At 43.5% G+C, this 71119-nt stretch overlaps 3 protein-coding genes across 4 annotated transcripts; 2 read left to right on the forward strand and 1 right to left on the reverse strand.

Annotated features, from left to right (window-relative positions):
• Positions 1-8421: 8421 nt before the first annotated feature.
• On the reverse strand, positions 8422-12247 carry MED10 (mediator complex subunit 10). Of its 2 annotated transcripts, XR_015699744.1 has the most exons (5): positions 12090-12247; positions 11746-11829; positions 10440-10542; positions 8887-9251; positions 8422-8709 (listed from the first exon to the last, which is right to left on the reverse strand). XR_015699744.1 is itself a non-coding variant. In XM_009472063.2 (4 exons), exons 1-4 carry the CDS (start codon positions 12215-12217, stop codon positions 9156-9158), a joined length of 411 nt encoding a protein of 136 aa, XP_009470338.1. In that variant the 5' UTR covers positions 12218-12247; the 3' UTR covers positions 8422-9155. The 2 variants fall into 2 exon arrangements, 1 of the variants encoding a protein (XP_009470338.1); XM_009472063.2 differs by having other exon boundaries at positions 8422-9251.
• A 189-nt stretch (positions 12248-12436) lies between these two features.
• On the forward strand, positions 12437-33439 carry LOC148057428 (uncharacterized). The gene is made up of 5 exons (XM_087736777.1): positions 12437-12708; positions 27814-27957; positions 28831-28889; positions 32039-32306; positions 33040-33439. Exons 2-4 carry the CDS (start codon positions 27914-27916, stop codon positions 32254-32256), a joined length of 321 nt encoding a protein of 106 aa, XP_087592903.1. The 5' UTR covers positions 12437-12708; positions 27814-27913; the 3' UTR covers positions 32257-32306; positions 33040-33439.
• A 502-nt stretch (positions 33440-33941) lies between these two features.
• On the forward strand, positions 33942-51901 carry UBE2QL1 (ubiquitin conjugating enzyme E2 QL1). Its single transcript, XM_009472061.2, has 2 exons — positions 33942-35396; positions 50576-51901. Exons 1-2 carry the CDS (start codon positions 34524-34526, stop codon positions 50705-50707), a joined length of 1005 nt encoding a protein of 334 aa, XP_009470336.2. The 5' UTR covers positions 33942-34523; the 3' UTR covers positions 50708-51901.
• The last annotated feature ends 19218 nt before the right edge of the window (positions 51902-71119 follow it).

Genomic DNA, 71119 nt, shown 5'->3' on the forward strand with positions numbered 1-71119 from the left:
AGAAGAGCTCTGAAAGAAGAGATTTTGTTGATTATTTTTAACATACTTCTCTTAAATAAGATTTGTTGTGTCACTGAATCCATCTTTTGTTTTATTGAGTACCAGATGCCTATTCAATTATTCATTTTAGTATCACAACCTAATATGTGATGACCAGAAATTAGATTAAATAGTCTTAGACCAAGTAACATCTCATGTTTGATAAGAGATCTATTCAAGGCCATTTTTCTCTGCTGAAAATTCTTGGGTCTTGGGCTTTGACCATACAAGAGAATCTCTTAAAAAAGTATTGGTCAAATTTAATTACGTAATAGATAATAATCTGTTATTTAAAGGGTAATAATACTTTGAAACAAATAATAAGCTTGAAGATGGAATTTCGTATATATTTAAACGATAATCTCTTACTTCAGCAGTGTGTTTCTAAGGTGCCTATGGGTAAAACATTCTCCCTGCAAAAATGGCACCTAGCAGTGATTTCAGTGACAGACAATTATAAGCTTCTTTTTGTGTACTGATGGGGACTGAAAATTCCCATGACAGTACAGAAGTGGCTTGGTATATATCATTACATCTATAAAATCACAGGAATTTTGAATCCTTAGCAACATTCCAAATAAAAGTTTATGAATATCAACAATTAACATGAAGAGTAAATGCTATTTTTACAGCAGAAGTGATATAAATATGGCCCAGATTCCCACAAAGTAACTTGTTAAATAATGCAACATGACAATAATTTCAAATCGCCTTTTCCCAGATTATATCTAAAACTAGTTTTGTCTTCCTTTGAGGAATATTTGGAGAAGTTTTTTTAATATAATGACCAAATTACAAATACCAAGTAAATTAGATTCAAGTCAGATCTTTAGGAATGGGAATATTATGTGCTATTTCTTAGCACATAAAGGGACTTTTCTTTCAGGAGAAGAGAAGGAATTGTTTTGAAAATTTTCATACTGTGCAGAAAGATATTTCTTTCTTACTGTCCGCTTTACGTCTCGTTGAGACTAAATACAATCTAGTTCTCAGTATGAAATATGTCACAATACAGAAAGTACAGATTCCTGATTTGAATCAAGAGTATTAACAGAGCTGTTACAGAAGTATCTTGCAATGTGTGCTCCTCCATTATTTTAATTAAGAAAATATACAGAAGGATCATAAGCATATGGAAGTCATTGAAGTACATGCAGCAAACACAGTGTTCGCAGAGCAGGGCAGATACTCGTGTCACCTTGACGCTGGGCTCTGCGGAGCTGGAAGGACATCTGGCAACTGCCCAGAAACGCTACAGCTATTAATCATAGCACAGAAAGAAATGACTTCGTGTTGAAACCTGAGAATCCAGAAATATTCTTGGCAGCGATACTTCTCTTTTATTAACTTGCTGTTAGGCTCAGTATTTGGAACATTTCTTACACATTTTTTAAGTCTTTGTTTATATAATTTACCTTTTAAATACAGGGATTTAGAGAGGTTTCAGTAAAACTGCAAATTGAGTTAGCCGTTTCTAATTGATCTAGTTAAAAATCTCAAAGATCACTCAGGGCAAAAAGAAATAGATTGGATGGTTTACCTTCTCTATTTCTATGATCATAGGAGAGTCAAAGATGAGATTAGAGAGTAATCAGTTATCTGGGATAACTTTATTGGAATCATACAATAAGCACTTTCAATCACTTGGGAACTGCATTCATCAAAGAAAGTGATTTATAAAAACATCACAATATAAAATATTTGGGAAATCATCAAAGCATTACCACCACTTAGCAGTACTTTATCAACCAACTGGGTTAGAAAGGTGAATCAATGAAAACCAAACTGCTCTGCCGAGAATGGTTTTTTTACATCAAGAAACTCTCTTCTAAATGGCATGAGAGTAACAGATTGCTTCAGGCGCACTGGCGCTTCATCTCATTCTGAGAACTGGCTAAAAACCAAAGTGCCTTGATTGATTGGCATGAAAATACCTAGCAAGAGCTATGGGTTAGACAGACAGACAAACAGCTGATCAGCTGCAGCAGGTAACTCCTGTAACAGGGGTGTCTTTACCTGTTAGACTTCACAGCTTTACATTAGGCATTCTACACAGGGAGGCTTAAGCAAAAAGAGGTTTCGGGGATGGGGGAAGGCTGGGCACCCAACTGCTTCTACTTCCAGAGAGAGGATGCTGAACCTTAACAGGTTGCAGTAAAATCCTGTGCACCTTCGTGATCAGGTTCTTTTCAAGCCCAAGCAAGAGAATTTTATACTGTCTTTGTTTATCCTAAATGGAGCATAGGAACACGCTCTCCATCTTAAAGTGTGTGCCCAGCAGCATTATCTAATATCTCTTCATTTCATAGTGTATATAATAAGAATAATGGCTTAAAAAATAAGCACTTACCTGTAATTATGTATTCCCTATTATTTCAAAAAGCTTACTAAAATTCAAGGATATACTTGAAATTCTGAATGCTCATAGGCTTTCATACCTTTCTTTTAGATACATTTGTATTGCCTTTTAATTATTTTGGATGCTTTGTTGCCTGGCTGATGTTATTGTGATGTTATTTTTAAATAAAACTCCAGATCACCTCCAACCACCAGGTAACGGAATAGGAAAGAGCAAAGATGTAACACTCTCCTTTAACAAATGTCTTAAAGGTTATCACCTAACCAGAGCATACATCAGTGTAATTCATACATGTGCTCCTTTTCAGAGAACCAGTTAACAAACTAGAGAAAAATTAGGTTAGATTTTCCATATGCCACTGGAAATGGAAAACACCATTGTTTCTAGCAATTCTCATTCTACACTATAAACTCAAATGCACTTATTCTGGGTACGTTTTCTTCCCTAAAACACAGGTAAATTACAACAGTTACCTCTCTTCCATATTATGCTATAAATACGGACTGTTTGGGGCAGTTGCAACAATAGCAATATTTTGCACAGCTAGCCTAGAAAAAGTGAAGAAAGCATAAAATAATAGAAAGTGTCACAAATTTAGAACGGGAGCTGAGCAGAATGTGAAACTTGATGGTTTAGCTTTTTTTTTTTCCTGTTTGTTTGGTTTTTTTTAATTATTATTCCTGATGTATATATCCCCCAAGCCAAAAAAGATGTTTTCTCACACAGACAGATTCCCCACAAAACACACACTGCTGGGAGCCCACAATGCTGTCACCTATAAGGAATATTATTCCCTAATCCTCCATCTCCACTAACTATCCCAGTCACCGTGTTTACCGTGACCACCTAGATATCCAGGGGAAGTATATGGTCCATGCATCGTCTGTAAATCACCTCTCTTTGAGCCAAGGAAGCCTGGACTTCGACGTTATGGGGGTAACCATCTTCACTGTGGCCAGCGTTGGGTACTTATTTTATTAACTAACAGCAATAGCAAATTATACACTTATATCATGCACACCTCTCACATTTTTAGGGCCCTGCGGCTGTGGAGGTGCTTGCCCCCCACGGCTCCCCCACTGCTTCAGGCTGATCTCTAAATCCTGCGGGATTGAGCATGGCCAGCGTGCAGAGGCAGACTGCAGACCTGCAGCCTTCTTAACATCTCCCGCACCAGCTCCCCAAACCCTTCAGTGGGGATGGGGTGGGGATATGGTGATTTATCAACCAGATGCAGCTAATCGTCACTGCCTACTCAGGGACTTATCCAGCAGGCGTTAGCTGTTCAGCAGTTACAATACCCTGGCTCTCACCAACAGCCTCCGACTGTGTCGCTCCCTGCATGGCCCACCATGCCACAACCCTGCTCCAGCACCCTGACGATTTGTTCATCTCTTTAGAGCTGTTTTAGGGGGGAGGGGAGATACGACACAGTTGCTCGGCTGTGGCTGAGGCTGCTGCGGGGGAGCTCAGCTGGCTGCTGACAGCTACAACTCAGTTTGAGCCTGGCTGCAGAAACCGCGTGGGAAAAACAAGCCCTTATTGTCCACCAAAGGTTAGGGCTGACCAGGGCCACCAAAGAGGAGCTGGCCAGGGCTGACCTGCCCCACAGCCGGCCTGTCAGACCTGGGTGTCATTCTGGAGAGACCCTGACTACGTGCTACAGAAAGCATACCCACGTGCTTGCAGGAGCCCAGCGACATCTCACTCCATCTCCCTTGCTTACCTTCCCTCACAGAAGAGGAGCTTGTGGAGGCAGGTCTCTTAACCCATGGAGAAGCCAGAAGCAGATACGCTTCTACAGCTACAAGCAGTTAAAGATGCACTGGCCAAAAGGTACAAAACAATTCTCTAAAAAGGTCCACTCATTCATCACAAAAGGTGGAAAGAAAAGAATATATTGTTTTGCCAAAATACTCTTCATTAATGCCCACTAAATACAATCGGGTAACAATTAATTCTTACAGGATGCAGGGAAAAGCAAGACGCAGAGGGCAACGCACAACCTGTGGAAAATATTACCCTTTACACAATTAAAAAAAATTGTTAAATAATGGAATTCAGAATAGAAGAATCTTTGTTAATTGGGATAACAATAGAGTAAAATTTAAAACTAAAAATTCCTGTTGTGTTTTTATAAAATAGACCCTAGAGGCTACTGTGATTTTGGTTTTGGAAGCATGAGAGTTGTTATTTGTTAGAATCCTCTGCCACTCCTGTTTATTCTGCAAAAATCAACTTACTCAACTACTTTAATAATGTTGCAGTAACAGCATTAAAAACAGCAAGAAGAGAGAACGCACGAGGCCTTGCCGGGGCGTTATGCAGCTGGCACAATCAAATCCAGAACGTGGTGCCAATATCAGCAAAACATGGCCAAAACGGAACGATGCTTCACAAACAAATCAAATGCGTAGATTTAGTCCGAGTCCTTTGTACAGCCTTTATAGAAAGATGATGGGGTTGCAACGGTAGCAAAACGAACAAGCTTTTCCACAAGGTCCGGGAGACGGCCTAACGCAAAGGCACATTGGTATTCCTGCGGAGTGACGTGAAGGCTGTAGCCGAGACAGAAAGGATGCTTCCTGGACAATTCAACTCATTTCAAGGGCTTCCCACACTAAACCCACCGAAGCATAAAAGATTCACAGATTCTATGAGCAGACTTTCTCTTGCACCATCCTCTGCCAAAAAAATCTCATCTGGCCCTACCCTGCCGGTGCTCTTAAGAGGTGGAAAGTAGCAGGGTTGTGGAGAAACGATTCGGCTGCACAGCAGGCAGAGGGCAGCTGTGGCGCATTGAAACAACACTTGTTTTTTTTTTTTCTCTTAAGAAAAGGAAATTTTCAGCACACACAAAAATATTTAATATTCAGAAAGTTAAATTTTGAATTCTGTTCAGTGTTTTTGTATTCAAAGAACAAATCCTCTTTCCAGCGAATCTGTGAGAGTATCCCTTTCCTTCTCACGCCTTCTTTTCTATCAGCAGTAGGAGTAAATCCATACATTATAAGCTCTACTAATCCATTATTAGTTTCTATGGAATATATAGCATGGAATATAGATATGGAAAGAACACATTACAAAAAAGCCATACCATGTAAAGCTCATTAGCTCTGAGCTGATCAACACAAAGCTGGTCAGCCTATAAACTGATGGAGACATATGTGACGCTAGGCTCCACACAACATCTAGGATGTAAATCCTGCGGTAGCATTTTCACAGTACCAGCCGAACATTGTGTGATGCTGTTATAAATTAATACACTAGGCTCAAAATTCAAAGTAACCCTATGTGTAAAAACTAATTTGAAAATGAGGACTACATTTTAGAATACGGTGTTTAAACCAAAAATTATAAGCTAAAAGTTTTTTGAACGGCATCACAGCAAAGGAGTTGAATCCAAGGACGAAGCAGAATATAAAACTAAGTATTTGATTTTTTTATTAAAGAATCAAAAAGATAAGGTCTCTCCTGGTTGAAAAACCTTACTCTTATGTTAATGTGTCTAAAGTTACCCACAGGGAAATCATCGTTAGTGTGAGGAATTGGAAACAGGCACAGAGATGCCCACTAAATGCATTAGAAATGCTTAGAAACAAATAGAGAAGACGCAGTACACGGACAGAATTACCTCAAGAGCTCGGTTCCTCCAGAGGCCTCACCTTCGTTTCAAAGTAAACTTGACTCTGCGTATACTTTAAGCTATTTCTGATCCCAAACATCTTTAAAACCGTTTATGCTCACAACCCAGTGCCTTGAAAAGGAAATGAAAAAGCTTCTTGCAGCATCTCTTCAGTACTTCACCGACAGCATGGGTGCTAATCGCAATTTGCACTACATAAAAGCAAAGGTCCCTGCACTGGTTAAATACTTACTATCATCTGCAGCATACTGCAACAACAAAAAAAAAAATTCAGTGTTGAGACTGAGTAGTCAAAAACCTTTCACTGTGATAAGGTAAGATAATAGAATCACAGAAAAAAAAAAAAAAAGTGGTTGGAAGGGACCTCTGCAGGTTACCTAGTTCAGCTGCCTGCCCCAAGAAGGGCTAACTTTTAAGCCGTGTCTGATTGCTCAGGGATTTGCACAGGGAAGATGGGAAAACGTCTGAGGGCAGCAATTCTGCAGCCACTCTGAGCACCCGTTCCAGTGCTAAATGGGTCTCGGAGTAAAGAACTTACTCCTTCTGTCCATCATGTTTCCTTCGTTACACCTCAGGTCCACTGCCTCTTGACCTTGCTCTCCATCCTTGCTCTCTTTTCAAGAAATACTTTACGCTAATCCATATGGATTTTTTTTTTCCTGAATGGCAAAATCCTATGATCAAAAAAGGGCTGGAAGGGACCTCAAGAAGTCATCTTGTTTCTCCCTCTGCTTTAAGACAGGATCAACTATGCAAATGTCTCCTGAATGTTCTCATGGAAACTCAGCAAGAAAACTATACCATTGCTTTGCTAGCCTCACAATAACATTGTTTTATAACGCCTAATCCAAATTTCTCTCTCAGCAATTTTAGCCCCTACTCTTTATCCTTTTTGTACTTACAAACTCTTATTACTTGAATCATATTGATTGGAAAAAGCCTCTAGAGTTCACCTGGCCCAGCTCCCGCTCCAAGCGGAGCCAACTGCCAGGTTAGGCCAGGCTGCCCCAGGCCCGGTCCAGGCGAGCCTTGAAACCTCCCAAGACAGCTGGAGACTCTACCACCAGTCTGGTCAGCCTGCGCCAGCGCTGCCCCGGGCGGTCTGTCCGCGTGCAAACGAAACGCCAGCTTCCTCTGCGGAGGAACCCTATGTGTTTGTTTTCATTTGGTTTTTAGAATGCTTTCATTTTTTTTTTTCCTCCTAAGTTGGTGTTACAAGAATTAGAGCTACCAAGGATCCTCTAAAGCACTAGGGGATTCACCCTGTGAAGTTTACAGATCCAAAAAATCCGAATGGCGAGGACTATTTATCTAATTACTTTTTTTTTTTTAATATTAATTTATAAGAGAATTTGCAGAACCAGAGTAATATATTTTGGAATGAGAGGTAGACAGAAAAATAAGGCTTCCTGGAAGCACCAGGTTTTAAGTGTGCTACTCCGCCAAGTCTGACACAAACCGGTGTCGGCGCTAGGAGCCAGAACACTCCAGTATCCAGACCAGTATCTACTGGCCTCTCATCCCATAAACGCTCTCTCTCAACTACTATTCAAACACAGTTTCACCTGCTTGCTGCCGATGTTTTTGCTCTCAAGCTCTGCTTCCCACCACAATACACACCCAAAACACACTCTTAGCTTCTTTGCTCGTGCCCTGCCTACATCCCACTGGCCAGTCGCAAGCCTGGCTTCAACAGCTCCTAGGGACCTGGGGCAACCCAGGCAGGGCAAAACACAAAACACGGGGCGCTTTTTCTTTATCACCGTTTTCTGCCAAGTTAGTACAGTAAAGTTGTGAAGGGAAAAAGAGTGATTAGTGGAGGAGCAAATACAAGGAAAAGCAAGCGTGCTCCTGCCCCAAACCACTAAGTTTAGCAACTAAAAGAAAGTTAACAAAACAATAAATTCATTTGCTGGTGCAAAAAAAAGTCAAGTTACATCTGGAAGGACAAATGTAAGCACAAACGGCTCAACTTTCACAAATCCCCAGGATTAAGAGAGGTCCCTTTCCTTCCACTGTAAAACCAGTCTCCTGCGCATGCACTACACCCCTGGGCAGCGAACCCAACGTGCTCCTTCATGGTGGGACTACCTTACGGATGAACAGTTACAGATCTCACAGATGAGCTCACAGCTCATCAGAAACACTTCAGGTGACAATCGCTGATCCCCAAAATCTCCTGCTTCAGGGACTAAAAGGGAAGCTTTCCCCACAAAACCAAAACACCAAGTTGACATTATCTTCAGATACAAACTTATAAACAGATATAAACAGCCAAGTATTGATACACATTTTACTTCTATCACTGTGAGACTGAGGAATATGCTATTTTTCACATCTTTCAGTTCATTCTCCAAAGAGTAGCATACAACAGAAAAACATCAGAATTTAAATTTTTATTCAACAACCTGTTTCCAGAAAATGAATAGAATTAAACAAAAGCTTACATTAAATACTATACAAAATACTAACATCGTTGAGGAGCAGGTCCCCAAATATGCTCACTTTCTACGTCCTCAGCCATCTGCGCTGCAGCTCACAGAGTAAAACAAAGATATCTGAAGGTTTTCTCGGCTGCAATTCATTATGAGACACAAGAACTGCAGCCCTGCACAGGCTCCTGTTCAGTAGAATTTGGCAAGATGAAAGCAGTCAATTGTTTGTACTGTAATTAAAAAAAAAAAAAAAGCAGTTTACAAATGAAAAAATAATCAAGTATAAGAAATACATTCCTCTAAAAAACAGATGAGCCCACAATACTGGAGCACACTTTTCAGAAGACAAAACCCATGATTTTCTGCTCTGGAAATGCACTTTGTGGGAAATGCTATGTATTCATGACCTGCAGGCAACTGTATCTCCAAAACCTTTCAGGAAAAGAAGAGATCACCACGGGAAGTTTCAACTGCAACCTTTGAGTAAAAGTCTTCAGGAAGATTCAGTAGGTTCAGACCAGGACCATCAGCAATCATCAAGCTCCTTTACAGTCCATCGCTGCCATTTTTAGCACAGTTGTTATGAAGGCTTGGATTCCCCCTCTCTCCAATCAATATTTTTATAGAGTGGCGTCAGTTTACAGAATTGACATTTCTAGAGCTACCAAAGGCCAACTTAAGGAGGAGGATCTTCTCCTCGAATAGCTTTGTACTTTGCCATGTCTTCGGGGAACACCTTTGTGAGTTCTTGAATTAACAGGCTTTTAAATTTCTGGAGAGAGAAAAAAAAATGTATATACATCATCTGCACAATTTATTTAGATTTCATCAAGCAGTGTTATCTGATGAACGCAAATGTTTGTATACAACACAGTTCTACATTTCAGTGACCTAAGAGAATGGTATCCAAAAAAAAATCCTCAAAACCACACACACAAACACAGGAAGTTACATTTACAAAATTCACAGAAAATGCTTAAGTGAAATCTGCTAGGAAAGCACCAGGCAAACTGAAATGCTTTTAGTTTCCCATAAATTAACTAGCATTTTCACCTAAGAAATACAAAGTAGTTGGACCTCTCTGGTAAACTCTGGTGCATCAATATCTGCCTGACTTTTATAAAGAAAAGCTGATAAAGGACATGTCCTCTTGATTTGATATGGAATCCCCTCCACCTCCAAAAAGGAACTCATACCTGGCTTAAAAACACATAATTCTTCCTACAGCTTTTACAAGCACAGAGCACATCAGAAGAAAGAACAGCTTAGAACATACGGAGATAGCTCTGCATTCTGCAGCACAAATTGGCTGAACTTAAAATTAGTGTGGAGGATGGCAAAGAACGTTCTAAAACACAGAGCCCGTTCTCAGATCTCGCTAAACTTCCTTTTCTGATTGTATTTTACAGCAGTAACTACAGCAGTTAAACACTACAGCAGAATGCTTACGTTCATGCCAGGTGAAAGTACAAGTTCAGAAAACCCTAAACACTGGCATACATTTTAAGTAATTTTATAAAGATTAACTCATGCTTATATAGCACGTTTGACATTTTAATACTCTAACATCTATTCAAGACTGGAAAAATACCCCTTCCGTTTTGCTTATTTCTAAGTTTACACACATCACAGTTACAGATCTGTAACAGTGCGAGGTACTCACTAGTATTCAAAATGACAACAACGACAAAAATATCTGTAATGCTACATACAAGTTTAACCAAAATAAAATCATAGCAACATCTGCATCTCCAACTGTGGGATGACTTACAAGTTTCCTTTCCAGAACAGGCTGCATTAGCATGAATTAAGATACACGGATGCAGAGCAATTCCTAATACAAATCACCTAATAAGGGAATTTAACAACTGCACAAGTGAAAAACCCCCACATATTTACAGAAAAGTAAAAACTTATCAAATACATTATTACATTAGTACTTTCATTACTTCTGATTTACCTTCATTGTGTCAATTTTTCCTTTTACTTGCTCATTTTTAGCCAAAGCTCGCTCCAGACACTCTTTAGTGTAAAGCTGAGGGTTGCGGCCTTGATCTATGTATCTGAAAATAGAAAAGATACTACCTAAACCATTATATTCCTACTAGAATGTTCTCCAAGGTACAGAATTATTCACCTTGCTGTATTTGTGTTCTTTAAAAGGCACATTTCAGATAATAGTAGCAACAAAGTTTAACTCAGCCTTTTTCAAAAGACAGCTCAAGGAGGACTAGGCCGTGACCAGCAAACAGCTGTCTTGGTACCCTGTTTTAAAATCTTTGTTTCCAGAAAGCCTGGAGCTTTGAGAAAAGTATTAAAAGCAAACAAAAAAAAAAAATATAACTACCTGGCTCCTCACAGGCAATAAGTACACATGAATGAAGAAAGATGGTCCTTTTCCAAGCAACTGAAAGGGCACTAACCATAAAGTAGCTTAGTTAGTACATGGTGAGCAATAAGCACATAGGAATACGGCACCCAGCAATACAAGGATCAGGAGGAAGCGTACATACCATAGTAATGAGTAAAAATTAACACACCTGTATTGGCAAACCTGTAAGTGTATTTTTGCTTTGCAATACACATGCCTGACTAAAGGAAATTCCATCACTGAATAAAGAAAATAGAACATTTAAGGTTGCCATCATAGATTTACAGATAGAGTGAAAGCCCAACTGAAAGAAGTCCTGTATAGCCAGTAATACACCAGAATACAGCAAACCAGTGACATCTGGACTTAGAAGAAACACTAGTAAATTAACTTGTCAGCTGTATCGTAAAAGCTGTCTTGTACAGCTCTCCCTCTACATTCATGACTTTGCTTTTAATGTTCTATTTTCTACCAACAAGAAGATTGCCGCTAGTGAATATAAACACTTAAGTACTGGCCTAATTTATTTTCACCTGCAACTTTAAATCCTGGTTCTAACCTAGTGTAAAAGTGTATTTCCAAAATGAAAGTTTACTTACTAAATCACTAGATTCGGCAGAATCTGTATTACTGCCTACATATGTAAAGTCAACATAAATAAAAAAAGTTATTCGAATGTAGGTGTATAATTTATTACTTCTCTTACCCTTCTGCCTTCTCACAGGCTAAAGGTACTTCTCACGTTCTTCTGCCTGCACACACTCTCGTGAAGCATGCAGAAGATGGAGTTTAAGAAACAAGCAGTCCTCGAGGAAAAATATCCACACTGCAAAGACACGCTACCTCAAATCGCACCGACTACAGCACCCTTCCTCCCAGGTACAAAGTTACTTACTCAAAAACTTCCAAGGGCACGCTGATATCGTGAAGCTGCTGCCGGCATTTGTCGATATCCTGCAAGCCCGTCACCATGAAATTCCTGGAAAAAGAAAACAGGTCGGTTTTAGCCACACAGGAGCGTACTGCCCCGGTTTGCGAGGCCAGCGACAAGAAACCCAGCGAGGGAGACCCCGGCGAAACCCCCTGCCGCTCCTCCCATGTTTCTGAAGGGTGACAGACCCGACGACCAGGGCCTCCGGTGCCGTGAGGCACCAAGCTGGGGGTGAGGAGAGGGCGGCAAGGCCCCCCCGCGGCCCGGGCTGGTAAGGAAGAAGGGTATCGGAGCGGCGTTCCCCTCACAGTTTCTGGTTGAGACCGGTCTGGCTGCTGGGCTGGAAATCGCTGACGATAATGCCGAGCTGCCGGATGTTCTCCACGAACTTCTCCAGGTGCTCCTCCAGGGAGTCGAACTTCTCCGCCATCGCCATAACGGCCGCCTTCCCCCCGCCCCCGCCTCACTTCCGGCCACTCGCGCATGCGCGGAAGGAGGGAGGCGGAGCGGCGGTGTTTTTGGCCCCGCCCAATGCCACGCCCCATCGGGCTCAAGCCCCGCCCCCTTCGCCCCCACTCCCGCCTCGAACCGACCCCGCTCCCGCCGCGGCCGCGGCGGGAGCGGGGTCGGTTCGAGGCGGGAGTGGGGGAAGCAGCGCAAATTCGGCATCTGCACGTGCTAAATACCAAAAAAAACCCACCACAGGGCAATATGAGAATTTTGGCCCGCCCGCCTTCAGCTGAAGCACAGCGTGTCATTCCTGACGGCGTAATTGAATGGCGCATCTGGGGCGATGGAAGGACGCTCAGCTCGCCGGTGGCGCGGCAGAGGGAAAACGAGTTCAAGGCAAAAAGCGAGATCTATAAACGCGAAGTTGCACAAGTCAGTGTTTGCTTGGGGCGCGCTGGATTGATCAAAGTCATGATCGTGAGTAACGAGAAATATTTTTTACCCTGAAGGTAATCGATGCTAAATTATAATTAGCAACTTTTATAAATGCCAGATAATTGGAGTTTGACAATATGGATCATTCAGTAGCCCTCGGCACTGCTTTCCTTTCTTTCGTCACCATATAACATCTCTAGGAATCTTTCAGTAGACCCCAGTGGAGTGGGAAGCACACAATGGGATAAATAACGCCTTTGAAAAAATTGCCAGCACCCCTTTCAAAATGGCGGGACTTGAAAACTTGCTACTAATCGCTACGGCCTGCCAGACGCGGACTGCTGCATCTAGATCTTGAAGTGTCTCTCTGCTTGACTTCTTAGAGACATAGCCTTTCCTCCCAGCCCACCCCTATAAAATTGCTATAATTGACTCTCATTGTTTTTCCAACAATTATCCTTTTCTCCGTCCTCAACAAATATTAGCACATTGCTTATATTTTTACACCATCATTTGGAGTCTCTCTGCTTTTGAGTGGTTCCCCTTCCTGTGTCGCACAGAGGTAAAATCGTTCCTCATTTTCAGACCCATTCAAAACCTGTGCCTGGCTCCAGTTCGCTCACCACCCCCACCCCGTACCAGAGGCTGAACTCCGGTCCTGATCCATTTGCAGTGCAGAGCCCACTCCCTTCTGGAAAGCTTTTCAAAAAGGCGGCTTCATGCTTTTTCCCGTGCTGCCCATTACTGTCGGCGGGGCTGCCTGTGACTGTCCTGTCACTTCACTGCATCCCGTCAAATTCCTCGTTAAATTCCTTGCCTCGCTGTCCACAGCCCCAGGCTGCTGCCTTCTGACCCACAAGGATCAGAGCCTCCGAGAAGCCTTGACCCCAGCGGCTAGGATATCTTTCGCAGCGGGGTCCGGTCAGTGCCTGTGGCTGTTATACTTTGTGCGGAAATCAAGTATTGCTTGAGCAATGGGAAGACAGGGTTTGGCATACCACACAAAAAGAAGCGGAGGAACCAGTGACTGATAATCCGATAAGGGCTCGTTATCTTCCCCACCTGTCTTATATCTACTAATAATGAGTGTTTTTCTAAACTCTGTAAGAAACAGAAGCGGTAGCAGACAGAAGTTCACTTGATAGTAAAAAACACAATGGAGTTACCTGGGGAATGGCAAAATATCAGCCTATATTAAATAATCCAGCTACCATTTTCCCTGGGGGAGGATTATCTGACATGTTAAAATTCTCGTGGCACATCACAATAACTGTATGATTTATAAACAGCTTATTTCCAGCATGTCTGTTTTCAGTTGAATCTGAGAAGATCAGTCCAGTAATGTCAATTAAAACTAAAAGGCAGCCCTTTGTGTCCGCCAAAGTACCATTGACTTAAAAGGAATTTGCTGTCAGTTTACAGCAGATAAGAATCTGATGCTTTGATTCACAATGAATTATTTGAATGAGTATTTGAAATAAGAACTAAGCTAACGTAGATACGGTACTCAATCAACAGATTTAATGTATTTTATGCATTTGTAGCTACAACTTGCGACCATTTCTGTTCCACAATGAGAACCATCAAAAGCAGCAATTCTTAATTTCTTGGATGTATCTTTTTATTAGTTTATATTTTCCATTTATGATGTAAATGACAACAAAAAAAATGTAAAAAACCCTCTAATGGTCAGTTTCTGTTCTGGGTTACCATGCTAGTTCAGGAACAGAAAGCTGGGTCTTTGCTAAATATAAAGCACTATTCAGGAGTTCATATGATTAAGTATGCTAACCCAAAATTAAAAAGCAAGTGACTGAAAAGAGCACTAAATATTAAGGAAAATACAGTACTGTGCAAATGTGAAATTGTAAAAACAATCCCAGGCTGCAAAAAGCAATTAATCAGTTCTAGGCCTTGACAAGTATTGTCATCCTATGATAAAATAAATCTATTGTTTATTGATCAGCAGTTGCTGACCATCCTGTTTCCATAGTTGTCACAACATACTCTGGACAGCAGAAGTCCTGGGATTAGGAGATTTTAATACAAGTACTTTGCACTGATCACATGAGAGATCTTGGTCTGAGGAACAGAATAGCTTTTTCTAATATTTTGGAAGGAAGAATGTAGAATATGGTCTGCTTACCAGAAAAGATCCGAATATGAGGAACAGGGGGGCCGAATTTTGAAAGAACAGTCTAAATACATGCAATTGTGTCAGACGTGGCTCTGCAGGCACAAGAGGTTGGGATTCAAACAAAATAGTTGCTTTATATCCATTTTTGCTTATGGACAAACACATTCAGCAGAAGTACAGAGCAGAATAACTTGCTTTAAATTCAGTAACAAAAATGGGCTTTGAGGTACTGTTAAAACTCACTCTCCTTCCTCTTTGTGGGAAAGCCTTTGGCTGTTGGAACTGAGCAAACATGACTTCTAGCTTATTGGAACTGAGAAAATATGACTTCTAGCTTGCTTGTGATGACTGAAATCTGATAGATGTTCATTCCCACATCTAACTCAGGTAGTATCTGACAGAAAAAAATAATGGAATATTAACAAAAAATGTAGAGATATCCAGCTCATCTTAAATCTATATTTACTAGGCTGGTTAGGTTAGATTAATGAATATCGTCAGGTAAATGTGTACAGTGCTTTTAAGATTAAAAATTGCTATAAATATATTACCAGTTGTTAAATTTTTCTTATGATCACCAACTTGGGCAGTGTTTTCCTGTTCAGGGAAAAAAAAATAAAACAAAGAAACTTTTATTCCAATGAAAGCGAAAGCAAGAAAGAGAGAAAAAGAAAGAAAGAGACAGAGAACGAGAGAAAGAGAGAAAGGAAGAAAGGAAGGGTGACAAATAACTCAATCGATCAATAGGTACATAGAGACAGAAAGATTTAGAAATAAAATTTCGTGGTTCATGATGTAAGTAACCATATTGCACTCCTACCCTGATTTCCATACAGTGAGGGGGCAATTACTGGATTGTAAGCTGGACATCTGCACTGGGCAGTTAAGTAGGGTTTGTAATAAAGGATGGAATGAGAGGCCATGTGGATCAATATGACCCATTTGGGAAGAGTAGCACAGATTACGTAAAAGAAAATCCTGTTTTGTAAACCTCTAATGAATTTTTCAAGGGGTCAGCAAGCACGTAGATAAGAGTGATCTAATTGATACAATGTACTTGAATTTCCCATCAGCTTTTGGTGAAATCCTTAACCAAAGTCTTTTAAGGAACTAAAGCAATGGAATAAGGGGAGAAATCCTAGACTGAATAAAGAACTGATTGCCAGATGGGAAATGCAGGATAGGGGGAAACAGTTAATTCTTGCAGGGGAGAATCGTTCCCAGAGGAGGTTTACAGGGAACTGGGCTGAAAATTGTGCCATTCAATGTGTTCATAGGTGACCCAGAAAAGAGATCAGATGGTGCAATGAGAAGATTGGCTTATGAGAAAGTTATTTAGTGGAGTAAAGAAGAATAGAGGTTGTAGGAAACCGTAGAAGGACCTGAAAAGGCTTGGTGGCTGGGCAACAAAGTGTCAGAAGAAATTCAGACAGATAATGTAAAGCAATGCATATAGCAAGCAAAAAAATCCTAGTTTCACATGAAGATTCACCGTCTCTTGATGATTACCATACAGGAGCAGGACTCGAGGATCGCAATAGAAAGTTCCATGAAAACATCGGCTCAGTGGTCAGCAGTGGTCAGAAGTCATATGGAGAGTTAGGAATTGTTAGGAAAGGAATTTGGGAACAAAGTAGAAAACGTCATTGTGTTGCTGCATAAATCCACAGTTCACCCCAACCTTGAGTACTGTGTGCAGCTCTGGTTCCCTGGAGTAGACCTGGAAAAGAGTCAGAGAAGGGCTGCCAAGATGACGGTAGATGTGAAATGCCTTCTGTACTAGGAAAACATGAATAGACAGGGACCCTTCAACTTGAGAGAGAGAGCTCACTGATGAGAGCTATGACTGATACTTTGCTGTATCTACAAAGCCATGAGTGGTCTGGAGCCTAGACTGACTTCCAGCACAAAAACTAGGGGCCATCAAATTAAAGCCAACAGGACACAGCTTCAAAACATGCAAAAAGAGGCGATTTTTGTCATGCAAGGTTTAGCAGCCTTGTAGAATTATTTGCCAACGGATGCTATGGACAGCAAAAGCTTAGCTGGACTGAAGGGGAAATGGGACAAATGCTTGGTAGAGAGAGTCACGGAGAGGTAGATAAACCACACCTGGCTCAAGAAATCCCATGAACCAAATGTAGTCCAAGCCCAGGAGAGCAGTCAGGAGTGGTCTCACAGATGTTTTTCTTGTCCTCGCTCTTTAGCGTTTCCTTCTGGTTAATGCCGAGCACAGGATACTGGCCCACATGGAGCCTTTTTCTGAATCTGCGTGCTTACTGTTATGAGGTCCTGCCTGCCTGAATTGTCAAAGAATGGCCTGTGCCGTGTAGGATGTAGACAGATTGCATAGCGGTTTCTCACCAAGCAGAGCACAAAAAGGTTGATTTGAGACTGTTTATATGGCCTTCAGTCTGGAAAAAGCTCAGCTCACTGTTTTCATATTTGGTGGTATATATACTCCAGATAAGTGATTTTTCCAGTATAATATGGCCCAATGTGGTGTTTAAGATTAATTACCCAAAGTGCTGGTATATTCACTTTCTCAGAAATACAAAAAGCAACAAATGTTGCTGTTTGTCCATGTCTGTAACTGTGATTCTCCTCCCAGCTCCTGTTTTCTGCTGCTGGCCAATAAAGTGGAAGAAGTGAATAAAGAAAATAAAACACATTGCATTCCAACAATATATGTTTTCTCTCCTTCTGTCTTTCTCATTTTCTGTCTTTGACTTTGTTACTGTTTTTCTTCTGCGTGACTGTATCTAATCCACCAATCACTTCTCCCTCATTCTGCAGACCCAGAAGTGGAGGTTGAAATTTCAGGTCATTAACTGGGAGCATCACCTGCCTAAGAATTCCATTTTATGAGCCAGCTACCCTTCTTTGTTTTAATTACAATGGAAGAGAAGCAAAAGAGAAGCAGGGAAGATAGATGTGAGCAGCACAGAGAATACCATTTACCCGCTCTTGATGTATCAGGCTGATGGTATTTATGTTTAGGATGTTTTTTGATTCACTCAAAAGCATGCTCTGTTTTCACATTTTACAGCATAAAAAGAATGTGATACAATAAAATAAACACTTAAAAAAATCCCATTGTTCAGCTGAATAAGAGGTGTAATTATAGTTTCCATACAGATTTGGTATTTAGCAACTTGCTCATTAATGACTTGAAATAATACATGTCTTACCACAAATTAGCATGATGATGCATTTATGCATCATGGCTGGATCTCAGCCTTACTGAAATCATCTAAATTTATTTATCTAAGAAGCAGCAGGATCAGGATTTTGTTCATACAATAATTTTTGCTCTTCCAAGTCCTGTAGATCTTGAGATGTTCTGGGACCTGATCCAAAGATAACTGAGCCCCGTGAGACTCTTTCTATTGATGGTAAAGGATATTGGATGACAGAGTCTGTTCTCAGAACTCTGGCTCCAAGGAGGTCAGCAAGACACAGAAAAGAACTTATATATATGTTTCAGGACAGGAATATTATTTCCATAGTGTAATGACAATTCATCTAGATCTGCAATACTGAAACATTTACTTCCTAGTACCCTTAATATCCCATAAAGAATTAACTCTTAATTTTGTTTTTTAAAAATATGCTGAGAAATGAATAGAATTATCTGTTTTTTTCCTCTGGAGTATTAATCTTATTCATCAGACTCAGTTTATATTGCATCCATATTGTTGCCATATGTCATTTAAAGCAAAATTAAGATCAGTTCTTCTGAAATGCAGAGTTGTTTTCAGTATTTATCAAGTAGCTTCATGTGATTTTTTTTTTTCCACAGATGTGAGAAATACATATATATATAGAGAGAGTACTCTTAGAAAAACATTCTTTTCATTATATAATACCAACAAGTAAGGCTGATTTGCCTATTGCTGCTTTTTTTTTTTCCCTGTAACTCAGAATAACTAGTGCACTGTATTTACAACTGATACTTTTTTCATTACCAGAGATGCAGGACAGAAGGCATAGGAATATCCCAGGTAGTAAGATTTACTAAGAATCCCAGACCACATGTGTGCTAGCAAAAGAAACGGACCTGGAACCATTCTCCAGCACTGAGTCCAACTGGCATGGAGCAACCCTTATTTGTATTCCAACTCCTGAAACGTACCTGAAAGCAATTCTGGAAGAATATCAGTGGTCCGGATTAAAAAGCTGGTTGAGTACCTTTGTAGCAGTTAACGGATGACTGTGTTCCTGTCTTTGTGCCCTTCCCTGGCATTTTTTGTTTTTCTAAGGTAGATTTATTACTCATGGTGTACAAGAAAAAAGGAAGTAATGCCCACATGAGTTGAAACCAGGACAAATCAGAAAATCAGAAAAATTACTTAGCATTCACAGTTATACCCTGTGGTGAAAAGCGTTGAAACAACCGAGTTGTGCAGAGCCATGGTTACAGCCAGTATGGAGCTATGGGCACTGTTGCCTTGGGGCTGGGAGTAGTCCTGAGGCTTGTGTGGATGTCCTGCAGGAAAAGCTGGAATCAGCGAGCACTACAGGGTTCAGCCTGATCAACTTTGTCGTGGTTTAACCCCAGCTGGCAACTAAGCACCACACAGTCGCTCGCTCACTCACCCCACCCCAGTGGGATGGGGGAGAGAATTGGAAGGGTGAAAGTCAGAAAACTTGTGAGTTGAGATAAGAACAGTTTAATAATTGAAGTAAAATGAAATAGAATGGCAGTAGTAGTAATAATAATAATAATATAATACAATAATAATATACGAAGCAAGTGATACACGACACAATTGCTCACCACCCGCCGACCAATGCCCAGCCCATTCCTCAGCAGCGATCACTCCCCCCCCAGCGAACTCGACCCAGTTTATATGCTGAGCATGACGCCATACAGTACGGCATAGCCCTTTGGCCAGCCTGGGTCAGCTGTCCTGGCTGTGCTCCCTCCCAGCTTCTTGTGCACCGGGCAGAGCACGGGAAGCTGAAAAGTCCTTGACCAGTGTAAACTCTGCTCAGCAAGAACCAAACATCAGTGTGTTATCAACATTATTCTCATCCTAAATCCAAAACACAGCACTCTACCAGCTACTAAGAAGAAAATTAACTCTATCCCAGCTGAAACCAGGACAAACATGAAGGGTCTCACCTTCACCAGAACAGCCTGCAAGCTGCCTTCAGTTCAAACTGGGACTACCAGGTCTTCCAAGCTACTTCTGAACGGCTCAGGTGCAAAGCGATCACAGTATATGAGTGCGCGGGCAGCTGTAGGCTGTGGGGGCCTTCAGAACACAGTGGGGCAAAAGGCTTGAACGTGTAGCTCCTTTAGTCCATCCTGTTCTGTGGACACTTAGGACACAATTATAGCCAGTTGGCTCTCTGGTATACCTTATCCTGTCCACAGGCATTCCTTCCTGAAAGGCACTATGAGGCAGGCAGGCGTTGAGCTGAAGACTCCCTTTCTACTATTATTTGGGGGCGGGGGGGGGGGGGGGGGGTTCAAGTAACTTTTCAATTTTCAACTCATTCTTCACACTCTTGTGTGTTCATATCCCACCCTCTTTACAATCTGCCTGCATCGCTGGGAAAGATACTTTATTGTTCATGTCCAGCATGCAGTCTTTAAATAGGTTTTACTTACAGAAGTCGCCTGAGGAAGACTGTAATTTATAGCTATCGATTCTTTCCACACCTCTGTCTACTTGATGAAGAAATGCTTTATTGTTCAGTTAGTTTTGTTCTCAGATACCTATTTTGTGCTTTAATCAAATAATTGAATCATCTCTCAGACTTCTATATGATAAATTAAACACACTGAACTCTTTACATCACTTTCTTCAATGACTTTCAGCTTTTTCAGTGTTTCTATTTTTTCAATATCATCAGAAAAGGGAAGATGACCTGCACATCAAAATCTGGTATTGGTCTCTGCAGAGGTATTGGTCCCATTGTTCTCCCATGCCTCGCGCTGCTCATGTATCCTTTCCTGCTGGTGCACTGCAGGACGGCAAAATTCCTCTTTGCCACAAGATTTCATGGGAAGCTTGTGCTGATCCGGTACATGATGACCCCTAATTTCCTTTAAAGTTGCCACTATAGGGAATATAGTCTCCAGTTACATGAACTTGCACGATTTGCCCCTAGTAAGGAGCAAATGACTTTGCAAATTGTTTTTATTAAAATGCATTTATTTTACAAACACAACTATTCAATTTAGTCTGCCTCCACACTATTTATCACTTCACTGGCCTTTCTGTATGCTCTTTCTTTTATTTGCAATTTTATATTTACCTCCAGTTCATCAATACAAGTATTAAATTATGCCAGTAGCAGTCCCCTGGGAACTCTGCTGCCAATATTGCCAAACAAAATCCTACTCAGGAACGGCCCCAAGAGCAGATCACCGGGTTTGCTACATTGCTCCCAAAAATAATTTCAGAGTGATTCAACCAGTCTGATGTGAGACGAATTCCAGGTGAAGTCTGGCATAAGGTATTTCTCCAGGGTCCTCTTTTTACAAAGTGTATGGATGAGATTGTGTCAGATTTGCCTTGCTTAGCCTACTAGTCCAACACTATCCCAACTGGCCTTGTGTCTCTGCATGTCTCCACAAGCCCTGGCCCAGGCTATACCACGTACACCCTTATGATCTTATAAACCCACCATTTTCACGGTCATTCCGTGTCCCTCACTTTCCAAGAGGGCAGCTGTAGTAGTAGCACAGGCTCTCAGACTGCTTTCTGTGCTATGAAGGCTGAAAAGATAGAGCAGGAAAAGCCTTCTCTTGCGATGACCATCTCACAGACCGTATCGCTGGGCTCTTCTCTGTGCCTACTGCCTCCCTTCTGCTCCCCAGCACAGGTCTTTAGACAAAACCTCAGAGCACTGCCATGTCCACCCCTTTGGGGAATGCCTGGTGGCTCTCCTGCCCCAGCAGTTCTTCTCGGATGTGGTTTCAGTAAGTTCAGGCAAAACACCTTTGAAACAAAATGCGGCCTAGAGATGGAGCTGTCGGCAGAGAAAATCAATATGAGCAACAGTTCACTGTGGTGTGTTGACGCTGGGGACCAATGTGTCTTCCTTGATTCTCTTCCCTCCACGGACACTTCTGAAAGGGAGCTGCAACCTCTGCCTAATCTCACCTTGGCAGGCAGATACTGTTTGCCAGAGGATGGAGAGACAGGAGACACTGTGTCCTAGGGGCCATTACAGAGAAGACTGATCATGCATAGGTAGGGAACAGCCTACCCTGGTGCCAGAAAAAGGCTGAGGGAAGAGGAAGGGGCCATCTGTTCTCAGAACAGGAGGTAATCAAATAATATAAACTGATTCAGGAATTGTTTGGTCCCTTGCCTGCTCAAGACCCTGGCGCTACTGGGTTGACATCAACCCTTCCACTCTCTGTCTTCCCTTTGCCACCAGAACCACAGTGGAAGACTGTGTTGTAGCCTCCTTGGACGATACCACAGGTATAGGGATGAGGCCTTGGCCAAGCCTTAAGAGACACTTTTAAAAATAAACATACCTTACCTAGAAGCCTGGATAGATCCTCTTCTTCTGGTTTTCACATATTTTTATGCTTTTGCATTTCATATACAAATGCCAGCACTGGCTCAGAATATGTATGATTCTTGTGGCAAGATTTGTAAGAATGGGTGCAGGTAGATGAAGACCCAGTTTAAGCCACTGTCCAGCTCTGTGGCTATGACTATATGCCATGAAGATGAAGTAAACACCCTGCACTTGGCAGCCCTCTTCCCCACTAGAAAATGTCTGTCCAGGTTTGGCAGTGGGTGAGAGGAGACCAAGCTGGGAAGCTGGTAGAGTGGTCCAGCCTTGGAGAAGGAAAGAAGTTATCTTCAGGGTGCAGCCTCTGCCTTCACCTTCTCCTGATCTCCTGTGGTCACAGTGAGAATGACATCTGAGCATCCAGCTCACCCATGCAGTCACAACAGTGCTGGGCCTGCCATGTCCCTCCCAGCCTGGACCTCCTTGTGAGCCAAGCCCCACAGTAGGCATTAGCTCCCAGATCCTGCTGTGTCGGGCGTGGGTGGACGCCTCTCAGAGGCTGGCATGGGAAGCTGGAGCAAAATGTTGTTTGAGCTGAGGGAAAGCAGGTGAAAGCCAGAAATTATAGTGAGTTTTCAAGAGACTATCTGTCTTAGGTAGGAAAGGTACTGGTTTTATAAGGGTTCGTGGAGGATTGTGCATCTTGTATGTGGTGTCATAGAGGTATGGAGAGAGAGTCTAGGAGTAGAGAAAAGGGAGAGGAGGCCAATCCTATGCTGGACTATTGCTGCCATGCTGCTGAGCATTGGTTCAGCATCAGATGTGCTCATGTAGCCTCTCTGGATCTGGCAACCCCAGCAATGGTAGTACCAGGCTTGGTATTGCAAGCGGCAGAAGCACACCTTTCAACAAATAAAAAATCTGAAATGGCCAACCAGCATTTTTGCATTTTGCATTTGTGCAATGGGAATATAAAGTGCACATTGGGGGCTTGCTGGCCGTCGCCACCTCACGAATGGCTGAGCAAATGAATATGCCACAGAGATTGCAGATGTTCAGAAATCAGTCTACACGTGTATCTGAAAATGGCTGGAGCAGGTAAGCAACACCTGGTACAGCACAGATAGAATCAGAGGTCATGAAGGCTGATGTCAATGGGTGAGGAAGAGAGCTTGGCCTCACTGGGAAAGAAAGACTGAGCATCATAAGTCAGGCAAACTGTGAACGCAGTAGTGTTGCATGTGATTCTGCTGTGATAGCCAGCTATGACTCACTAGCTGTGTTTAGAACAAGCACTATCCATCACCACTGTTGTATTTGTGGTTTAGGTCTACAACAGACCTAATTTAATCTGCTATGAAGGCAAGTCTTAAACCTAAGAAGAATCTCTGTTTCTATTTCCCATATCTTAGTCTGGAAACAAGGATGTCTGGGATCATCCATTCTGTCTCAGACATCTAGATAAAGCAGCATTCTTTAGAAACTAAAGAAGTTACTGATTTCTTCTAATATAGTTAATTGCAACGTATTAGCTTTCACGGGAACAACCACGTATGAAACAGCCAGTTGAGATTTGCTGTCTAGTATAGCCATCCCAGTCCTGGTGAACATCTTCTGAAGTGCACAGCAGCCCAGTGACTGTGGTACCTCCTGGTGCTTCCAGGACTCAAGCACAGGCTTGCTCCTACTGTCCTCTTGTAGAGGACATTGCAGGAGAAAGTGCCTGTTGTTGCTAAACCTAATAGAGAGAAGCCTCCATCTTTTGGCTTGCTAATGACAAACCCATCAGCCGATCTACAACTAAGTATACAGCTTCTGATAATCCATGATCTCTGTGTGCATCTTCATGTGTACAGAGTGGGCAGGAAAGGACCACTGACCTGCATTGATCCCATAGATGGAGCAAAATCCCTTCTCTTACAATATCTATGACTGCAGCCACGGGGTGACAAACCATTTGTTCCTTGCATGGTATATAACACAGTGCTCACTAGATACCTCGTTACATTGGCTCTGCAGAAGCAGCAGTGAAGCATGCAAGGAACTGCCATTTCTACTTCCAGAGTACAAAGGAGCTGCCACCCCAAAATGTATTTCTGGAACCTAAGTGGTGAAGCACATGAATGTCATCTAATCGTAAAAAGGACCAGTGTTGCATGTCCGATGCTGTGAATTGAGTATTCTTGCTGTTCTAGCCATGCCCACGGATAACTGCTGCCTGTGAATGCTATCATCAGTTGATCCTGTTAACATGATACGGGTCTTGCCTTTTGTCAAATTCTAAAGTGTACTTTGGGCTGTAGCAATGTTTCTGTAACTTTCTGTAGATGTGACCTCCTTCAGGACCTACTTGTCTTCCTGGGACTTCTTTGAGTAAGCTACGTATCCATCTCTCCAGCCAAGGACCAGTGAACTACCAGCTGGTGGCAGCAGCAGCTTCTCCAAGATCAGGGTGTGAGGACTTGATCACAGTTCCTGGAGACAGTGTATGACAGTGTATGTAAATACACACTCTTCACTTTTAAGGAACTGAGCCATCGCTAATAATCTTGCAACTAATCTATTTTTAAAAGAATTTAGCTTCTCTAATCCTTTGTCACCCCTTTTGAACTTTGTCCGTAGTAGCTTGGGATTTATAATTGGCATTGAGAAACAGGAAGCTAAAGCATGTCTCTTACTGTTCTGATGACAATGCTGATGTAAAGATCTTAGGAAAAAGGAGGAAGAGTTCATTATCGATAAATGTGTTGCAATTGACCTTTCTTATGGCTCTGTGCTGTAAAGAGGAAAATGAGAAAATACAGTGAGATTTAAGGGAACACAAAGGTAAAGGATTGACCGGTGTCAAAGCAAAAGCAGGCATCAAAGACGAGAGTGTGTTGTTCTAGGATCCAAATGTGGTCTTATCATCATCTTATACAAAGGTTCTAATACTTCCCTGTCTTCACTGAAAGTACCTCACTGAGTGCCATCTTCAGTCACATCAGCCTTTTTTTTTTTAAAGCTGCATCACTCTGGCAGCACATCCTTTTTATCCCTTCTACCAACACGCTCTTCTTTCTTTATCACTTCTTTCTTTGTCTGCTCCTCCAGATTTACATAAAAATTCCTTATCATTTGCACCTCAGCAAATCATTTTGTACTTTTTACTATTGAACTTTATCCTGTTTCTCTCACTTCAGGTGAGCAAGAGGTCTGCGATGCAGTTTTAAAACTTCAGGAGCCAAAAATTATTTGATGGCACCATAAAGTATTTGAGACTAAATTACTGAAATTCCAGCATTCTGCCTTTAAAGTTGGACTCAATGGGTTGACTATCTTCCTGTGTTAACTTCATGTGGTTCACACTGACATCCATCTAGAATGCTTTGGGATGGAAGGGACCTTTAAAGGTCATCTAGTCCAACCCCCCTGTGATGAGCAGGGACATCTTCAACTAGATCAGGTTGCTCAGAGCCCCATCCAGCCTGCCCCTGAATGTTTCCAAGGATGGGGCATCTACCACCTCTCTGGGCAACCCATTCCAGTGTTTCACCACCCACATCGTAAAAAATTTCTTCCTTATATCCATTCTGAACCTATCCTCTTTTAGTTTAAAACCATTACCCCTTGTCTTATCGCTACTGGCCCTGCTAAAAAGTCTGTCCCCATCTTTCTTATAAGCTCCCTTTAAGTACTGAAAGGCTGCAATAAGGTCACCCCGCAGCCTTCTCTTCTCCAGGTTGAACAGCCCCAGTTCTTTCAGCCTTTCTTCATAGGAGAGGTGCTCCATCCCTCTGATCATCTTCGTGGCCCTCCTCTGGACCCACTCCAACAGGTCCATGTCCTTCCTGTGCCGAGGACCCCAGAGCTGGATGCAGTATTCCAGGTGGGGTCTCACTAGAGCAGAGTAGAAGGGCAGAATCACCTCCCTCGACCTGCTGGCCACACTGCTTTTGATGCAGCCCAGGATACGGTTGGCTTTCTGGGCTGCAAGAGCACATTGCCGGGTCATGTCCAGCTTTTCATCTATCAGTACCCCCACGTCCTTCTTGGCAGGGCTGCACACAATCCCTTCATCCCCCCCGCCTGTACTGATACTGGGGATTACCCCGACCCAGGTGCAGGACCCTGCACTTGTCCTTGTTGAACCTCATGAGGTTCACACAGGCCCACCTCTCCAGCCTGTCCAGGTCCCTCTGAATGGCATCCCGTCCCTCAGGCGTGTTGACTGCACCACTCAGCTTGGTGTCATCTGCAAACTTGGTGAGGGTGCACTCGATCCCGCTGTCTGTGTCATTGATGAAGATATTGAAGAGCACTGGCACCAGTACGGACCCCTGAGGGACACCACTCGTCACTGTTCTCCATCTGGATATCGAGCCATTGACCACTAGCCTCTGGATGCAACCATCCAGCCAGTTTGCTATCCACTGAACAGTCCACCCATCAAATCCATATCCTTCCAATTTAGAGAGGAGGATGTTGTGGGGGACCATGTCAAAGGCCTTACAGAAGTCCAGATAGATGACATCCATAGCTCGTTCCTCGTCCACTGGTGTAGTTACTCCATCATAGAAGGCCACTAGGTTAGTCAGGCAGGTCTTGCCCTTGGTGAAGCCGTGCTGACTGTCCCGAATCACCTCCCTGTCCTCCATGTGCCTTAGCATAGCTTCCAGGAGGATCTCTTCCATGATCTTCCCAGGCACAGAGGTGAGGCTGACAGGTCGGTAGTTCTCAGGGTCCTCCTTTTTACCCTGTTTAAAAATGGGTGCAATATTTCCCTTTTTCCAGTCCCCAGGGACTTAGCCTGACTGCCATGACTTTTCAAGTATCATGGAGAGTGGCTTAGCAACTACATCAGCCAGTTCCCTCAGGACTCTGGGGTGCATCTCATCGGGACCCATAGACTTGTGTATGTTCAGGTTCCTCAGGTGGTCACGAACCTGATCTTCTCTTACAGTGGGAGGACCTCTGCCCTCCCGATCCCCATCAAATGGCCCATTGACTCGGGACATTTGAGGAGAGAGATTGCCAGTGAAGACTGAGGCAAAAAAATCACTTAGGTGACCCAGAGTCTTAGTGCCTTTGTATAGCTGGGGGTTAACCCAGCACTCTGAGCTGGTAACAAGCTACATTTGTGTGTCCCTTTGGTGCTGTGCATCAGAGTACTGGAGCACCTGGAGCGCTGCTTTCAGGCTCAGCCGTTGTGCGTTCACTGGCGAAACAGATCTGGCAGCAGCCCTCAACTTCATGTGGAGCGGACTGCAGCTGATGCAGGACAGTCCTCAGACTCTTCTTGGAGTAAAGAGCCATCCGTCACTAGCTGGAGACTGCAAAAGAGGGGTTACCTAGGGCTCAGGTGCATACTGGTTGCCCCCAGTTAAAAGCAGGAGAGCTGTAAGGCCGCAATGATGGCCCTGGTTCTCTGGTTATATGCAGGAGCTCAGAAAAGTTCATGATCTCAGACCTTTAGAAATTCTAGCCAGAAAATCCAGAAAGTCACTATCTGCAATGACGAACAAGAATTTTTGCATCCACAGTAGAGTGACCGTCATATAGTTGCCATTCCTCCAGCCATTCCATGAGATACAGCTTCCTCATTGAGCAGCTACAGAGTGACTGTAAGGGTGGTATTTTACGATGAAAATGTGGCCAGAAGATGTCAAGGCTGAAGGTGGAACAAGGTAAAAGATTCATTGTACCTTTATTTTAGAAGAAATTTATGAGTGATTTCTCTGCTTTACAGTAAGACTTTTCTCAGGATTACTGACCATTTCTTGCATTTGTGTATGAGTGCAAGAATTTAAAAATACCTGTGTGTATATGAGATGGTCACCTCTGACACGAAGTTCCATGATTCAGAATTCTTGGATGCAAATCTCTTTTAGTCAGTAAGCAGCAATACGCAAAGGTGAACACCATGAACTTAAAAAGCCTCTCCTGAACATTTCCAGTGCTGTGCTGACTTAAAAACCAGATAGACAATCATAATCTCCAGGGATATGGTTTACCTCACTCATTCTCAAAAGCTGTTCCTGTGATATAATGGCTATTCATTTAGGTCATTTATTCATTTACCCAGGTATCCTTTGCATTTACCTGGGCTTATCATGTCCGTGGAGTGGAGGTTACCTCAAGTATTTTGTTTATCTAACTCAGTGAAAGAGATTAGAAATGCCAGATGGACTTCCGACACTGGGAGGAAGGTAACTTCGGAGGATGTGTCAACAGTAACTTAGGGACTGCACATGCACCTCGACAGGCTTTTACATTCCAGGAGTGAACATTTTTGTGTCTTTCTTCATTCTTGATGTTCATTGCTGGAAATGCCTTTCCTCTGAATATCCTTTTAAAAATAAGTGATGTTGTCACTTCGGAGGATGAAAAGGAGGCAGACAAATATTGAATAATCAAAGGTGCCCAGTGAGATACTAGTAAGCATTGGGACAACTCAGTCAGGCAAAGGAGGAAGAGATTAATAAATAGCTTGCTTGTTGAAAAAGTGTGCGTTTGCAGGTTTACTAGGATTCGCTAAATAAAACTCCATTTGATTCTAGGAAGGAGGCTGTGTCCCGTGCTACAAAGGAAATGAATGGTGCCTACCAAGCTGATCTAGGTAAATAACTCTTTTAGAGTTCCAGGTCTAGAGGCTGGCCTAATCCTGAGTATATGAGCAGGACACATAAACCCTAAGATTTTAATGCCACCTATAACAATCTACCTGCAGACCTGCAGAGGAAAGCAAAAAAGACCAGTAGAGGACAAATCATGCATCGAGGGGAATAAAATAAAATCTTTCCTAACTCCAGTGGAAGCCCTGATGCATGGAATTATTATAAGTATAATGCAAATTGACAGTGATCTAATCTGTTTCCTCACACATTTGGGGATACTGACACATCAGATGCCCAGGGACTCATAATATAAGCTTGATTTTCTATCTTCAGGCATCTTCCTATTCTATTGTGTTGTATAATTATGTCCATAAGCTCCTCAGGCTCCATCCTACAAGACTGAAAGCTACTGCTTCCAGTGCTCAGGAGAGTGTTCGAGCCCTTCATTCATCAGATAGCTGGAAGCCTTTACGTTTCCAGACCAAATGTACTCAGGATTACTCACTGTACAGCCATTTGATCATGTGATGAAGTCAATATCCCCCTCTGACATTTACTTCTCAAATATATTTATAAAGTGTTACCACACCCCCGTTCATTCTTTGCTGGGCTATACTAAACAAGACAAGATCTTCTAATTCTCCTAAGAAGATGTGCATTTTGTTCCCCTAATCATCCTAGCAATGCTTCTATTGCACTTGTTCAATTTAAGTAACATTTTTAACACACTCAGGCTTTAAAATTCTGCTGCATTTAAGTGGAAGTAAACAATACACATCTGAGGTTTTCTCTGAGCCCCACGTAACTCCTTTTTTGCAAACTCAGTAAAAATGAGAAAATCACTGGCCAATATTATCCTGCCAGAAAAAAAAAAAAAAACACCACCACCAAATTGGTATTGCAATAGGAGTTCAGAGCTCTGAATCTCCAGCTAGTGACAGATGCCTCTGTACTGCAAGAAGAGTCTGAGATGCCCTTCACCAGCTGCAGTCTGCTCACGTGAAGCTGAGGGCTGCTGCTAGACGTGAGCTTTGAGCACTGTCCTGATTGACTAATCAGTGTACAACGGCTGAGCCTGAAAGCAGCTCTCCAGCTAAATACGTAGGAGAAATATCTGCCAGAGGTCAGCCTGTTTTTCATACCCAGATGCCCTTTTACCTCCCTGATTCTGGAGTCATTGCATCACTCCAGGATGTCTTTATGTACCGTAAGTGGATCAACCAGTCCTGCTCCAAGGCAAGGATAGGAGGGCCGTGTCTGGGAGATTGCAGGCTAGTTCAGTTTGACTGCTGCACCTGGCAAGCTGGTGAGAATGTATAATAACAAACAGAGTTAACAGATATGTTTCTACTACGTAAGATACTATGGAAGAAGAATTGATGAGGAATCCGTAAAGAGATCATGGACCAAATTTCTTCAGAGTTTTTTGTCAGACAATGAATATGTGGATAAGGACAGTCTAGGTGATACATGAGGGGTCTCCCCTGCAAGCTGCTTTACTCCCCATTTTGCTTCAAGGCTTGCCGCTGTCCAGAGTCCATCCCGGACTAAGCAACTAATCCCTTGCTGAGGAAGCCTGGGTATGAAAAAGAGGAGTTCACTACATCACGTCAGCTTTTTTACCCTGCGGACAGTACGGACACAGATTGTACCAGATTTCACTACTTCCAGCGTGATCAGAGCAGTCCCCTGTCACAGCAGAACATCGTTTGGCCAGGCACACCTATTACACCTTCCATGTCACTGAAACAGCTTTCTCATCGCTTCCATCATTAATCTCGTACCATTTTACAAAACAATGGCACGAGGCCATGGAGGGGCTGTTTGGCTCTGGTCTCCCTTGCAGAGACCTTGCTCTTTTTTATGGCTTCACCGCTGGGTAGATACCTCAGCAGTTATGTGAGACAGGTAAATAACTTTCATCATGTTAAATTTATGGTAGCGGCTCCTGCTGCCAACTGTCATAGGAACACCATGCAGAGACCTTTCAGTTTAAAACATTAATGTAGCCAGCGTAAAGGCTCGAGTTGCTAATTGGCATTCTGGTTGAGTTCAGCCTATGTGCCCCACCATCCTGTCTTGTGCTAGATATTCAACCAGGGATAACCACTGAACGCCTTGCTCTGCATGGCCACCCACCAGGACTGAAGCTGCCGGTGAAGTTTCTGTGACTTCAAGCTTTTGCACCAGAGCAGGAGCAGCCTCCCGACCTGTCCCATCACGTTTCTCTGTGCCCTGCTCCATCTGCTAACAAGAGGAACAGGAATTTCCTTCTGTGCCTTAGCTTCTCCCCCTGCAAGCCCTGCTCGAGTCATTTGCCCATCAAAGCACAGATTACTTGTTACCTGGAAGCATCACATGCCACGAAACGTCTGCATGCAGTTTCTCTGCACTCCAGATATTTCCCAGCTCCATGGATGGGCCATCAATAGCTTGGGGGGGCAGTGTGTCTGGCACTCCAGAAGGTTACAAGGGGAAGGCTTAGACACACTTGCCATGTCCTATAAACTGGAGGTCCCTCATTTCATAGAACCATAGAATGCTTTGGGATGGAAGAGACCTTCAGAGGTCATCTAGTCCAACCCCCCTGCAATTGGCAGGGACATCTTCAACTAGATCAGGTTGCTCGGAGCCCCGTCCAGCCTGTCCTTGAATGTTCCCAAGGATGGGGCATCTACCACCTCTCTGGGCAACCTGCAATTTGCTCAGGCAGGGTGGGCGATACAAAGAAGGAAAGTAGGAGAGGAACATGAGGTGGACAGAACATTCCCAGATGCTTCAGCCCACCCACCTCACGTTCCCCAGGGCTTCTGACCTCCCAGGAAACACTCTGTCAACATGCAGATCTGCTCAGAGTAGGAAATTTAGCAAAAACCTCCTGCAACAGACTCCGCATATCTGCACACAGGGAAGGATCAAAGCAACCCCAAAGGTTACCACACTGACAGGCTTTTGGACTGGGCAGGTCAATAGCATGGAGGGCAGGAGCAAACAAGGACAGCATTGTGGCATCGGTGCTTCCTGGGCCGTCATTGACAGTCAGCTCGCAGCTCTTCATCTTCTTTCTGTTCATCAAAGCAGGCTAATGAGAGATGCACCAGGTATCACACGCGGGTCAGCTCCACTCATATCTCCTGACCTTTCTCTACAGGGCCTTCCGGGAGCAAGAGGAGAGGGCCACCACCTCCAACTCCCCCACCCCCTGCTTCCCTGAAGGAGCTGAAGAACAGTGCCGCCATCCCACCGGTCCCAGCAGCCAACAGCAGCCAACAGCAGCGCAGCCCGGCTTGGGCCACGGAGTCGTGCGGTGCCTCCTCCTCCTCCTCGTTTATGCCACGCGGCCCGTCGTTCACTTTACATTTGCTGTGACCTCCTCAAATACAGATTCTGTGCAGTGGATTTTCTTGCTACGTTATTAGGTAAGATTTTAAAATAAATAAATACTTATTGCTGTGCTTTGTGTGCGTTGCACAAACTGAGAAAATAAATGAAATTATGAACGACCTTGTAGTAAGAAGGTTTCTCAATGGTTTTACTAAGATGATTTTGAGCCTTCAATAATGCCATGTTTGAAAAACAAATATGATCCTACTTCTAGGATCTTGATTTTAAAAACAGCAAGCTTTTTAATCCATGGTAAATCAGACTGATCTATCATTTGGGTCCATTTGTAAAGCCTGGCAAAGAGACTACATTTCATGCCATCTAGTTGGTCACCGGTGAACGGTCACCTGCTGAACATGGACCCACTGGTAAAACTAAGTGGTTGAAGTAACAGGAAGAGGAAAGGTCAACCGACCCCAACATTTTTTTGGAAGCGAGTCAGTTAGTTACCCATTTTTTGGTGAAAATATACTGTGCCTTGCAGATAACTTTCAGGAAACCCAGACAATTTTCTCAGGAGATCTTTACAGAAGGGCAGTCCGTTTCCAGCGTAGGCCACTCTTCAAAACCACAGGAGACAGTGTGTTAGGCCACTCCTGGCAAAGGGGGTGTTTGCTTGGGAAAGGTGTTATGGAACATAATGCTGCTATATGCACACACCGCCCATTGCTTTTCGTTCTCTGCACAACAGCTGTAATCATGCTTTGGGCCTTGCCTTCACTACTCCCCAGTTCAAAGCATTTATTTGCATTTTTTTTCTTTTTCCAGTCTCTGAAGGTAAAGAGGGCTGTGGCGAGAGAGATTTTTGGAATTAGCTTTTCCATCCTGTGCTACAGAGAGTCGGGAGGCGAGCAGGTGTAAGAGGGATGGGATACGCATGTTTGCTGTGCTGAAGAAACAAAGATTGTCACATCATTCCCAACACAAAAAATACAGAAATACACATACATACAAATATATGCATACGTATCTATTTCTATCTATTGTTTAACCATGTTTACATATCGATTTTTAAAGGTATATGGTTTATATATGTGATTATATGTGTTTAGGTGGGTTGATGCAGGCACAGCAGGCACATATACACAGATGCATTTAAACGGAACTATGTCCTTACGCATGACCATACAGTTTTTATGTATCTGCATTACATACGTGCCATACACACGTGCATACCTGTGCACTAAACCCTGCGTATGACGGCATATCATTTTCTCGCCGCGTCAGCGATGGCACACGCGCGCATCCATGCAGGCGCGCAACGCCCACCCCCGCACCCGTGGCTCCTTCCCGGGCTGGCGGTGGCCACCAGCGCCCCAACCCGCCACCCGCGGCCAGCCGCGGCCGCCCCTCCCCGCTGTCACCGCCCCCGGCCCGCCTCGCCGGCCCGCCCGCGCCCGCGCTGCCGCAACACGGGGCGGAGCGGAGCGGAGGGAGCGGGACGGGGCGGCGCGGCCGGGCGGCGGCGCTGCGGGACGGGCCCCCGCCGCCTGCCGGCCGCCGTCCCGCCCCGCCGAGGCCCGCAGCGGCGGTGCCGCCCGGCGCGTAGGCAGCGCGGAGCGGCGCGGGGCGGGCGGCGGGGTCTGCGGCAGCGCTGCCCCGAGCGGCCCCCCTCTCCCCGCCAGCCGGGGCCGAACAAAGGGGCCGGGGCGCCCCCGCCGCTGCGGGAGGGCGCGGGGGCAGGGGCTGCCGCTGCCGGCCTCTCCCCCCCTCCCCGGGGGGAGGCGCCCGGCGCGGCGCGGGGACCGGCCCGCCGGGGAGCCGCCGGCGATTGGCTCGGCCGGTGCGAGCCGAAGGTGCCGGGGGAAGCCATCTGCAGCGCAGGCGATTTCGCCCGCTCCGCCTGGGGGAAGGGGGGCTCTCCCTTGCGGCTGGTTTGGGTTTTTTCTCCTTCCTCCCCCCCTCCGTTTTGGTTTTTTTTTTTCCGCCTTTTCACGGGATCATGGCCCCGGCGGCGGGGCCGTGATGTCCCCGGGAGCAGCCCCGCTGCTGCAATGCTGCCCGCAGCAGCCCTAGCGAGGGGAGGCGTTTGAGCGGCGGCCGGCGGCCGCACGCCCTCCCCGCGGCAGCGCCGCCGCCTTTCTCTGCCCGCCGCCTGCGCCCGGGCCGCCGGGAGAGGGGCCTCGCCGCCCGCCCCGCGCCCTCCCCCCGGCCCGCCAGCAGCAAATCCGCCGACCGGGGCTTTAAATCAATAATAATAACCCCCCCCACCAACCCGTAAAGGCGAGAGGGAGAGCGGAGCCGCGCACAACATGGCCACTCTGCTGCGGAAAATCGGGCTGATCCGGCTGCACAACCGGGACACGGAGGACCCCAAGCACCACCACCACCACCGCAGCAGCAGCAGCCAGCAGGGCTCCTCGCTCCGGGGCCGGGGCAACCAGAAGAACAGCAGCAACAAGCCGCAGCCGCAGGGCCCCCCCGGGGGTGGTGGCGGCGGCGGCGGCGGCTGCAGCAGCAGCAGCAGCAGCGAGAGCAGCCCCGGGGGCCACAAGAACAAGAAGGCGCCGGAGCTGGCCAAGCAGCCCCCGCAGCCGCGCTCGGGCGGCGGCAGGGAGAAGCCGCGGGAGACGGCCAGGGAGTCCGGCGCCGGTAAGGAAGCGGCGCAGCGGCCCGGCCCCGGCTCCGGCCCCGGCCCCGGCCCCGGCCCCGGCTCCGGCTCCGGCTGCGGGTCGGGGCCGGCGCCGCTGGTGCCGCTGCCGTCGGGGTCGGGGCCGCTGGCGCCCGCGGGCCGGCAGCAGCACTGCACGCAGGTGCGGACCCGGCGGCTGATGAAGGAGCTGCAGGACATCGCGCGGCTCAGCGACCGCTTCATCTCGGTGGAGCTGGTGGACGAGAGCCTCTTCGACTGGAACGTCAAGCTGCACCAGGTGGACAAGGACTCGGTGCTGTGGCAGGACATGAAGGAGACCAACACGGAGTACATCCTGCTCAACCTCACCTTTCCCGACAACTTCCCCTTCTCGCCGCCCTTCATGAGGGTGCTCAGCCCCCGCCTGGAGAACGGCTACGTCCTCGACGGCGGAGCCATCTGCATGGAGCTGCTCACCCCCCGCGGCTGGTCCAGCGCCTACACCGTGGAGGCCGTCATGAGGCAGTTTGCCGCCAGCTTGGTCAAGGGGCAGGTAGGGGGTCCGCGGGCTCTCGCTCCGGGGTGCGTGTCTGTGTGCGTGTTTGGATGGGAACCCCACGGGGCAGCGGGGCGAGCCCCGCCTGCGGCCGGCCTTGGCCAGGCCTGGGTGACAGGTCTCCCCCGAAGACCTGGCCCCGCCGGTGGGCAGGACAGACGGACAGGCGTGTTGTGCTCTGGGGTCCCTTCTCAGGCAGGTGCGGGGGAGGCACAGGGCAGCGTGGAGGGGCAAGGAGCAGGTGCATCCAGCGCGTCCTCCCGCGTGTCTTTTGTCCCTCTACTTGGCTCTGCTGCGTGTGGCACCAGGATGTCGTGCCCGTTGCCCCCGAGGGGCACCTCCCCGCCCCCAAAGCAAAAGGGGCTCCTCAGGCTCCGGTGGGGTTTGGGATTCGGGTCCTTCGCCTGCCGCCCTTCGCCCGCTCGTCGGCCATCCTCGCTGCTCTCGGGCGCGAAGCGCAGCCGCTGGCCTGGGGCGCGACGCCGGCGCCGCTGCCCCCGGGTCTTTGTCTGGTGCTGCCCGGCGCGGCGCCCCGCGGGGAGGGGAGGCCGGCCCTGCCCCCGGCTGCGGGCACCGGGCGGAGGTGTGGCACGGGGTCGCGCCTGGAGCCGCTGCCGGAGCCGCTGGCGAAGTCGTGCCGGTTTAAAATCTCCCTGCCTGAAAGGAGCGAGTAATTTCGGGGACGTACTGCGGTTCCAGCGGCTGGATGGTGCCTGCCAGCTCTCCTCGCCGGAGGAGGTCCCCGGTTCCCCCGGCAGAGGGTCTCCTCTGAGCAGAATCAATGCGGTTTATGTTTGGGTTTTCTTTTTTTTCTTTCTCTCCTGCAGAATATGCTTAGAAGAGAAGTATTTCATAAGACGTTTTTAATAAGTGGGTAAATATTGCCGGTGAAACTCGTAGCCAGTCCTTCTTTATGGTCACTGTAGTGGGCAATACGCACATGGCTGTGCCGGGGTGATGCTCCTGGTCACTTCGCGAATGCCCTTGAAACCAGGGGACATGCACAGCTCCGCGTCTGTCAGTAAATGATGCTAAGTAACTTCTTAAATTCATATCTTGGCAAGGAGAGGGAGAAAGAGTAAATAATAACATATTTTTCATTTGCTTAAAAATGAGGTTAGTCCTGTTTGCCTCTGTGGAACTGCTTGTATGAGCAGAAGTAAAGGCTTGGTTTCTCTTAAGACAGAAAATTCATTTTGATTATTTAACAGACTCTTTTGTAAGAGGCTTTTCCTCCTTTTCCCCTGTTTGATTTGGGCCTACTGCTCCTGGTTTTTAACCAGATAGTATTTTTCTCTGCACTTCGTTTGAAGAGGTCAAGTTTCCTAGGTCACCTTGGGATATAAAAAACACCTACCAGAAAAAAAAGAGCCTTAATTTACATTGAGCCTGGGGTATGTTGAAGTTGTGTTGCTACTCTTGCCGCATCTCACTATTTGTTAACCCATCTCTTTTTATAGCGATCATATTTCTCATTATTTTAAACAAGGGTTTAGAAGGACAATGCTAAATTCACTCCGTTTTTTAACAATTCAGCATCTTTCTGCAGTATTGAATGTTGAACGCAAACTGGTTAAATGAAGGTTTACTGGGATCATAAAATGACTCAGTGAAGATGAGTACTAAATTGGTTTATTAGTAATAAATATTAAGCTATATAATCTGATAATTTTCCTCCCTAAACCACTTAAGAGATTTCCAGAAAGTAGTAGTAATTTCTGATTACAGAGGATGTTTATGTGTGCATCATTAATAAACACATTTAAAGTGCAAGAGTTTCAATAGCATTCTTCCAGAAGTTTACAAAGTTAATTATAAAAAAAGAGAATGCATGTGGGACAAAACAAAAGGCTGAAATAAATTGCTGCCAGCAACTTAGTAGTTAAATAGGTGTAACATGCACGTTTCGAAGTCCCTGAATGTGCCTTCAAAGTGGAAATGTTAATAGGTAATGCTGACAATAAATTTAATTTCTGGGTTACAGAGGTGCAGTGCGTGATGGGTTGCCAGCCTGTCATCACAGCCGGGCTCCGCGTCATGGGAGCCACGTTTCTGTAATTGCACTCCCCTCCTTATGTAATCTCGACTCCATTGCATAATAGGGCTCAAAATACGACAGGCGCTCCCCTCGCCCCGTTTCATTTTTCATTTTACAGGTAATCTACTTTTGACCGTATTTTTTTTTAAATTAAAATAAAGCCACCAAAACAGTGAAGAGCTGAGGCACTGCATTTCCCAGAGCTGCGGGGCCGGTTTTGGGTAACTCGTGCCGTGCTGTGGGTACTCTCGGTGCCTGCAAGGTGCTGTCCTGAGAAAACAGCGGTGGCTTACACCGGGTTAATCGTGTAATTTCTGGTGGCAGCCTGCACCCTGCAATAGCGTGAAATATTCAGCACGCTTGCTATTAATCAGAAAGGCTGGAAGGGCGAGGTCCATTCTCCACCACCTCAAAACGACCCCGCACAAGCAAATGGCGGCAGCCATGAGGCCGAGCGGGAGATGGGGCGCTGCCGGCGCCGGTGGGCCAACGGGGCCTTCCAGAGAAATGTCACCGGTTCACAGCGCCATGATTTAGCGTGAAATCACTGTGAATACTCGAGCCGGTGACGCATCCCGAAGCGCGCCTCGCCGGCGCGGGCGTCGGTGTGAGTAGGCAGGACTGAACTTCCCGCCAGCGTACGTTCCTCCTTTTGGCAATTCGCGTGATAAAACCGAGGTGGCTCATTTCATTCAACGTTTCTCATCAGTCCCGTTTTGCCGAGCTGGCTGTCACGCTGCTGTTCGCCGCCGGTTCTTCGGAGAGAAACGCAGCACGTCTTGTTTTGTCAGAGCTAATAGTAGCCTGTGAACATATATAGCCTTCTTTTTTTTGACAAAGTGATCAAAAAGCAGATGAAACTGACACTGAACATACATCTTCAAGCAGTCAGGATTCTTGACAAATTCGCATTTTTTTAATGGATGTCACAGACCTTTTAGCAGAGTAAAATAAAAATTGAGAGAAGTCGTTCTGACATCTCACAGGCGAAGCATTTCACTCAGGAGTTATGTCCGTAAGGAGACGTAAGCGTGCAACACAGAAATTAAGAGGTAGCGCTTTTCTGTTGCTTTTCAGCATCGCCCTTGTATGTGGGGAAACCTGGCTTCAGGTTCCCAAACCTGAGCACGTCTCCGAGGGGCTGGATTTTAAAGCAGCGTGGCTGTTCTTCCAGATTTCACCAAACAGTAACCATACGCCTCAGGTGACCTTGCTTGAGAGATGTCCTACCTTGTGGGATGCATACCCTTGCTTCCTATCACAAATCTAGTAGTGCATTTTTAGCTATTTTTTTGTCTGGAAAAAAAATGTTTAAAATGGAAGAGAGACAGTTTCTGTTTGAATGAAACAATTCAACAGTCCCAAACTACACTTCCCCCCCCCCCCCCCCAGTGTTCAAGGGAAAAAAAATGCTAATTAACAAACAAGTTAGGGTTTGGTTGGTTGGTTGCTTCAGCTATTCAGCTGAGAAAATCAATTATTCACACAGCTCTAGTCAGTATCTTGAGGGGAATTCTCAGTACATCAAAGGCCTAAGACTGTTTATCTGTCTGGGATCCAGAATCTTATTTTTAAAAACTCGGTGTTGTCCTTAACTCAACTGCAGCTTTGGTTTTAAGGGGATGACTTTGTACTTGCTTCCTGCAGTCAGCTGCTCGCTGGCTCCCGTCGGCATGGGTGAAAGCTTGCCCCTGCCGAACCCGTGAAATGGTAGCCATGAGCTGCCGCGCAGCTGGGGTGTCAGCCAAGGAGGTGGGGTGATGCTAACAAAATAATTTAAATACCAGTTGTTTGTTGTCCTGGAGGCAACTGTTCAACATGCCTGTCCAGGCAGAGCTTCCCATGTCTGTCTGTCTATCCAGGCTGTGGAAGTGGCCCGTTGAGCATTATTCCTTCTTAGCAGCACCCTTTAAAGTGGTTTATTGATAATTGGAGAGATTTAAAAATGAGTGTGTTGCTCACTGCTTCCTGATAACAGGGCCATTGTCACAATAGTATTGACAACCGAAGGAAGGAAGGGGGAACAGTGCCGGTCCTAGGAGAGTGATGAAACGGCGGGAGGTTCATCGTGGCTCTCCGTGAGTAACGCACGCAGCTGAGGCCAGCGCCCGTGTTTCAGGGAGGAGTCGTTGCTCTCGTTTGAAAACATGGCGGGTGACATGGTCCCAAGTGAAAAGGAGCAGACTTTGTCCAAAAGTGGGAGAGGATTTTGTGTCCTCTAATAGACATGTTGTTTCTCACTGGAGACGAGTGATTTGACGTTGATTTGGTGGAAGTTTAAAAGACGACAAAGCTATGTATGCCAATGTCCAAATAATGCATCAGGAATGTTTTATTTTCTTGAGAACAACACAGCTGCACCTGATGCCATGAGAACTTTGGGCTTAAGCTTGCAGTAGTGTTGACCAGTAGCAGCCTCGTCCTCCTTTTTATGAGTCCCTGTTCTCTCTGTGGAGGCTGGGGACAGGACTGCCAGCCAAAGGCAGCTCTCAGGTAACGTGACTCTGCAGATTATGTCATGGAAAAAGTTCTTTGTTTTGAGGAAAATGCCCCCTTATTCTTCCAGTGAATAGAAGAAGCATAAAAATTTTGTCAGGACATACTAAAATAGGAACAGGGAACCCCTAGTTAGGAGTGCTTTTGCTGTGGTGGTCTTCTGTATAACAATTTAAATAAAAAAAATATAATTTATAACTAAGATTTCATTTTCTATAGGAAAATTTCCTAAATTCAAATAAAATGTGTTGGTATATAGTACTTTCATACCACATATTCTAATATTAGAAATACCTCAGTGGAATCCCGTTAGTTTGCTTCAAGAGGTATGTGCCTTCTATGACCATGGGACTGATTTATCTTTCCATTTGAAAAATGCAAGTATCCCAGCTGACTTCTACCAGATTGAAACAAGAGAAACTGGGATTATTTTATGAAAAACAGATACAGAAGGTAGCAGTTAATCATAGTCTAAATTGTCCCCTCTTCGTCCTTTCAAACAAAAGTATGAGTGAGCAGATAGCAGATGGGACTTGCATGGTGTCCAGGAGGTCAGCAGACTCCAGATCTTTCAAGTATGTATAGCAGAAATTAATTGCAAATCCATGGGTTTTCATACTCCAGATGCTGGGTTTGAGGACTGTAGCCATGAATAAATCAGCTAATCTCAAAGGCTGCAGAAGTGTATAGAGAACACAGTGGTCTCTGAATTATTTGGAGCCATTGTATCGTATTAGGGCCTTAAAAAATAAAACCGGTTTGCTTTTTGCTTTCGATTAGTTGCCTGAGCAAATGATGCCAGTTATCATCAAGGGAAGAAATGTTGCTTTAGGTCCACGGTTGAAAAACACATTGACTTATATACGAAGATTACAGGGGAGACAAAGAATGTATTATGGGGCTTGTTCGCCATGAAAAGGTATAAATGCTGGGCCAAAGAGGTAACAAAGAATATTGTTTAGCTGCAGAAGAACATCAGATGTATTGGCCTTCTAAGATTTCTCTTTTATTGCAATTGAGAAACCTAGGATTTTCAAGCTGAAGTTTAAGTGGGAGCATGTATATTTGCTATGTTGAGATGCTGGGACTGATGAATGGGCTGCAAAAAGCAGTGTTCATGTGTACTCTGATATATTGCTGTTCTGACTATCCGCTATTATTATGCAAATATATTCTACTGAGAGGAATGAAGACACAGGGATTCCAACTCATTGAAGTAGGAGGCTGTTTTTAATTCTTTTAAAAAGCGGGGGGAACATAATCTCCATTTTACCCCTTCAAAGCATAAAAAGGAAAATTTTAAAATACTTTCAGCTATCATCCTTAGTGTTAAAATAGTCATCAAATAACGTAAATCACTAAACTGAAACAAACTGCTTATTTTAAAACATGCTTTTATGGCAGGTAGAACTGCTTCTTTGTGGCAATACTTGGCTGATCTCCTAAACAAGAATTTAAAAGAATTGCCGCATTGGATCGTAAGAAAATTGAATTTGCTCAAAAGAGCAAGATTCTTCTTCCCTGAATTATGAAAGAAGTCCCCATTTTCTTCAGTGAAAGTGTTCGGATACAGAGAACTGTGTAGCATTTGGGTGTTTTGTCAGATACTTTGTTGAAGAATTGTATTTTTTCAAATGCAGAAAGCCTAGTCCCGAGGGGTGACGTTGTGTCCTCCTGGAGGAGTAACCTAAACAACCCACTTTCTATTGTGAGGAAGATTTACTCCTCCTTGTACAGGCTAGCCTTGAAAATATGCAGGTTTCCTAGCATCTACACAATGCCCAGGGATTTCCATGCATGACCAGAGACTTCCACGTCAAAGATCGGTAACTCCACTGCCATTCTGGTCCTTGTATTGCAAGAATCTTATTGCCAGGTGTGGTCTGAAGCATGTGCCCTGAATGGGCCATCTGCTTTCACAAGGTGGGACGTTGGTTAAGTAACGTCATATCAGCTGCGTTTCTTTTCCCATCTAAGGGAGTGATGGGCTAATGAAAGTCAGTGAAGATCTCTTCTTTTCCTTGACATACTCAATCCTTCACATGCAGTTTCCAGTTTACAAATTATCTTCTCCTGTAACTGTCAAAAAAGGTAATGCTGACATTAGGCACAAAGGGAGATGGGAGGATAGAAGGATTGCCAGGTGCAATTACTCCGCGGTTAAACAGGGAGAACTTCAGGGGCTGCGGTGATTATGCTGTCTGAATGGCTCAAAATATGTCTTAAATTTAATGTGCACAGGATCCAGTTGTCTCTCTTGTAAATGGAATACCAGGTTTCTGCTGAGTAACATCGTGTTTTTGAAAAGCTTGTGGCTTGTGGCTGGTCTGAGTCGTGCTCCACAGAGTCATTTCTAGAGGGTGCTGAGCACTCCACAGCGTTGGTCTTTAACTCTGTCTGGAAACAGCGGTAATTGAATAGATCCTGGAAGCTGCAGGACAAGCTGCGTGGGAAGGACATGGTACTGTTAACCTAACCTGGCTGGCCATGAAACCAGCACTGTGCTGGGAATTGAAAGAGCGTAAGCTAGGGAGAAGCGTAGGTGTGCTTTGATGAAAATGAATTTGCAGTCCCTGTTGGTCTGCGTGAAACAGGTAAGTGGGCACCACACTTAAGACATGCAGGTGATTCCTCTTCTCTAAGAGGATCAAGGTGCCAGTCTGATTTGCCCCATTGCAGTTAAAAGTCAAAAAGAGGAGTGGTACATCAAGTGTGCCTGTCCTCAGCCATGTGTGGCAGGTACATGCCTGCCTTGTGCACGTGCAGAGTCTGTCCTTGGAAAACGTCTTTTTATCTGCTTCATGATTTTGTGCGTGCTGTTGAAATCGATGATCCTCATTGATTTAATCCTCTTCTGCGCAGGCTCTCCAAAACCCCTGGAACTTCTGCAGTGACTCCTTGATAGAGTTACAAGTCAGTCACAATCCCAAATCTGCATTCAAAGACAAGTGAAAATAAACCTGAGGAAGGAAGAGTAAGCCTGTGTTATGAAATGGCCTGGAGCTCAGATGCTTCTCATAGCCAGGCTTTATGAGTTGTGGAATGACTAGATACTATTTCTCCTGTTTCTAGGTTTGTGTTACAAATGGTAACAAACCCCTAGCTGCAGTAAGAAGCGTAGAGCTCATTCCCATAATACGTGCCCATAAAAAAACCTAAAGCATCACAGAGGAAATTGATGCTACTAAATTTTCAAATTTTCTATGAATTTCTAGAAATGTCAAATTTTCTATAAATTTTAGAAGATGATTATTTCTGTTAAAATATACCTAGTGTTGAAGTGTTCTATAATTATTGGGGGGGAGGATATTTCACAGTTAGAGCATATAGGCTGAGGAGAGGTGATCCGAGTTCAGCTTCCAGGTTTTGCCACTGACTTCAGGTGCAGTCATGGGCAAGTCATATAACATCACTATATTCCTCTTTCCCACCTTTGAAGTACAGATAATCCTCTTTCCAAAGGTCATTTGAGGATACGCACTTAAAGCACTCAGAAGTGGGGGCTCTATGAGTAAATGTCCATGTGCATCAGTAGAAACATGTCGTAGTCAAGAGTTTGACACATTTGTATAAATAGCAGGGGAAAAAGCGCATCGGCTTGTGACTCTGATCTTACCAAATTTGGTCTTAACTCGATTAAATGTTCCCAGAGGTAGTCTGCTTTTTACTCCTGTTTCTTTTTTAGCATGGTGAAACTTCGAGAAATGTGGAGATAGACATTGTTGTCTGGGCTGTAGCTCCTTCGTCTTTACAGCCTATCATAAAGGATGGTTTGCTTTGCTTTGGTTGGGTTTGCACCCATGGCTGTGTTTAACTTGGGTAACTTCAGGTTCCTGATGTGGAGGACCTGTGGGCTGATGCAAAGAGGGGCTGTCATGCTCCCAGCCTCTTCATCTGGACTTGCCCTCATTAACTCTGCTGGCACCTGATTCCACAGAGAGGTAGTCCAGGGAGCTCAGCAGAAGACTGAAAGAGAAAACGTCCCTTTATCATCTAGACTAGCCCATTTGATGGCAGGGAACAGGGACCATCTCCTTTGGCAGAAGCCCACCATGTTGCAAGATGGAACCTTCGGCCTTGGAGATACTAGAGGCACCTTCCAAGAATGTGGTCGGCTGCCGAAATTGTCTTGCTCTTTTGCCAATGCAGAGTCTGTACTACCTGTAAAATGCAGGAAGAGGGTTTCTTAACCCTCGTCTGTACTGAAATCATGCTGCTGACTCTGGGCTGACGTTAGGGAAAAGCGAGGAAGAGCAGCGCAGTGCTCCATAGCTGTCAAACAGGGATTGAGGCTGTACGTGTTCGTATCGATTAAGAGCTACTTGCACCAGGCTGCACACAGATGAGTAAGCGTTAATAATTACTCAGCTGGAACTCAGATTTCTTTTTCCTGGACAAAGAACAGTCACACTCCCAGAAGGAGCAATTTATAGGATGCTTTCAAGCCGGAACTTGCTGAGTTTTCACTTCTTTGTATGGATTATTCTTAAAAAGGAGACCAAAAAAGGCGTGGAAACACTGCTTCAGAAATTACACATTTGCAAGAAAACATCCCATTTTTAATTCACTTATGCTGCAACATTAACAGTATTTGTCTGAATCATTTTCTATACTGCTTTGTTTTAGCTACAGCTAATAATTATATATAGTGCAATATAAATTGTGTGCAGTTTTTGAGACATGATTAACTGTGCCTCATCAGTACATGAAGGAAAAAAATTGTAAACGATGTAATTGGGAGGAGAGACTGTGTATATTGCACTCTAACAGTGATGTTGTGACACATTGCAATCATTGCACTGAGAGCATGACAGTAGCTTACTTTAGCATTGCTCTACTTTTGAATGCTTCTCTAAAGCCAGTGGAAATATTTTTCTCTGAAAACTTGTTTAAATATTCTAGAATAAGACCGGTTCAGGCTTAAGCACTGTATTCCTCTGTTACTTATCAGAAAAGATTTGAGTATGTTTGCATAGTATGCGGCTTTGAACAGTTGAGGCCCAAAGCCATTAGTCGCTGGCACATTTGTGGAACATATTATGTACTGGAGACTCATAGTGTGCTCCAGCTCTTAGAAAATCCACAGTTTTTGCATCATCCATGGAGAAGCCTGGGACAACCGACTTGGAAAATGGGCATATCCTTGTGGGTCTCCTCCCTGTCTTTGGAGGGATCACCACAGATGCAGTGTGTGGCGCAGTGACTGCCTACTGCCTTTTGTGTACCTCTCTAAACCTTTGTTTGTTTTCCATCTCTTGACATTTACCTAGAAGTGGGTCACTAGAGCCTGCTATAGAGATCTTTTAAGAGATGAAGAGAGAAAATGAAGTTGTACCCATGTACCCTTATGCTGGCTTAAATGATGGGCCACATTTAGCCCCATGTGCGGAAGGCAGGTATGATTTGCCCTTGGAAGACCAACCTTGAGTTATTTGCATATCGAGGATTAAGGAAAGAAATGCAGGGCTGAGGAGTTTGCCTTAAGACCAGTGCTAGCAGCGTGAAGGGTTGCCTGCTTCTGAGTCTATTAGCTGTGTACTGTTTGCAATGAATACAACTTTTTGTTAACCAGTCCAGGAAAAAAAGTCTGGATGTGTCTGAAGGGTTTGCTTGGAGACATGTGGCACAGGGGCTTGCGCTGTTTCCAGAATAACCTCAGTCCTCTAAGGGCTGGTGACTCCATACAATAAATCTCTGAAAATCTGGGGCCTAGTAACACAGGGACTTGCATCAGGAGAGGACTGAGCACAACCTTGAAGGATTCAGGACCTGGCTATGCAGTGCCACAGCTGACCTGTGTTGGCAGTTCAGCTCCAAGTATCTAAGTTGGACTTAGAGACCTCCATAGGTGCCTTCCAGCCAACACTTCGTTGATTGTATGGTCCTGTGAAAGGCTGGCCACCGTTATGTGGTCCTGTCCTTCCAGGTAGTGCCAAAAGTGATACAAAATGGAAGCACACCTGATGCTGTGTGCTATGCCAAAACCGTTGGGTTTTGGTCTGGAAGCTACTATCGTTGGTTTGACAAGAGAGAGAAATCCCTTTATCGCTGCCAAAAAAATCCCCTTGAGGCCATCCTGATGCTAGAAATACCAGAAGAAATGTCAGGACTGTTTTTCATGACACACAGGTCAGACGTGGGCAGATACATGGTTGTAGTGGGATTACAGGGCTAAAGAGCTTCAGGCTTCATATTTGGTATCTGTGTACAGGACTTAACTCTGTCTTCGAAGTGCTTCGTGACATGGTGTTGATGGGGAAGAAAAGATGGCACATTGCTGATAAAGATACTGAAGGACTTCAAAGGGCTATTAGATGTTGAGTTGAATATTTTTGAGGATGCGCTTCAGGGTCACTGATTCTCAAGGAGAGGACAGGCTGATGCGTTGATGATTGTGGAAGAACGTGGAGACTACTGTGGCATCACTGAGAAGTAGAAAAGCTCCCAGTTTTGCCCACAGTGGTCTGTAAATATGGGTGCCAAATCACATGTGAGATTTACCTCGGGTCTTTTGCTGAATATGGAGGGAGAGAGTGGTCCCTAGGTATGGCCGCGGTCCTGAGAAGGACATGCACAGCAGACTGTGCTCCAGGAGGTCTTTCTCCTAGCAGTTATCAGGGTTGGATACACTGATTCCTTACCAGCTATTTGTTCGAACTTATTAGTTTGGGCAAAGCGTCGATGAGTGGCATGCAATTGCTCCCCATGCCACACAAACTAGGCGCAGTAGGAGCACAAGGGAGTGAGGAGGCTGCGTGCAGCACATGTCCCCCTTCATTTCAGCATGGCTGTGTAAACCAGTTGGATGCTGTGGCATTACTTTCACCTTTCATATGTTTTTAGCTTGTTAAAATTATATCTTGGTAAGTACATGAAGTCACAGCAGATGGCAAAATCTGAAATGTTCTCTCCAACTCTTTATTTTAATTAGGCTTTCAGTTATCCCTTTATGAAAAGCACTCTGTGAGTGTCTGAAAGTATTGCAAGTATTTAAATAAGCTCCTGGTGTGACTTCTCAGAGCTAAAGTCGACATTAATATCTTCATGAAAGGCTTTCTTGTGTTTTCTCTTTTGTTTTTAATCTTTTGTGGAATGTTTTGATCTTGTTCAGATACCGGTTTGATATCTTTTCTTGATTTGGTGCTGGGCACATCAAAACATTGGTCATGCAAATGATTTGTATTCCTTACCATGGCAGTAGAGACGTGCATGGTTTAGAGATTGGTCAAAATGCAGTTGTGCACAATTGAGCTATGGCCAGCGCTGTATTTACATACTGTATTTACCATATTTATCATATTTACAGAATGCAGCAGCTCATAGTCTCCTGACCAGAGTTGAAATGACTGCATGCTTAAGTAGCAGTCTGAAAAGAAACTGTAGTCAGAGCTGGTAACAGTGCCTGTTAAAATGTTTGACACTTTCTTTTATAATTGTGTCCAAAACGCCGTTTTTTAGTTAAACTTGGGAAGAGTTTTGTGGGAATGGCAAAAAGCTAAAAATCATTAAGACCGTAGATACCACCCGAGTATAGACTCAAAAGCATCTGAACTGTGTTGGCTGAAATTCCACCCTTCTTTCTTTTTATCTTAGGTTTACTTGAGGCACCAAAAAGGGAAACTTTCAGTCCACGAGGTTAAATTTTATCCAAATTATAAACACCTGGCAGGATATTGGTTAATAAGAGACAGTGCTAACCATGCCACCCATAGTTTCTGTATAAACATAGAAATACATGGGCTACAGTGGGGTAGAATTAGCTGGTCTTTGATGATGCAGTTTACGTACAACCTGCATATGGTACCAGAATGCGTTTTAGAAGAGGATTTAATGATCCGTTACATTAATAACAAAGAAGTATGAGAATAATCTCATAGAACGATGCTCATTGCATCTGCTGTGGCTCCAGTAACATTTTAGATGATGCGATGATATTCACTGCTTTATTGCAACACCAAAGAATTCTTATTTTCCTGATTTGAAAGCAGTAAGTAGCTGACACTGAACATGAGTGATAGCTGTTCTCAACGCAAAGATCCTATTTCTAGGTACAGATTTGTATTAATACTTTGATAAAGCTGTGGAAGACATGGATCATACTGTGCTAGGTGCTGCGCACACAATTCAGAAAGATATCAAAGCCTTAAATAATAAAAAATAATACGTGTAAGACAAGAGATGGCAAATGGACCTAATCCAGAAATTAAGTAGTAGAGTAAGTTTACATTTACTTTCAAAAATATTTCAGCAGTGAGATTCTGAGGACAGCATTTCCTGTGCTGATTTCATCTTCTGTTGCCCTTCGCTTTATCTTTTCCTATGTTTCTCTAAGTATGCTTCCAACAAAAGCTCGGATTAGGAAGAAAATACAAAACATGTTTTGTACCAACAAAAATACTCCTGCAGGATATTTAAGATAATTAGTCAAGAGATTTTAAAAACGTTACCCAGTTTTATTTAATTATTCCTTGTCACAACTAAAAAGGAACATTTTCTAAGAAAATTTATTAGCGGGGTTAAATCGAGTACCATTCAGATCATCCTTATTTGGGAAACATTAATTGCCAGATTAGTATGGAGACGGGGAAGGTGTCTTGCTGTTTAGTCTATCAAGGGGTATTTAAAGAGGAAATACATTGCTAGTCTGTAAATGGCAACTAGGGAGAAAGGCGAGGAAAAGCATCGAAAGATAAAAATAGCTATTTTTGTGAAAACCAAATGGGTATAAATTGGCTGTGAATAAATCAAGGTGGGAATTAGAGGCTCTTCCCAATCTTTAGTTAAGGTAGGCTCTGAAAGAGAAGTCGAACCACACAGAAAAATGACTTATTAAAACAGGAGTAGGAAGCAGCTTTTGTATCTATCTCATGTGTCCATAGTTTTGTTATAATAGGAGCAGCACTGAACACAAAAGCATATCTGTGCAATATTGTGACAGCTTTCTAGAACGAAATCATTTGTCCACACTGCAGACTAATCTTACTCATTTTAGTCTGTAAAAATAACTTTGATACTCCGAGGACAGAGAGTTTTTTGTTTTCTTTTTTCCCCTTTTTTCCCCCTCCATATACCTGATTGTTTTCTCAGTATTATTTGTTGCATGCGATTATGAATGACAGTTTTCGGTTTAAGTTCCAAATTGACGGTAAAACATGGGAGGCAAAAGGTGCAGCCTGATGCATCATTTTGAGCAAAAGAATGGAAAAAATGATAACATACTAACTTGGTTCTTAATAATTGTAACACTGTAATATGGTATCTGCTCATCAAATACCATTTATTCTAAAAAAGGCTTCAAGTGCAGTCTATCAAACAGTTATTAAAATTATTAGACTTGTTACTTTAATAAACTTCTATTTTGTGACAAATCCAATAGGCATAAATACTTTAAAGGGTATTATTGCTGTAGAGTGGAATAAATCTACAGCTCTATTTCTTTCTTGTGGCTCTGTTAGTAATTGATATGGACCGGTGTGAAAAATAAGGTGAGCTATTAATAACTCAGTAAATGTCTCTGTTGCCAAACAAGGATTTGAAATTACATACTGCTGTGCATTGAGAGGTAATATTTAATTGCAAAGTAATAAAGATGCAGTATGTTTAAATGTATATATGTTCATTTATTATCAAACTTTTCCTGAAGGGGTAATAAACAAATGAGAATTTTTTATGTAGGTTGGAAGGAAGTTGGTTTTAAGGTGCTCGTGCCTTTAAGAAACGCCAGAGCTATTTGTTTCTCATGGGTCGGATTAGAAGAAGAATGGAGTGTGTTTCGTGGGATGGATGTAATTTTTAGTGACGCTCTACGTTGGCAGTGGGGTGTGGGGGGTGAGATATGGGTAGCCCTGAGACGTAGCATGCAGAAATGCTCCGCTTTTATGATGGTTCTCAGGGTCATCGACTCCGTGATACTCACACCTCAGACTATATTATGAGCATGGCATCAAAATTGGTTTGAAACCTCTTTCCGCCTCCCCAGCCCCCAGCTGGTACCTCGGCACCCTTTGCAGCAGCCCGCCTCCTTCTCCACCCACAGCCGCTGGCCTGGGAGGACCAGGGGGGCCAGGGGGTGGCTGGGGAGCCCCTTCCTCTCCAGCGGCTGAAAAGGGCCACGGGGACGCTCACAAAACCGCCCTGTTCCCGGGAGCCGGTGGGAAGCGGCTCCCCGTCGTGCCGAGGCGCCGTTTCTGTGGCGTATGTGCGTGCTCCTCGCGGTCCCTGCCTGCTTAGGGCTGCACCCCTGACCGTACAGGGCGGGCGTGAGGGTCTGCGCCCCAAATGCTTTATGGTAGAGGTCCCTTCATTTGTTTGCAGGGGTCCCTGCTCAGCAGAGAGGGAGGCGAGCCATGCGGCACGGCTGCAGCAGCAGCCGCTGGTTGCTGCATGCAGGGCAGCGTGCCAGCACAGGGGCTCGCTGGGAAGAAATAGCCCGGCAGATGTCTTTTTTTCTTCTTTTTTTTTAAAAACTGCATATCATTTTTAATCATCTCTAATAACGTATTTGCCTGCCCCAGTTTGGGAACTCTGCTTTCTGGTACCTGTAAGTGAATGCCTCTTGGCCTAAGGCGTTGAAAAGTTAAGCTGTGGTTTCCAGCTGCGTGTTCACGTGCTTAATGAAGGTTTTCTTTTTTGTTTGGTGCAGGGCCGTATCTGCAGAAAAGCTGGCAAATCAAAAAAGTCATTCAGTCGAAAGGAAGCTGAAGCAACATTTAAGAGTTTGGTGAAGACCCATGAAAAATATGGGTGGGTGACCCCGCCCGTCTCTGATGGCTGATGTTAGCAACCTGCACTTGACAAAAATGCTGAACAAAAGTACTGTGACATCTCCTCAGTGCTGTACACCACCCATCCTTTTCTACTTCAGCTTCAGTTACATACCATGAATGTCAAGGAGACATCTAAGTTATTTATGAACAGATGTGTTTACAGAGGGAGAGAAAAAAAAAATGCTGTGTAGGATTATATTTCAAGACTGGAGAATGGTCATCATTGAAGTCACTTGAGCGGATGCTGAGATTGCGTCATTTGCCCCCATACAGCCCACATTGTCTTCAGCTTCTTTCCATGACAGCAGCACCAAACAGCAGTACTGGAAAGTCTATCCATTACTGCTCAGTTCATTTAAATGTAAATGAAACAGTTAATATTTAATAGGGAAGCAGTGCATTGCAGGTACATGTTTGCTGTGCTGTTTATCTTTGTCTCCTAGCAGGTCAACATAACTTGAAGATTTGTCTTTATGTGGAACTGTGGTCTGCTGTGACTAAATTTAGACCTCATTTGTGCTCTATATATGACCTTTAATTCATAAATGAAACCAGAATTAAAATGCTGAAAGGTCCTAGTGTTGAAAAATTATTAAGTGGAATCACCCAACCGGTTACAATGTGCTATCTATGCTGATATTGTGATGTGCTGTTCAGAAATAAACCAGTGCAGTTAGCTGAAGGTTAGGTGGGTTTTTTAAACACATCCACACCAGGGCTCGGCGTGGTCGGTGGTAGCAGAACCATTATCACCCTGCCGGTACCTTCTGCAGTAGCATGTGGCCTGTCAGTTCCTCAAAATGGCAAAACAAACGAATGGAAATGGACAAAGCGACCTTAAAAATTTATCTGCTTAATTTTAAAATGACATGACAGTAACAGAGTAAAAATTTTCAAGGCAAATGGAACATGGTTTGTAAGATGATTTGCATGACTGGAATTTTCTTTTTTATTTTCACTCAATAGACATTGTATGTACTTAGAGCCCAGTATCTGAGAAAACCTACTGTTGTATATAAATGTCCTATTATTTAATCATTAAGATTTAAGTTTTCTGGTAAACAAACTGAAAAAAACTTTCTAAGGGACTCCATAAAAGCTGAAGGTAATGTTTAGAATGGTATAAGAAAAAGCATTAAAAATGTGGATTCTGAATGGAAAATCGTATTGGACACATGCTGAATAAAATCACCAGTATCATTTCTGTTGCCTCAGGAATTCAATCATTTTGGCCAACTTTTGTATTAAAAGTAATAGGTTTTCTACTGTGAAATTCTAGGCGCTTTATAGATATATCTGTTGTGGCAATGTTTTAATTGGAAGCAAGACAGTATCGATTGTAAGACTAATTTGGAGGGGGGAGGGAGGTAAGCATTTGAAAACACTTTCCTTTCTATGGCTAACACAAGACCAAATCGAAATGGTTGACCAGTTTCTCTTTGTGTTACAGCAAGAGTGGACACTGTACAGAGAGTTTTGGGGTTTGGAGTTTGATTTAAAACTACACACAGTGGAGAAGAACAAAAGAGTAATGAAGGACAAAGGAGTTCGAACGCAAGCGAAGAAGCAGCACAGCAGATACTTGTGCAAAAACGCTGCTCAGTTTATAGCTGCTTTGCCAGTGTAGCTCTTTGCCAGCTAGATAGGGAGAAAAATAATTAAACCCGTCATCAAAATGGTTACGCGGGTCAGAGCCACTCAGTTTTGTGGGCATGGCTGGTTTCTTACACGTCTTATCTCCACTAGCTGCCTCTTCTCTTTCTCCTCTGACCATTTGTGGTACCCACCTGGTGTGCCTTATCTCACTTATAAATGGAAATGCTTCGTACCACAAATCTGCACAGATCTTGCTGTGATTTATCTCACCCTGCTTTATACTTGGAGATGATGCTATAATTAATGTGTATATACTTTTCTCCTCAAACTGTGTATCAATTCTGTGCATCCAGCAGCAGAATGTGTCTTTTGAGTGAGGAATAACATTTTGAGTAATTTATTTACTCAGGTTTATAAATATTTTCTTGCTATCCTTTATCAAAGAGGAAACTCGTATGTTTAGTTAGGCATCAAATAATTTGCAATCCCTAGTGGGACTCCCTGAGAACATAGAGAGGGATCTAGCACTGGAAAGCATAAGGTTTGTTATTTCCCTTTGGAAAAGCTCTTCCCTCATCAGCACAGTAAAATTATGTTAAAAGCAGTGTGAAGGTGTGGTAAGTCTTTGGGGGGGATTATTTCTTTCTCTGCTGTTTTTTAACCTGCCTCTTTTTTCTGTCAGTGGGTTATTTTAAATCTTCCTGAGAACCATATCTTTAATATTTAATTAAAGGGTTAGCTAAAAGGAACGTAGTGGGTGGATTGCTACCACTTCCCTCAAACCTACTTATTATGTGTCTTCTTAAGTGTTCTTTAAATAGTTATAGCAAACATCATCGCTAAAAATCACAGTTACTTGCTGGCTGTAGGAGGTTCTCTGTATCACTCAGAGTCTTGGAGCAGTAGGAGAGGCAAATCAAAAATTCTGGAGTGCTTTGAAGCCGTAGCAGAAGGGGAGCAGAGCGCCTGTGATAAGCTGCAGCAACAAATTGTGCAAGGAAGAAAGAAGGAAAAGTACGCTGCATGAACTAGGGCAGGATGAAGTTCCTGCCGCACCAAAAATAAGACTGCTCCTATTGAAGAGGCGATGGCTTACAGCAGGAGCAGCTTGTGCTGGGGGAGACGCAGGAAAAAGGGGACAGCAGGGAGCCCAGAAGCATTATGCTTCTGACCAGGGAGGAAGGGAGCTGGCTAGGAATGTCGTTAATTAAGAGATTTAGAAAGAGAGTTGGTCTATTTTAGGGAAAATTAGTTCATGGTTTTTGGCTAGCTGTGTGCTAGACAAGTTCTACTTTCTCTGCAACAGACAAGCCTAAAAAAAGCAAATGAGAAAATCGGGCAAGGAAAGGTGTGTGAGAGGAAGGAAGAGAGAAGTATAGGTTGGGGAAGATGTAACTGGGCAGCTAAAACACAGGATAAAAAAAGCCTCATCGTGGAAGGGGATATAATGAGGGATCGAAGGAGAACAGCGCTGCACAGTACCAGAAAGAAGCAACAAGGAGGGCTGAAGGACAGCAGTTTAGATAGGGCCTACTGCAGGAGCTGATTGCAGAGCTGCTCCAGGTGCCTTTCCATTGAGGGAGCTTCAGTGAAAAAGGTCCTACAATGTCCTTTTTGTTTGTACCCTAGAAAGTGATACGTGCTTCCTCCTTGCTCTGTCCTCCTTCTGGCAGCTGAGGAGGATGTCAAGAATTGGAGCTGTGGTGTGAAACTCAAATCAGGCCGTCACCTCGCTTCTGTGACTGAGAAATAAAGCCGAGTTTCATTCCCAGATCCTAAACTCAAGGAGGCCAAAATGAAAATAGATTGGCCAGTCGTCTGCTTTGTCAAAGTTCCTTAATATCAAAGAAGTAGGGGGATTTTTTTATTTTTTTTTTTTACAGAGAGTAAACATCAATATTCCGCCTTTATCCAATCAAAAAACTCCTTAGGACGTCTTGTAAAATTAGCAGTCGGTGCAGGTCCTCCAGCTCTCATTAGACCCATTTAATCAGGAATATTATTTTCCATCTGCTGTCCCCAGAACAGATGATTAATTTGAAACTAGCGTTTGGGGAGGTGTGAAGTTGTATTAGGAAGTTACTTCCTGGCTTTTTTAGAATATGTCCTTTTGGAGGACCTTCTTTGAGTCTGAAAAAGCTGCTTGGCTGAATACAGGCATTGAATGAAGAAAGCTTATGATAAAGGAAGAAAGCTGTCTCTGAATACCTAAACACTGAAGGATCTCCACAAAGAGCAGAACTGATGATTTACATGGGAACATATTTCTGTATCATTAGAAATTGGTCCTAAAAGTTCAACAATCAAAAACTCTGCAAAGACCTCTTGAACTTGCCCTGTTTTCCCTCCCAAAGGCAGTGTGTCTCCTTCATTCCAGCCCAAACTTCAGTCCCGAGTCCAAAGAAAGATAATAGGTATGGTCTGTTTATTCAGTGCTATGACACTGTATTATATAAAAAAAGGCTCACTTCATTCTTGTCCAAGGCAGTACATAAGATCCTAAAATGGAGCTTCTTGCATAAATAGCAGGGTTGGGACAAAGCCTTTCTAGTATAACAAAACCATGTGATATGACTGATATATATATATATATATATGCGCTTTTAGAAAACTCATTTAGAAAGACATATTCAGAGTCACAGCTGCCAAGCAGCGATCGCTGTCACGGCCAGTGCTCTGACATGTATGTACTTTCCATTCCACAGGAACTTGCAATAGAAAGAAATCTATTCTTGAGAGGCTGGCTATACAGAGAAAATACTGTAGAACTAACTGGCATTTGGGATTAAATCTCTGGGTTTTCTTCACCACAGTTTACTCCTTTTTTTCCAAGATTTTCACACAGACATGAAGCCATAGCGTCTTAGTTTTACACTAGCATGACAGCCAGCGTGATTATTTACATGACTCCCTCGAGGTGGCCAGTTATGAACACACTTCTCGTTGATGAGGTCTTTAGAAGATCACTGTCTTCCAGCTGAATGCCTGGGTGTGGAGCTTGGCTGATGTACTGAGGATTTACTTTTTAGCGTTACATGGGCAGATGCAATGCATGCTTAGGCATCTGAAGGCTTCACTGAAATTACGTGGGGAAGCATTTGCATAGAGTCAGCGTGAAAGGTTTGTGTCTTCCATGCAGTAGGGAAATTCTGCTGAAGAAGGTTCCTCTCAAACTGTACTATGAACTAAACAAACAGAATTAAGCAGGCCAACTTGCTGGTACAGTATAATTTTCCAGTTATGTATCCCCTCCCTGACAAGCACCAACCTATATTAAATAGTCTGCTACAGAGATCACATTTCAGAAGACAGTCAGTAGAGATGCTGAAGAAAAGCTCCTGGGCACATATCTCCTCCAGCCTTCCCGGTGTATTCCTGGGGGGAAGATGCAGCCCTGATCTAAGCAAACGAGAGAGACCAAGAGGGCTGTGCACGTGCACTAAGAGCATGCACTGCCCTGCAAAGTGCCCACTGTGGGAAGCTGGGGGCAATGAGCCTCTGAGCTTACCTAGGCAATGCACATCCTGTCTTGCGTTCATATACCAATCTTGCAAATACTTTACAAACACGTATATTACTTGGATTGAGTCAAAGGGTTCAGTACATCTCTGACCTGAGTTCAGATGTGCAGAAAAGATGGGTTACACTAAATATGCACTGGAGGTTTTCGTGTAAGTTAGTGACACATTTAAAGTTTTGCTTCACTCACTCTGAAGAATAAAGTGGCTGTCAAACTAGGTCTGAGGACAGATAGGTTGAAAGTGAGTCACCTGCTATTATCGGCACAGCTGCACTGGAGAGGTGGTTTCGTTTGTACATCAAAGGGTAGAGGTGAGGTACTGCAGCAAGAGCAGCCAGTGGGACATGGCAAGAAGTTATAAAGAAAGAGTTTGCCTCTCTGTTCCCCCTTCCCTATATTATTGGCTACTTAATTGCATCCTCTTAAATGTACGTTTCTCTGCTTTGTAAATTTTACTACCCTTTATATCACTTCAAAGTTTTACTGATATGCTAAGAAAACCTTAAAACAAGTCATATAAATTTACACTTAAAGCCTGCATTTCAATCTAGAAGCATGCAAATGCCATGCTGACACCTGTCAAATTTCACCAACAGCTTCCTCACACTAGTAAGTCTTGGACAAATCAGTGATGACGGTAGTTAACACAAAAATAGAAACTGTGCAATTTGGATGTTTGATTTAGTCTTTCCCTGATTGCTTTGTCTTTCAGTTTGATTGACTTCATGTGAGAACATCAAACTAGCAGCAGTGAAACTGTCATAGTGTTGTTTATTTATAACAGTTCCTTTTGTTCATGCTGCTAAATAAGATGGCAATAAATATTCATTGCAGTTGTGTTTCGTCAAATGGGAATTCAGAGATAACTCCTCACACTCTGAAAACTTTGCATTTTATACTTAGTGTTTGCCACCACACTTAGCATTCATTATCTTTTGCTGTCAAATATTCTTGTGTTTTCTTATTCAGTGACCTCATGTGTTTTAAATTATTTGTGGTTTACTAACAGAAATATTTGAAGTATGTTGCAGGTCCTCTTGGCAAAATCAGTGAAATGTAACTGAACCAAATCTAATTGTCTGTGCGATTTAGAAGAGTTCTTCACTTGCCATTTGCATTAACAAGATTCGTAGAAATTTACTAAAGATTCCTCTTCTGAAGTTCCTCAACAAAACCAAGACTTCAAATTCAGCACAAAATCCATGCTAACATGGATTATCATGCATCTTGGGAATGAAAGCAGACCATCCTCAAGAGAATTTTAAACCATTTCTTCATTTATGCCAGCATCGTTTAGTTCTGAGAATCTATGATAACAATACAAACACAAGTAATGCCTTATACTGGATGAGATTGTTCTTATTATTTAATTATTCCTTAAATATAATGTTATAATGTATTAATAGAATACAAAATTGGGAGGAGTGATTGATATCCTGGAAGGCAGGGCTCACATTCAGAGGGACCTGGACAAGCTGAAGGAATGGGCCAACAGGAACTTCATGAAGTTTGGCAATGACAGATGCTAAGCCATGTACGTTGAATGGAGCCACCCAGTTCGTCAGTGCAGGCTGGGGGCTGTCTGGCTAGCTTGCAGCTCTGCAGGAAAGGACTTGGAGGCCTGGGTGGACAGCAGATTTACACGGGATCAACAGTGTGCCCTTGTCTTAATGAAGACTAGCCACATACTGGGCTGCACTGCCAAAAGCATAGCCAACTGGTCAAGGAAAGCGATTCTTTTCCTCTATTCATCACTTGTGAGTTGACATCTGGAGTACTGTGTCCAGTTTTGGCCCACCCGAACACGGCACTTTTTGACAAATTGGAGGGAATCCAGTGGAGGGGCACCAAGACGGTTAGGCATCTGGAGCCTGTGATGTGCGGGAAGAGACTGAGAGAGCAGGTTCTGCTCAGCCTGGAAAGAGAAGGCTGAGAGAGGTCTGACTGCAGTCTTCCACTACCTAGAGAGGGATTACAGAGAAGATGGAGCCATACTCTTCTCCAAGATGAAGAGCCAAAGAGCAAGAGGCAGCAGACACAAGCTGCAGCAAGCAAGGTGCCAGCTGGATGAAAGAACCAACCTCTTCACCACACAAGCGGGCAAGCACTAGAGTAAGTTGCCCAGAAATAATGGAATCTCCATTGTAGGAGATTTTTGGGACTCAGCTTGACAATGCCCTGAGTAACCTGATCCAGCTTTGAAGTTAGCCCTGCTTGAAGCAGGAATTTGGACTAGAGATCTCCATAGGTCTCTTCCAAACTAAATGTTTCTATTATATTATTTATATTATAAATTTTGCTATTCAGAGGTATTGGGGAAACAAATTCCATGGGCAAAAATATGTCTGTGAAGCTCTACCCGATTCATAAAGCTGCTAATCTCCTTGAAGGGCCAGCTGATCATGACTCCGTACTTAGTGTAAAGTACCCCCTTCTAAGCACCCTATGCTTTAACTTAACTGCATGGATGTAAGCTTATAAAGTTGTACAAACATATTAGCATAGCCACACTAAAATTTGCATACATATACCAGCTACCAGTCCACTGTTATAGATATTTTCCATGTAAACAGGTGTTTTAAGAGAACTTTTAATTCTGTTTTCCCTGAAGAACTTTTAAGCTTAACAGGTTTTTTATGTTGGTTGTTTCCCTGCGATGCAAGATTCAAAAATACTTCCCTCAGTAGAGAGAATAGGAAGGAAACCGTGTAAAGCAAGCCTGGAGCTTACAGATGGGATCTTCTGCAGGAAAATTCTCTAAATTCTGGGAAGCAAGTTACTGTAATTGAAGTTGTCTCATATTGCAAGGCTTTCATGATTGCTAAGGTGAGCTCTTCTTGAATTCCTAGGGCCAAAGCCCCTGTTCTCAATCTTGCCCTGGTATTACCTGCATCCTCTAAACATTCTGCAAGTTAACATCTGAGGCAAAAAGGATTTTGGTGGCGTATCTGATAGGGACTTTCACCTGGAATATGTCACAGTACCTACCGTTCATCTGCTTGCGTTTGATGTCCCCATTCGGCTGCACAACAGATCCCAGTCTGGTCAGTATACATATTTCCCCTGTCCACCTTGTAGAGTCAAAGACAGACAGTGTAAGGACCTGGATTTGTCTTTTCTTCCCTGCTCCCTGTTATGCTTTGCATTACTGTTCCTGGATAGGAAAGCCTTCTCTCATTGCACTTATTTTGACCCCATTTCTGAGATAAAGTTGTGTTGTCAAGTACCCCTCCCTCACAAGCCCAGTCAGAGCACTTGGAAAAACAAAGGGAAGGAACAAAGGACTAATGTATTCAAAGTGACTAGCCCTAGAGCACAGCTGTTAACATTGCAACAGTGAATAGTGGTGTGATTCAGCTCGTTTATCCTCTGCACTGCCCAAAATGGAGTAATACTGGAAGTGCAGTTGGTTTGAATGTTAAGCATTGCAAGAGCAGTTTTGCTGCTTTCAGTGGGCACAAGCGCCCAGCCTTTACAGGGTCTCTTGCAAACAAGGTATATCTGTGTTGAGTTGCCTGTCACCTCTCCTCCATCAGCAAGCAGAAAAAAAAAAATCTAACTCTTGGCCTGACCTTCTGGGCAGTTACTCTACAGGCACTCAGTTATTCTTGATGTATTTTTAATTTTGTATATGTATTTTTTTTTATATTGACATAGATATGCACATATATGTAATATATATATAAGGGAAACTTGGACCCAAATCAAGACCAAAGCTGAAACATGCTGTTCTGGTATTCTTTCCACCATAACACCCATGAGGCTTTCAAACCTGGAGCATAACTACACATACATCTTCAGGAGCACTTGGGGTATAAATGACAACTTTATCTCAAGGCCATTTCTACTTGCCTTTCTGTACAGGCAGTAATAAATTCAAAGGTTCCTGCCCATTGGAAGTGACCTGAAGAGAGAATGTATTTCTTGACATGAATTTCACTCACCGATGACATGATCCGCTTGCTAGTTGGAGCTACCTACTCTACAGTTCATGCACCAGCTCTCAGAAGGAGACAGCTGGACACTGCCCATAATACCCATGGTAAATTCTTTATGGAAAAAAGCATAAATGTAACTAGGCGAACCAGGGTATGAGTGGTCAGGATCCACCATGGTGAAGGTGGCAAAGGAGGAGTCAGCAACAGTCTCTACCAGTACACCTGGTGACCATAAATTATTGTAGGGAACCATGTTCCTGGAAGAATTTAGGAAGTCTTTGGAAGGAAAAGAAGCAGAAGTTATTGCAGCCTCCTGAAGGAGAAGCTTCAGTTTATGCTGTTGATTTCTCTTGAATTCTTCTTTTGACAGAGAAGAACATAAATTCCTGTCAGTAAAGAAAGCCAAACCGGGAAGGATGAGAAGTCAGGAGGTGCCTAGAAATTTGAAAGAAAATTCTTCTTTATACCTCTTTCTCCTACATTACTTCACATGCTCAGAGCAGCCATTCAGTGAAATATAACTTTCCACCTTCCCAGTGTTTTCCCAAGAGGTTTGGAGTACATGTGGATCATACCCAAGGGGCCTCGTCACCGACACCGTCACGTGGACTCCTTTTAAATGAAAAGATGCAAGTGCTAGTAGGAGGGAAAGCACTCACAAATGTTTGTGTATTCCCTCCACCCTCAGCTAGCAGGCATCTGTAACTTGCATGACTCATATCTAGTTTGCAGAGCTATACCTGATTTGATATGTTTTTAGGTAAGTTTTGTGCAACGTACCAGCTGGAAAGAAAGTGGGAAGCTGCCAGTGTAACAAGTAAATTGAAGTGTATGCTTAGCTTAATGAGCACAAATAAACATTGCTGCTGCCTTTGTGTCATTTAAAGTTATGATCTGCTGGATCAGGGCAATAGAGACAGCTATCTCCTGCTAGAGTAATGTATGAATCCAAGAGTAGACAGCCCTGGTTTATAACACGGTCGTGCCACCTCTGTCAGTGAAATCAAGTTCAAGAAATAAATTCTCTCTTCAGGACACTTTTTCAAGTGATCTGAGATTTTGTCACATGCCACGTGACAATAGCTCTAATGTAACACAGAAATTGAAGCAGCATTTTATTTACCAATGCCTACGTCCCTTTGTCCTCTAATACTGATGCTGTAAAACGAATTATGAAAGCTTAAGTATACTCATTAACTCATGAAGTCAAACAGCCGGCATATCCAGCTTCAACTGAACAGGCAAAGCACCAGAGGTTTTTTTAAATGTTTGGCCAGATTTTTCTGCCTATAAGAAAAAACTAGTAAAAGGATAGGACCTCCCTGTTTCCAACTGAAAAATGTCTTCAAAGGATCCTTAGGAATGTCCTTAACTTCTTACCGAGGCTAGGTTTACACTAAGGGCAAACAGTCTTTTTTAAACAGAACCCCCTGCCACTGTGCATTGCTTCCAGCTCCCACAGGCCTGTCCTGCCCCTGGTTCCCTGATAGACTCAGCCAAACCAGGAATACCATTGCTCAGCAGATGACAACACTGGCAAAGTTTAGTCAACATCAGTAACGTAAGCGATTATCCTCTTTGATTCAAGCAACTAGTCAAAATGTAATCCTTTGTAGACATTATTTCAATTAAATTAAATTCTTTCAATCTGAAAGAGAAGCATTTAGGTATCTTTGATGGAATCCCCTCACTTGTAAGAAAATACAAAGTCTTACCTTCTTGACCTCAAGAGGAAATATGCAATAGGAGACTGTTTTTTATCTCACAGCTCCTTGACCAGAGAGATCTCTTTGTCTGCCGGCTACATATTGAAAAGATTGATTTTTGCTTCCCAGTTTTTTCCTTGACTTTCCCAACTGAATCATCTGCTGCTGCCTAATGGGCAAACCTACCAGATTGCTTGTGGTGGGGTAGAAATGGAGGGAGGAGAGTAGGGCAGGGTAAAGGAAGAGGAAAAGAAAACAAAGTTACCACCAAGCAACCAGCAAAGGTGTTACCAATCTAGCCAAAGGGAGCAAATTCAGAAGATCAGCTGACAAGAAAATGAACCAGCTGAGACAGACAATCACCTTCATTTCACTCCTTCTGTACTCTCACTGTTTGCCACTTTCTATCAGTAAGGCAAAAATCCACAAAAGGGACTCACACAATTAAATCTCAGCTCATAAGAAATACCTTGCCCTTCCTTCATACATCAGTCTCTTCCTTCCTGAGCAATGTAACACTTCGGATTGAACCTGAGAAATTACTTAAAAGAAAGTTTCACCTTGTCGTCCATTTTCAGAGACAAAACTAATTTAAAAAAACATCCATTTTATCAGCACGAGTCAGAAGCATGCTTTTTACTGAAATAAAAATAACCTTTTACTTAGTGTAAAGGGACCCAACTATTTCAGAAAGTGGAAAGTGGCCTTGTGCAAATCAGTAAGAGTTAATTGTGGACTTCAGTGGTACCTGTGTATCATTCGGAGGGTACGGTGGCTTCTCCAGATTGCTCTGAATGCCACAGCGCTCGGTGAGACCGAAGGATGCCAGAAGGTACTCGCACTGCCTCAGAGCTGTGCATACCCTCAGGGAGCAACTGAAACGGATGATAATCATAGACTCATAGAATCATAGAATGGTTTGGGTTGGAAGGGAACTTTAAAGGTCATCTAGTCCAACCCCCCTGCAATTGGCAGGGACATCTTCAAATAGACCAGGATGCTCAGAGCCCTGTCCAACCTGACCTTGAACGTTTCCAGGGATGGGGCATCTCTGGGCAACCCGTTCCAGTGTTTTATCACCCTCATTGTAAAAAATTTCTTCTAAAGTAGTAGTAGTCTAAATCTACCCTCTTTTAGCTTAAAACCATTACCTCTTGTCCTATCACAACAGGCCCTGCTAAAAAGTCTGTTGCCATCTTTCTTATAAGCCCCCTTTAAGTACTGAAAGGCTGCAATAAGGTCACCCCGCAGCCTTCTCTTCTCCAGGCTGAACAGCCCCAGTTCTTTCAGCCTTTCCTCGTAAGAGAGGTGCTCCATCCCTCTGATCATTTTTGTGGCCCTTCTCTGGACCCGCTCCAACAGGTCCATGTCCTTCCTGTGTTGAGGACCCCAGAGCTGGATGCAGTATTCCAGGTGGGGTCTCACCAGAGCAGAGTAGAAGGGCAGAATCCCCTCCCTCGACCTGCTGGCCACGCTGCTTTTGATGCAGCCCAGGATACGGTTGGCTTTCTGGGCTGCAAGAGCACATTGCCGGGTCATGTCCAGCTTTTCATCCACTGAATCTTCACAGTTTGCAGTGAGCTCTGATTTTGTCTGTTACTGCACCTGACCCCGCTGGAAACTTCAACATACTCAAAGCTGATCAAAAAGGAATCTTAGTTTTTGTATTGTTATGTGTGCAGCTTTGGCTAGTTGGTAACTTTATTGCCAGGGCATTTGAAGACTCTGAACATGCTGTAAAAACATACAGGCTTTTCCTAAAGAATGCCTGACAATATTTATATATTATATCTCATAATCTTTCAATATTACTTGCAAATTCCATTCTATGTTCATGATTTGCAATAAAAACAACTGGTTTATCTTGTGCTAAGCAATATTTGAAACAGGCATCTGTTTTGTATTTTTGATATAATATAGAAATGTTGAGATCAGTACAAATGAGTTGTCCAGCTGGATGAGACAGTCATCTAATTGGGTATCCTGATGGCTCAGAAGGGAGCATCAGACCCTTGTCCTGGGGATCAGAATGATTCAAGCTGGAATGGAGATGACCTCATTCAACCCCTTGCTCCAAAAAAGGCCAACTTCGAGGTTCAGTCAGATTGCTTAGGGCATTGTCCGCCTGAGTCCCAAATATCTCACAAGGTGGACATCCCACCACCTCTCTGGGCAGCCTGTTCCAGTGCTTAGTCACCCTCTGGGAGATTCAGCTTTTCCTCCTGTCCGACTAGTATCGTGGCTCCTGGGTCTTGTCTTCTTTCATGAGCACCTCTGAGAGGAGCCTGCGTTTGGGAGAAGCGAATAAAACCAGTTCAAAAAGAGATAAAAGAATTGTTACATTTTCCCACTTTGTGTCTCAACGTGACATCTCAGTGTTTCATCCACCTGGAATCATCCATCAAGCAGAGGTCTCACCTGAGCTGTGTACAGCAGCACCCAGGTCTCACCACCACGTTGGTGTTCTCCATCTAAAATTCAAAAAAGTGTTTGAAGAGTTTTATCTTTTCCCTCCAGTGCTCTTTCCTTTCTGTTCACTATGGAGGGCCGTTCGTCATGGTATCCTCCATTTACTTGTCTTTCATTAGGTTCTTCTTCATTCTATTTGCCTTATAATATTCTCAGGTTTTAACTAAAACAAATAGCCATGTGGCCTCCGCAGATTTTGCTAATTCACTGTTCACATCCTCTTTCCAAATTTCCAAGTATTTAATATGTTATACAGATCAACTGTTGAAGCTTAATGCTTTTAAACATTTTGACATTTCTAATCTTTTGCCATCCTGAAAACTGATTTCTCAGTCCTACTGTTTTCTGTATCATGGCCAGATTTGTAACCATAAGAAGATTCTGCATTTTTATAGCTGCTAGGAAAGGACTTCCTCAAAGGTTTTTAAATGATTAATTACATCATGTTGTCCTTTGTCTGTTCTTTTTTTAAATTTGTTTTTATTTCAAATTATTAATTAAACCTATTTGCCAGCTACAGGCACAAGGTCTACTGTCTCTTGATTCTCTGGATCACCCAGAAAGCTTTTTTTTCTAACCTGAAAAGAAACCAGAATAAAACAAGACAGACAGCATTTTGTGTATCTTTAACCCTCTAGCACAAAGTCAGGTTTCAGTGAGAAGTTATTTTTTTTAATATGTAATATATATTATTTTATACATTATGTAATATGTATTTTTATAGATAGAATGTAAATGCAATATATGTAAATGTGTATAGGGAAACTGTTTACATTAGATTACATAATATATAAAACATAATAATTTTAACATGTGATATGTTATTATGTAATTTAATAGTATATAATCTATGAATAGATGATTATATTACCATATGCACATACTATATGCTATGAGTTATATAAATATATAACAATATACATATCGAGTATAAGGTGTATGTAATATAACTTATATAATACATATAGTTTATAAATAATAATTAAGTAAACTTTAAAAAGAATAGATTTTAAAGTATAAATGAAACATAAGCATTTAACAAAAATTTAAATTGATAAAATTAATTTTAGTATATGTATTTAATAAACATTTAATACAGAGTATGCATTAATATTTATGATGTGTTGTATGCTACAACATAATTTCATGTGCAGCTCTTCAGTGTCAGGCTTATGTCCTTTCCAAGCTCTTGAACAAACACCAACTGGGCCTGTTGGAACAGGCTACTCTTTTATGTGCCATTTTGGTTTGGTACCTACTATTTTGTTCACCAGTTTGTTCTGGTACTTCCCGTCCCCATAAGGCTTCATCATTACTCCCAAGCCCAGAACTGGCCTGTCTTCAACATTGTCTGCAGAGGCAGTTGCCATTAAGAAATCACATAGCTTGCTAGCAATGCCCTTAATTGCTCCCTTTAAGCACTCAAGAGATCAACTCTTGCATGGACACGTTTCCCTCAGGAGTAAGTGCATCAGTGCTTAAATGTGTGGTGCACTCCTGGAAAGCCACTGGTTTAGTGCGATGCATACACACAATGCCCCAGGTGCATCTTTTCCTTTTAACACTGGATATTTGATCTTCAAAATCCTTCTAACATTCCTCTTATCCATAGCCAGCTGCAATTTCTTCATTTGCTTATTATTCCAAATGGTTCAGGATTCCTGTTTGTCCCAGCAATCTTCCCCAGCTTCCCAAGTCTCTCCTAGGGCTTATGCTTTGCCCTCCCACTTCCCATCCCGTTCACCACTTCTCCCCAAAGTTTTCTCTCCCTTGCAGCCTCCCTGGGGACTCACAGCTCATTTCACTTTCCTCCTAGGAAGCACAGAGCAGTTTGTGAACGGACACATCCACATGAGAAGAAGCAGGCGCAGCATTTAAGAGCATATTCACAGTCAGGCCAACCAAGCTTTTCCCCTAAGCCAAGAAAGTGCTGCAGGAGTGCCTATCGGAGGAAGCGGCTTTTATTCAGTGTTTGCAATGGTTCTGCTCGCTCACCTCTGAGGAAGCATCGCTCATGCACACTGCTCCACTCTGCAGTGCTTCTTCAGCGTCCTGGGCTCCTGCAGACCCATCCTACATCCTTCAGGAGTGCAGGGAGACAGTATTGTTGAACAGTTTGTTGAACAAGGTCACCCCGCTCCAAAGAGCATTTATATAATGAGAGCTTGTGGAGCTGTTATCACAGGCTGCATATGCTTTGGCTTCTTTTGACAGGTTGTTTCTGGGCCGTCTCTTACATGTGCCATACGGGAGAGCAATTTGTTGGTGGTAGCACACGTCTTCCACATGTAAGGGGGTGAGCAGCTCTAGAGCTAGAGACAGTCTTTCTATCTGTGACCTTCATGCTCAGTCGGGGGTCTAGAGGCAAATACAGTGGATTTCCAGTAATCATGATGCATTTGTTAGACTGCTGTCCCCAGACCTTTCTTGGAAACAAGAGTTAACAGCTTTGCTTGGTGCTACCAGCCATAAATTCAAGTGTTGTCCTTACCAGCTGCTTGAGACTTTTAACTTCTTTTTATGATCAGCATCTGCTGTTCATTTTTGCACAGTAAGGCCCCTCCATTGGCAGTTTTAGCAGTTAACCTGACAAAAGGTATCATTCGCATAAATCTCTGTACATTCTCTCTGTAAATCAACAGTAATGTGTTGGTAATCACTCATTTCCTACTGAGACCTCTCTGTTCTCCCATGTACTGTCCTTTTTTTTTTTTTTTTTTTTGTTAAACACATATACTGTATTTCAGGAAAATACAGTAGTTCAGTACAGCTGTGTAAAGGGCAAGCTGGCTTTTGTTTAGCTACGTTTTGCTGAATGCCTTCCCTGCAGGAGTGGGTAAGCGCTGGAGCAGTTGCCCAGAGAGGCGGTGGACCCTCTGCCCTGGGACATTCCCAAGACCCGCCCTGGACCCTGAGCAACCAGCTCCAGCCTTGAAGCTGGCCCTTCATGGTGCAGGGGCTGCACTGCGCAACCTCCCCAAGTCCCTTCCAACCCAACTTGTTCTACTGTTTCCACGATCCTGTGTTCTCAGCTTAGTGGACAGAGTTGATTTGAAACACAGCCCTGTTTGCGTCAGAGCATAGCCCGGAAATTAATCTAGAGATACGGAAAATTACGTCAGCTTTTTGTGGACGGTTGGCAAGAATATATCAAGGAAAATACCCTGCTTCATGATGTTTACCTTTTCAGATCAAATCTGATTTAATGTGCTTTTCTATGAACTTCAGGAAAGAATTGGGCTGAGTTCGGCTCTCCTTTCAATGTAGTTCACAAAGGTCAACAGCATTACCCTGTTATCGCAGTGCTGTACCAAGACAGACTGGAGTACAAAATGTTAATGTTCTGCCCTGTGCTCAGAGTCCTCAGAAAAATATATTTTTCACCATTAGTGTTACATTATTCCTTCTATTTCTTCTCGGAGGGAACAGCACAGTCTCTGTAACAGCATGAGCAGAGATTTCATATTATTTTAACCCTGCAAACCTTTTTGTGTGACATCAGTTCTTAGTAAAGCATGTCACTTACATGACCTGTTGACCTGTCAAAGGAAACATTAAAGAGTTAGTTCTTATTTGAGGGGTTTGAGTGAGGTATTATGTGAGTTTTCCTGAACGCTGGATGTGGATTCAAATCCTATTTGGATGTGAAAAGCAGAATAACTGGATTCTCCATAGGAAGCAAATAAATTGTTTGTCAGTTGTGATGACTGCTTTTGTTATTTGACACACTTTTTCTAGGTTTTTCTTTAGCTCACCTTTTTTCCAGTGCAAGGCATACCAGTGTTGCTTGAAAAAGTTTTGGTAAAAAAAAATCAAATTACTTTTTTTAGAAAGAAAACCCAGATTAACTGAATTGTTTTTGATATTAGCCAGACACTGAAGTCCCACCCACAGAGAATTAAGATTTAGTTGCCTTAACATCATCCCTGACTGTCCGTAAGGTGTTCTAGAGCATCAGAAACATCTCCATGGGACTGGCTGACATCACATGGGACCTCCTGGAGGCCCATCAGCACATGCATGTATTATTTTTCTCCACACACCATTTGTTTTTGAGATATAGTGTCATGAGCCACTAGAACAAAGCAAACACTTGCTATCAACACCTTCCACCAGTATTTCTTTCTTAGAGAGGAACTTCCCAACCTCCTTGAAACATACCGTAGTCCCGCCAGGATTAGTGTCTCACAGGCAGTTATTCCTTTAGTCCTGAGGCTTTCTTTCTAAAATGAGATAACTGAGAAACTGAATCCTGCACCCCCTGATTTTACCACATGCCAATTGGCAATGTCTTATATCCCCTCTGGTCAAAGCTCAGGCCTGGGCACAGTGCTGGGGTGGCACTTGTTTGGGTCGATGGCCATCTCTTGGCCAAAGTCGAAGGGAACATGAGCTTTCCTGTGCTGCCTAGTAACCAGATAATCCTGCCTTCATTTCAGTTTTTTTTGCAGGAAATGAAAATGTCCTAAAATTGCTCAGATCTGCCCTTTCTATCTGAAATTCATAGTCATTATGTACAACTCATCTTTTGCCTCTAGAGACAATGTAACATTTACAGCTGAACATATGACTTAATAAAACCAGGAACAATTCAGATCTATAGATGCCTCACATTACTCATGTACCACAGCTTCCTTCAGCTAGGAATGCAGCATTTTGAAACACAGGGCACAATTCACCAGCCTTGTATCTTCTGTAGCGTTATTGATGTAACAGTATGGCATGGTGATACAAAAAGCCAAGGTGGAGGCCCGTTTTGACCATAGCAATCTAACATTAACAATTTCATTAACAGTTTCAACTCAGTCATCTTTTATCCTCTGATTTATGTTATAGTTGAATTAACAATAAAGTTACTCCTACTGCATTTTGGCAGATTCCACTGAATTAACTTGATTTACAGTAAATGAAAAGCACTAGCAATACCAAACTACTGTACATAGTCAGTAGGGGATCCAGTGACTGTGTTGTTAAACCATTGCGCTCTGGATTAACTTGAGTTAAACATGTGCACATGCTTCCCTAATCGCTAAATGCAATACTTCGATGTCTGAATAGCCAGAGAGTGTCTGAAGGTGCATTGAGCAGAAGAGTCTCAGAGGGCTCTGTTTGTCCATACACTGCTGAAGGCATTCACCCGGGGAGCGATCCTAGAATCAGAAAAAGACTAAAGTTTGAATCAACTCTAGAGGTTACCCAGTCCAACCCCCTGCTCAAAGCAGGGCTAGCTTCCCGGCTAGATCAACTTGCTCAGGGCCTCACTCAGCCAAGTTTTGAAGATCTCCAAGGATGGAGATCCACCACCTCTCTGGGCAGCCTGCCCCAGTGCTCAACTCCTCCTGTGGGGAATAATTTTTTCCTTATGTCCAACTGGAATCTTCCTTGCTGTGTCTTGTATCCTTCGCTGTGAGTCCTGTCACTTTGCCTTGAGAAGTGGCTTTGTCTTTTCTATAGCCATCTGTTATATACTGGAAGATAACAATTCAATATCTCACCTACCATTTCTTCTCCAGGCTGAACCTACCCATTTCTCCCAGCCTCTCCTCACAGGGCAGGTGCTCCAGCCTCCTGACCATGTTGGTGGTCCTTCACTGGTGGACTTTTAGGCAGAAAAAGGACTCAAAAAAAAGAGTGGAAACTTCTGTTTGCTAAAGTGACTGTAAAAGAATACATGCATGTAAGGAAGAAATATGTGCAAAATGAGATTCAATTTAGCAAGAGAATTACAGGATAACAAGAAATCATTCTCTGCGGTTTGTTCTTACCTTGCTGAGTGTCCCAAAGAAAACACTGATAAATATATTCAACGGAAAGGAATCAGCAGATGATTTCAAGCTGGATTGCCTAGTACTTCTTTTGAATCTGTCCTCTCTAAATAGTAATTAATGTACCTAAAGAGATGAACTAGCCCTTTAAAAAGATGAGGTTGTTCATGCACATAATATCGATGAAAAGGTCTCAGGGACCAGAGAAAGAAAAAGATAGAGAATAATGAAATAAGTTAAACCTACTGAAATAAATTAGACATCTTCAAATTAGACAAGCCTGATAAACGTCATCTAAGGATACCTAGAGAAGTGGCTCTCACTGTCTCAAAAACCTTAGCAGTCATCTGAAAAACTGAGTTATGGGAGATTAGAAAAGAGCAGATGTCTTTGAAAGGCTGAAAGAGAGAAGCTGGGAAATAATGGAACAATCAGCTTAACTTCAAGGCTCTCAATCTGGCATCTTTCACAAGCTCTAAATTTTTTTTTACCATAACAATAAAAAATATAAATCCAGATAATCTAAGCTGATTTTGCAGCAATCAATTTAAACTGCCCCCCACCCCCCGTGAAAATATATTACTAAGGTGTAAAAGAAGATATATTTCTAAGGTGTAGACCACTTCAGATCAGCTGAGTGCACTGATCCCTCTACACTTATAAAAACCCCTCAGATTCAAAGCGATGAAATGATAGGATATAGAAACATATATAAAAAATAAGTTTATTATAAACACCATCAGGTCTGTGCCAATGCAAATGACAGGTTTAAAAACAGAGAACAGACTGACTGAGACTGCAAAACTCAAGGTGATGTTAAAAAGTCTATAGGAGCAATTAAAGTTGCACAAGAGTAGTAGCAACGTTCAACCATTTTGGAAAGTGGGGGGTTTCTTTCTTTTTCTCCTTGTAAACAGCCATTCAGGAAGAAGGTGTGGGTTCATAATTTCTGTGAATTCATCCTTAAAATCCTGCAGGCCCTAAGAAATTACATTACAGAAGACAGAGGGAGGCTTCTGGATGGATACCTGATTATGAGCCACTAACACCCAGCTCCACCTGTTATTTGTGGGAGAAGGTGAAAGCTCAAAGAAGTAAGATCTCCTGTTTCCACAGGGATGTGGACAAGCTCGAGAAGTGGGCCTGTGTGAACTTCATGAGGTCCAACAAGGCCAAGTGCAAGGTCCTGCAGCTGGGTTGGGGCAACCCCTGGTATCAATACAGGCTGGGGGGTGAAGGGATTGAGAGCAGCCCTGAGGATAAGGACTTGGGGGTACTGGTGGATGAAAAGCTGGACATGACCCGGCAATGTGCTCTTGCAGCCCAGAAAGCCAACCATATCCTGGGCTGCATCAAAAGCAGCGTGGCCAGCAGGTTGAGGGAGGTGATTCTGCCCTTCTACTCTGCTCTGGTGAGACCCCACCTG

Source organism: Nipponia nippon, unplaced genomic scaffold (genome assembly GCF_047370975.1).
Source record: "Nipponia nippon isolate SJK-2023a ecotype South Korea unplaced genomic scaffold, ASM4737097v1 scaffold_1, whole genome shotgun sequence".
In the NCBI taxonomy this organism is placed as follows: Eukaryota; Metazoa; Chordata; class Aves; order Pelecaniformes; family Threskiornithidae; genus Nipponia; species Nipponia nippon.

Excerpts from the sequence above, each read along its gene's own strand:
- MED10 (XM_009472063.2), bottom strand. The coding sequence starts at position 12,217 with ATGGCGATGGCGGAGAAGTTCGACTCCCTGGAGGAGCACCTGGAGAAG. Across the intron at positions 11,830-12,089 it reads ACCGGTCTCAACCAGAAACT|GAATTTCATGGTGACGGGCT; the intron begins GTGAGGGGAACG and ends TTCTTTTTCCAG. Across the intron at positions 10,543-11,745 it reads GTGCCCTTGGAAGTTTTTGA|ATACATAGATCAAGGCCGCA; the intron begins GTAAGTAACTTT and ends TTCTATTTTCAG.
- LOC148057428 (XM_087736777.1), top strand. The coding sequence starts at position 27,914 with ATGAAAATGTGGCCAGAAGATGTCAAGGCTGAAGGTGGAACAAG. Across the intron at positions 27,958-28,830 it reads AAGGCTGAAGGTGGAACAAG|GAAGGAGGCTGTGTCCCGTG; the intron begins GTAAAAGATTCA and ends ATTTGATTCTAG. Across the intron at positions 28,890-32,038 it reads TGCCTACCAAGCTGATCTAG|GGCCTTCCGGGAGCAAGAGG; the intron begins GTAAATAACTCT and ends CTTTCTCTACAG.
- UBE2QL1 (XM_009472061.2), top strand. The coding sequence starts at position 34,524 with ATGGCCACTCTGCTGCGGAAAATCGGGCTGATCCGGCTGCACAACCGG. Across the intron at positions 35,397-50,575 it reads CCAGCTTGGTCAAGGGGCAG|GGCCGTATCTGCAGAAAAGC; the intron begins GTAGGGGGTCCG and ends TGTTTGGTGCAG.